The 58,004-nt window shown below is 42.6% G+C and overlaps 1 long non-coding RNA gene across 1 annotated transcript; it reads left to right on the top strand.

Annotated features, from left to right (window-relative positions):
- The first annotated feature begins 22,773 nt into the window (after nt 1–22,773).
- On the top strand, nt 22,774–52,570 carry LOC142701111 (uncharacterized). The gene is made up of 20 exons (XR_012866834.1): nt 22,774–22,864; nt 23,940–24,040; nt 26,245–26,307; nt 27,510–27,620; nt 28,696–28,796; nt 31,001–31,063; nt 32,266–32,376; nt 33,452–33,552; nt 35,757–35,819; nt 37,022–37,132; nt 38,208–38,308; nt 40,513–40,575; nt 41,778–41,888; nt 42,964–43,064; nt 45,269–45,331; nt 46,534–46,644; nt 47,720–47,820; nt 50,025–50,087; nt 51,290–51,400; nt 52,476–52,570. It is a non-coding gene; the product is annotated as an uncharacterized LOC142701111 (long non-coding RNA).
- The last annotated feature ends 5,434 nt before the right edge of the window (nt 52,571–58,004 follow it).

Genomic DNA, 58,004 nt, shown 5'->3' with positions numbered 1-58,004 from the left:
ACTACCAAGAGGAGGGAGGTCACATCAAGAGCCAAGTTTATTGGCACTTGCATGCTGGACAGCGGGAGGGACATGTCATAATTGGCACAAGCGCCAATTATGAACCATGCGGGCTCAAGGTATCCTGCTGCTGTGCGTCGCTGAGGCCCAACTATGGCCGCTGATTGTGGGCCATGTGACCCGACCCCTCCATCAGCGGCCATATCCGGACCGCAGCGCCGCACAGCATATCTTCACACAACCCTACAGGGGGTAGCAACACAGTTTGGAAAACACTGCTATGGAGGATTTTTTTTGTAGTTACATAGATAACTAATTCAAATCTGATCAACCTCTGTCAACACATGCTGTCAATAATCTAATATTTGTGCGTTCTTCTTCGTCGCAGCTTTTGCAACAATTTGTGTAATCCCAATAAAACGCTGCCATTTTTTTAAAAACCGCAGCATAAATGTATCCTCAGGCTGGGGTCATACTGTGCGTTTTTAACATGGATATGTTTGTTTTCATAGATAAACTCCCATATCTCTCAATGCCTTATGGTGTATTCCGACATTGCGGTTAAGGGCACTCATAAAACCGCATTAAAAAAATTGCATCCAAAATCTCCATGTGGTTTTTCCCAATTTGGTACATTTTCTGATACGATTGCATCCATTCGGTGGTAAAGATACATGTTCCTTTCAAATGTTCCAAACGCTGCAGAATTTCCATAATGAGACTCTGTGTGGAAATTCTGCAGCATTTACAGAAGCAACAGAGTGTATAAGTTACACCACAGAAAAAAGTGGGACATAGAATAAGATTAAAAACAAAAAAAGGCCATACTCACCAATTGGGCAGGTATAAGCCCAGCAGGACACAGACAGGTCAAAAATGCTGCTGAAGGAGAGTGCTCAGGTGTGTTAAATAATAATAGCCACTCCCACTAGCCATGGCGGGAGTGGTGTGTGGGGCATGAATATAAATGTGTAGTGCAAAAAAGAAATACAGTGTGTAATACACAAGTGATAACAATGTGTATGGAATATAGGGGGCAGTAGTGCATAGGGGTCAGAACTAGGAGTTATACATAGGGAGTGAGTGCAATGTGTAAGACATGGAGGGATAGTGTGCGAGTAGTGAGGCACAGCATATACTGCAGCCTATTAATAACGCCCATGCTATCAGTGCAGGCTGCCCTGCATGCAATGCCAAACACCAGTACACCATGCTCTCCCAGCATTATAAACCTTGCTGCGTCCTGAAAAAAGTATATATAGTAAAAATATCCATGAAACATGGGGTATTAGTTGTTATTTTGGCAAATTCTGCAGCATTTACAGAAGCAGCAGCGTGTATTAGGCCCTTTTCACACAGAGTTTTTTGACGAGTTATTTGACGGGAAACTGCGCCGAAAAACTCCTTAAAGGGAATGTGTCGCTTTTTTTTTTTAGTTGAACAGTTAGTGTATAGGTGATTAAACATTGTTCTCATTTTTTTAATTTTTTCACGAGTCAGGAAATATTATAAATTAGATTCTAATTTATAACATTTCCCAGCGCTGGTCACTAGATGGAGCAATTACCAAAATTGCAGCATTGCATGTGGTAAAGCAACCAAAAATTTGAGAAAACTCACTCGCTCTAGTGAGCTCTCAGAATCCCCCCTCATTTATCCTGGCTAGTGCCGGGAGAAACGAGGGGATTGAACGGTCAAACCTCCTACACTGTGTGTCGCCATTTTTTGAGCTAACACACAGTGTAGTAGGTTAACATACAGTAGTAAACACACAGTAAAATACGTACATACACAGACCTAACTTACCTGCTCCTGCCACCGCCGCTCCCTCCGGTCCGTCCGCTCCGTCTGCTACCTCCGCTCCAAGTGCACAAGTCCGGAAGCCGCGACCGGAAGTAGTAATCTTACTGTCCGGCCGCGACTTCCGGTCCACAAGAAAATGGCGCCGGACGTCGCACAGTTCAATTTGGACTGTGTGGGAGCGGCGCATGCGCCGTTCCCACCCAGACGGCGTACAGCATAGTGGATGGAACGGGCCTCGTTCGCATTCACTATGGGACTGTATGTGCCGTATTCCATGTCTGTATGTGTCGTTAATCGACACATACAGAGATGGAAAAAAAAAATGGCAGCCCCCATAGACAAGAAAAAGTGAAAAAATAAAAAAAAGTAAAACACAAACACACAAATAAATAAAAAAAATGTAAATAAAACACTAAAAACAAATTGATACAAAAAATATTTTTTCGTGACACTGGTCCTTTAAAAACCGCCCGAAAATGCCTCCCATTGATTTCAATGGGAGTTGGACGAGTTTTTTTACCGCGAGTAAAAAAAACGCATCGCGGTAAAAAGAAGCGTCATGACCCATCTTGAGGCGGTTTCCGCCTCCAAAACCACATTTCAATTAGTTAGAAAGAGGAAAAAAACGCCTCGACGAGTGTTTTGACGAGTTTTTGTCAAACCACTGTGCAAAAACCGTCTGGAGCAGTTTTTGCAGGAGGAATTTTCCTCCTGCAAAAAACTCAGTGTGAACATAGCCTAACTAAGTTGTAGAGCATCTCATGCCCACACTGCAGGAAAAACGTTTAGTTCATAAATTGGCCTGTGGTGCGGATTTTAAATCTCCAGAATGTCAGTATATGCTGCGTTTTTGTTCCTTTTCTGTTGTGTGTTTGTACTCAATGGGATGTAAAACCTGCAACAAATAGCCAAGTGTTGCGATGATTCCGCTGCAAAAATCGCGACTCAGGAAAAAAAGTTTATACTTACAACCCGGGCGTTGTCATAGCGACACTATCTTCTATTCTTCTTCCAGGCCGACCTCCTGGGATGATGTTTCATCCCATGTCACATGGGCTGCAGCGTCATCCCGAGAGGCCCACCCACTCATTAACAAAGGGACGTGTCGCCATGACTACAGCCGAGGTAAGTATGAATGTTTTTGTTTTTTCTAGCGCTGCTTTCCACAGCAGAAAAACTGCATCACAATGTAGTGCGGTTTTATCAGATGAAACGTGCTGTAGGTTCTAGGTCAAATACGCTGCGCATCGTATCTGACCCGTGGGAACCCGGCCTTAGGCTTGGTTCAGACGTGAAGGTCAAAATGCGCTTTTTTGACTAAACATCTCAGTGTTTTGCAAAAATGCGCATTTTGACAGCGGAGTGTGTACCCAGCCTTGGGACACAAGACAGTCTGCACGTGTATCTCTTTCGATTTTTCATTTTAATACTTAATAATTGCTTTTCAAATTTCTATGTGTTCTATAGGTGATCAAGTGCAATTACACTTTTAATTGAATCACCTCCCATGTTAAAAAATGTAATAACGTTCATAGACAAATTACATTAGCATTCCATAGGGTACATACATACATACATACATACATACATACATACATACATACATACATACATGTGAAATGCATTAGAAAATTGATTACAAAACCTTGACAAATATACAAGTGTTAAAAATTCTGATACTGTTATCTTGGGCTAAACACTGACTATTGATTTTTCCCTACAAGGTTGGTTCTCCCTACACTCAGATGTATGGAATGAAAATGGAATGTGATTCTACACTTGGAAATCAGTCAGTCATGTTACACCTGCTTGAAATGAATGGTGATGACCATGTGGGAGCGACTGCTGCTTGAATTCATGCTCGTTGAGGCTGTTGTTCTTGTTTTTTTCCCTTGTTCCATCAACTTTTCAACTTGTGCATAGCTTTCACAGGGTACACGTTTAAGACCATCAACATAAAATCCCTCATGCTGGTCCTCTCGCACCTTCAGACCCCCAGACTTCTTGGTTTTAGACAGTAGATCTGTGACCTGAATCAAAACAATGAAGTTGTGTTATGAACTTTTTTTAAAACTACAAACAATTTGCATCAGTTTGACAGAACTTCTGCATCGGAGGCTCTGTTAGGGGCGTCAGTTCTAGTTCGGACAGGAACACACTAGGCGGATACTCTGCTTAAAACTACACACCCTGGAACCCGCAGGGAATTCAGTCTGAAAAACAGCACCAAATTGTGGTGACATTTTTCGAGCGGCAAATCCGTTGCGTACAGCGCCCCTCTCTTCTGAGCGTAGCCCGGCCTGCTGGGATGATGCTGTAGTCCATGTGACCGTTGCAGCCTTTGTTTGGCTGCACCGGTTACATGGGATGAAACGTCATCCCAGGAGGCCGGGCTGCGCTCAGAAGAAAGGATCGCATCGTATTAATTTCAAATAAGAAATCTTATTTATTTTTACAAATGTCGCAACACATAGCTCTTTTTTGCGGGTTTTGCCTCCCCATTGAATTCAATGGGGAAAACCTGCAAAAGAAGAGCAGTGATTCCGCAGCATAAATTTACATGCTGCGGCTTAAAAAAACGCAGCGGTCAATTCATGAAAGTTTTTTTGGCTGACATTTTCCGCTGTGTGTGGATCAGATTTGTTCAAATCTCACCCACACTGCTGCTACTGTAATACGCTGCGGATTTTCCGCAGTGAGATTTGTCACGTAAAATCGGCAGTGTTTACACCTGGTGTGTTCCTAGCCTTCTGACGAAAAATGCCAGAAGAAATCATGGAAACTCGACAGAACCCATTAAAGTCAATGAGTTCTGGCGGGCACCGTTAGTGTCCGTGACGCAATGGCTCCAGCGCTTCAGTTTTTTCGTTCCTCTGTTCTTATGTGAACGAAGCCTTTACTTTTTTTAATAGAGCCAAAAAAGGTTGGAGTCCCCGGATTGAGTATCAAGTAGCGCTCGGTCTGGGGATATTGGCCCTGGGGATTCTCCTGACCGAGCGCTACCTGATGCTATTCCCGTGACAACAGTGAATTTTTTAACTACGGAGTCCCTGTGCTTGGCAGAGCTTAAGTTATTTCTTACACATCTTGTTTCACTGACTACATATAGTATGTTTACCTAGTTACTTCTTTTATAAGTATCATGTTAGCTTCAGTCCCCTTTTATGAGGGGCCACTGGACCCTTTCTAGGTGGACCTGGTTTATTGGGGAAACGAAGGTGGAACCTCCTGAGCAATACCCCAGCGTGAACATCCCGGGCGGGTACCCAAGTCCTCTCCTCAGGCCCGTATCCCCTCCAATGGACCAGGTACTGGAGGGAGCCTTGGACCATCCTGCTGCCCACAATCTTGGCCACCTCGAATTCTACCCCCTCAGGGGTGAGAACAGGGACCGGAGGTTTCCTCGAGGGAGCCAAGGACGGGGAGCAGCGTTTAAGGAGGGAGGCATGAAAGACGTCGTGCACTGGAAAAGACGGGGGCAACTCCAGTCGGAAGGAGACAGGGTTAGGGACTTCAATGACCTTGTACGGCCCTATAAACCGGGGAGCCAACTTCTTGACGGGACTTTAAGGCGCAAATTTCTAGAAGATAGCCACACCAGATCCCCGACCACAAACAATGGGTTAGCAGAATGTCTTCTATCTGCCTGAGTCTTTTGTATGCTCTGGGATGCCTCTAGGTTCTTCTTAACCTGGGCCCAGAGTGTGCACAGTTCCTGAAGAACGACATCTACCTAGGGATTGTTGGAACTACCAGGTGAAACGGAGGAGAACCGTGAATTAAACCCAAAATAACAGAAAAAGGGGGAGACCCCTGACGAGTTACTGACTCGGTTATTAAGGGAAAATTTGTCGAGAAGAATGAATGAGACCCAATCATGTTGACAGTCAGAGATAAAACACCTTAAATATTGTTCTAGAGACTTTTTAGTCCTCTCCGTTTGGCCATTAGTTTCAGGATGGAAAGCCGAGGAGAAGGACAGATCAATCTCCAACTTTTTACAGAAGGCTCTCTAAAACAATGAAAAAATTGTACCCCTCTGTCAGAAACAATATTGACAGGAACCCCATGGAGACGCAGGATGTGTTTGACAAACAAGGTAGCTAACGTCTTAGCATTGGGTAGTTTCTTGAGGGGCACAAAGTGGCACATCTTACTGAAGCGGTCTACTACAACCCACACCACCAACTTGCCTTGAGATGGAGGAAAATCGGTGATAAAATCCATGGAGATATGGGTCCAAGGTCTCTGGGGAATGGGCAAAGAACATAGTAAGCCCGCTGGTCGGGACCTGGGAGTTTTGGACCTAGCACAAACGTCTTTAAGCAACCAAGGCCACCAGTAGTTTCTGGCAATGAGGTGCTTGGTACCCAGGATGCCTGGATGGCCAGATAGTGCAGAGTCATGATTTTCCCTAAGTACCCTGAGTTGCAGGGGAACAAACAGCTTGTTCTCAGGAAGGTTCCCGGGAGCTGAACCTTGATCAGCCACAATTTCGAAGACTAAATCAGAATCAATAGAGGAAATTATTATACCTGGAGGCAAAACACAAGCATATCCTCCTCCGAAGGAGGGCTGGCCATGAAGACATGCGACAGTGCGTCAGCCTTAATATTTTTAGACTCAGCCCTATAGGTGACCAAAAAGTTGAATCTGGTAAAAAATAACGCCCATCGAGCTTGTCTCGGGTTTAGCCTCCAGGCAGATTCTAAGAAAACCAGATTCTTGTGGTTGGTAAGGACCGTTACCTGGTGCCTAGCCCCCTCCAGGAAGTGGCGCCACTCTTCAAATGCCCATTTAATGGCTAAGAGTTTGCGGTTGCCAATTTCATAGTTACTCTCAGTGGGCGAAAAATTCCTGGAGAAGTAGGCACAGGGACGGAGATGGGTGAGGGACCTGGTACCCTGGGACAAGACAGCACCCACTCCCACCTCGGAGGCGTCAACCTGCACGATGAATGGCTCCATTTGGTTGAGCTGAACCAGCACTGGGGCCGAGATAAAGCACTTCTTAAGGACCTCAAAAGCCTGGACAGCCTCAGGAGGCCAGTAGAGGAAATCAGCACCTTTGCGAGTGAGATCCGTAAGAGGCTTAGCGATGACCGAGAAGTTAGCAATAAACCTCCTGTAATAATTAGCGAATCCAAGGAAGCACTGTAACGCCTTCAGGGAGGCAGGTTGGACCCATTCCGCCACAGCCTGGACCTTGGCGGGGTCCATGCGGAATTCATGAGGAGTGAGGATTTGACCCAAAAATGGTATCTCTTGCACTCCAAACACACATTTTTCGGTCTTAGCAAACAGTTTGTTTTCCCGAAGGACCTGGAGCACATTCCTGACATGCTCAATGTGGGAGGACCAGTCCTTGGAAAACACAAGTATGTCATCAAGGTACACTACAAGAAATACCCCCAGGTAGTCTCTTAAAATCGAATTTATGAAATTCTGGAAGAACGCGGGAGCATTACACAACCCAAAGGGCATGACAAGGTATTCGAAATGACCTTCGGGCGTGTTAAACGCAGTCTTCCACTCATCCCCCTCTCTGATGCGGATAAGGTTATACGCCCCCGATCAAACTTAGAGAACCATTGGGCCCCCTGAACCTGATTGAAGAGATCAGGAATCAAAGGAAGGGGGTACTGGTTCCTTACCGTGACCTTATTCAAGTTCCGGTGGTCGATGCACGACCTAAGACCACCATCCTTCTTCCCTACGAAGAAGAAGCCAGCACCTACCGGAGAAGTAGAGGGGCGAATGTAACCCTTGGCCAGGCATTCCTGGATATACTCTCTCATGGCTTCACGTTCGGGACAAGAGAGATTGAATATACTACCCTTAGGGAGCTTAGCTCCTGGTACCAAATCGATTGCGCAATCGTATTCTCTATGAGGAGGTAACACTTCGGAGGCCTCTTTAGAGAAAACATCAGCGAAGTCCTGAACAAACTCAGGTAGAGTGTTCACCTCCTCAGGGAGAGAAATAGAATTAACAGAAAAACATGACGTCATGCAGTTATTACCCCATTTGGTAAGATCCCTAGTATTCCAGTTAAACATGGGATTATGCATCTGCAACCAGGGAAGGCCTAAAACCAAATCGGACGATAATCCCTGCATCACCAGTACAGAGCACTGCTCCAAATGCATGGAGCCAACAAGGAGTTCAAAAACAGGGGTATGCTGTGTAAAATAACGATTAGCAAGAGGAGTGGAGTCGATACCCACTACCGGGACAGGTTTAGGCAAATCAATCAATGGCACAGCTAGAGACAAAGCAAATTCCACAGACATAATATTAGCAGAAGACCCTGAATCCACGAAGGCACTGCCGGTAGCAGACCTACAGCAAATACCTGTGCGCCCAAGTGACCTCCCCGATGATCACTTAGGCACGTAAGTTCTTCCGGCTGCTTATTCTTACGCCTAGGACAGTTGTTCACTTGATGCTTGTCATCCCCACAGTAGAAGCAGAGACCATTCTTCCTGCGGAACTCACTACGTTGTTGGGGGGACACGGAGGCCCCGAGTTGCATAGGTACATCCGATTCTTCCGTGGATAAACGAAGCAACGGAACCTCGGGAGGCATCATCGGGGAGTCAGAGGAGAAGGCACAAAATCGTTCAAGTCGTCGTTCCCTGAGACATCGGTCAAGTCGTACTGCTAAAGCCATAACCTGATCTAGGGAGTCAGCAGAGGGGTAGCTAACTAGCAGGTCTTTCAGGGCGTTCGACAGACCCAATCTAAACTGGCACCTCAAGGCAGGGTCATTCCACCTAGAAGCTACACACCACTTTCTAAAGTCAGAACAATACTCCTCTTCAGGTCTCTTACCCTGACGTAAGGTCACCAGCTGACTCTCGGCAAAGGCAGTCTTGTAAGTCTCGTCATAAATGAGCCAGAGAGCAGAAAAGAAAAGATCAACGGAGGAAAGTTCAGGGGCGTCAGGAGCCAAGGAGAAGGCCCATTCTTGGTGCCCGTCCTGGAGCAGGGACATAATTATACCCACCCACTGGTCTCAGAACCTGAGGAGTGGGGCTTTAAGCAAAAATAGAGCCTACAACTCTCCCGAAAGGAGAAAAAAGTCTTCCGGTCCCCTGAGAACCGGTCAGGCAACTTGAGGTGGGGTTCGAGAGGTGAGGTGGGGGGCACTACCAGGGAAGCATCACGCAGGTTGTCCCTCTGAGCCAGGGCCTGGACCTGTAGGGAGAGGCCCTGCATCTGCTGAGCCAGGGTCTCAAGGGGGTCCATAGATGTGTCAGGGAACAGGGTAGACTAGGTATATGGGACTGTGATTATGTAATGACAGGCTAGGGAGACAGACAGGTGAGCCCTAATCTACCCGCCACTCAGTCCCTGCCTACTTGCAACGACACGTCCTAAGCGACGGGGTACAACTGGGCGACGGTCCCTACACTCAGTAAGTGCAAGACAGACAAACAGACAAGGGTACACAGAAGATAGGGAAATGGGGCAGCTGCCCACGGAGACACCGTGAGCAACAAGAGTAGTGAACGAGCCGAGTCAAACTAGGAGAGAACGAGGTACCAAACGCTGAGCAGGAGAGTGGTCAGAAAGCCAAGGTCAATAACAAGCAGATGATGAGAAGTACAAGCAGCAGCAGCAAGCCAGGAAACAAGCATAGAAGAATCACAGACAAAGGGGGAACAGGAAAGGCAGGTATAAATAGACAGTGGGCGGGAGCTAGCTCCGTCTGGCCAGGCTGTGATAGGCTCTCCCACTCCTAAGCCTGCCATCCTGAGTGGTGGAAGATGGAGTCAGTCTCACAGACATAGGAGCAGGTACAGACTGATTGCCCACGGGCGTCGACACAGAAGCTGTGTCTGGCAAATCCTTTACACATTGGCTATGTAACTGCATTCCAAAGGACTTAAATAGTTTGTCCAGTTTCAAAAATCGATTTACATATACCCTATTAGGGAACATTTCATTCTGAGTTAATATATGGGGGATCCTTATTTCTTGGCCTGAATGGACAACAGATTATACGGAGCGTCTCTCGCTCTGGAGGTACTTTTCTGCCCGGCAATACATTGATTTGAATTGACACTGTCTAATGCTTAATTTTCCCTGCGGTGTCCCTGTAGGGAAATTGTACACTTACTGTCACGATCTGTGGGTATGTGGACCCACTGGACCGCACCGGTATAGTAGCTGGCCAAACAGGGTACAAAGTCAATGGTTAAGGCTCGGATGGAACTCTGGCAGCAGGCAGATAACAGGTGCAGAGAAACACAGCGGGTATAGTAGGCGACACAACACGACTCCAACTCAGTATAGCACAGGAACATGGTAGCACGGGAAACAGGTAGCAGGAACGGGAACACTGGAACTGGAAAACACTCAAGGAACCATTTGCAAGACAGACACGGTTAGATACAAACACGCTCAGGCATTGTAGGGAGGGGCAGAGCCCTACTTATAGTCCAGGGTGATCTGGGAGCAATCAGCTCAATCTCACACATGTGTGCGCTCTGGCTCCTTAAAGCTGGATTGAGCTCACAAGCGCACCCTAGTGGTCACTGCGGGACAGGATGGCCGCATGTGCAGACATCTCTTGAGAGAAGGGTGTCGACAAGATGGGAGGAGTTATCCCCAAACCAGGGAAAGATCCCTCGGCTTGTTCTAATTACCGTCCAATCTCCCTGATAAATGTGGATGTAAAACATTATTCTAAGGCCATTGCAAATAGACTAGGCCCACTCCTACCACGTTGTATCCACGGAGATCAAGCGGGATTTGTTCGACACAGAGAGGCGAGGGATAATATCAATAAAACCACTCTCTTAATATCCTATGTCCTGAAAAAGTCTCTACCCACATGTTTAATATCGGTTGACGCGGAAAAAGCCTTCGATCGGGTACATTGGGGGTTCCTGAAATCGGCACTAACCCAGGTTGGGCTTGGCCCCATTATGCTAGATAAGATACTGTCCCTATACCAGACACCTACTGCACGAGTTAGGGCAAACGGGGTACTTTCCACAACATTCTCGATTGCCAACGGCACTAGACAGGGATGCCCCCTGTCACCATTACTTTATGTCATCACGATGGAGCACTTAGCTGTGGCTATCCGTAATTCCCCAGATATAACAGGGATAGGAATAGGTGGAGATTGTCATAAATTGGCTCTATATGCCGATGATCTCCTGCTCTTCGTGACAAACCCTGTGATCTCCTTACCAGTACTCATTAGAGAATTCAAAGTATTTGGCCAGGTCAGCAACTTTAAAGTAAACTATACGAAAACTGAAGCACTCAACATTTCCTTATCTTCTGAGACACTGGAGCTCTTAAAGTCATCCTTTAATTTTAAATGGCAGGCGAGGTCAATCAAATATTTGGGAGTCCAGATTCCTAGGGACCTAGTAGATCTTTACACTCTCAATTATCAGCCTTTACTGCAAACCACTCTTAAAAATCTACATTCATATGATCGAGCGCAGCACTCATGGTTTGGCCGCATAAACGCTATCAAAATGGACATCCTCCCTCGGTTGTTATATCTGTTTCAGGCTCTCCCAGTATTAATCCCCGGAACATTTTTTAAAGCATTGGAGAAAGCCTTTCGGAACTTTGTGTGGGGCACTTTGAGGCCACGCCTTAATCTGAAGTCATTGTCCCGTCCAAAACTGAAGGGGGAGCTGGACTCCCGGACTTGATCACTTATTATCAGGCCGCAGAACTCGCAAGGGTGGTGGACTGGTTTCATAATGGATCAAAGAAACAGTGGGTAGAGATTGAGCAGTCCATAGTCGCACTCTCACTTAGATCGTTGCCATGGATTCTTCCTGATTATAGGCCGACGCTTGCGACCCTGCCATTGCTAACCCAGCACTGCCTCACTTTATGGGACAGACTGATGGTTAGAAAGGGCCTTTCACATAGACCCGGGCTCCATAGCTCGCTGTTTGATAACCCGGAATTTCCACCAGCTGTCAATACGAAACAGTTTATGATTTGGTCCTCTTCTGAAAACACGAGATTATGTCAGGTAATGTCAGATGGGGGGAGGCTCCCTCCTTTGTCCGAGTTGCGCGGGACTTGCCCGGGGAGGACGCTTTCTTGGATGGAACATGCCCAATTGTCCACCTACTTACGTTCCGCCCTACCAGGCGGGATGCATATCGTCACTAGCACTGCATTTGAGTCATTGTTGCTTCAAACCGAGTCTCCGGCCCGGGTGATATCTAATCTGTATACCTTACTTCTAGAGGCTTGTGATGATCAGCCTCCTGCATACGTCAGCGCATGGGAGCGAGAACTGGGAGTAACCCTGTCACTGGCTGATTGGGATCGAATATTTTTTCTGTCTCACAAAATGCCGGTGGCATGTCATGCACAGGAAAAAAAATTCAAAATACTGACTAGATGGTACCGTTGCCCACAGATTCTGAGCAGAATGTACCCTGAGGTGTCAGATTTGTGTTGGCGGTGCGGGACTGAGACCGGAACAATGTTGCACATCTGGTGGTCATGTCAAGTATTGCAGACCTTCTGGAAAGCGATTTTTGAAATCTATACAGAAGCGGAAGGTACACAGCTGGTGCCCACTCCTCAGATGGCTTTGCTATCCTTAATTCCGGGCCCTTTGCCGAGTATTAGGAAGGGGCTACTACGGCATTTCCTGACTGTGGCACGAACAGTTATTCCTAGACATTGGAAGTCTACTGTGCCGCCTTCAGTTGTCGAATGGGTAGCGGAGATGGATTCTTTATGTCGAATGGAATCTCTGGTTGCAGAGGACAGTGATCGCTTTGGTGCGGTTCTTCCTCTGTGGAGTACATGGTCGTCCTTCAAATCTGGTCCACACTTTGCTTAATGGCTAGGCGGAACCCCTCCATAGAGGGGTCGGTCAGGAGCAGTCTGCCTAATTCAGTGGCTTCCGTCTGGGAGAAGGGAACCCCTTCTTTCCTTCCCAGTCAATCCTCTCATTGCCCCCACTGGGCAGGTGGGACACGGGGAGCTTCTGGGTGGCCCAGGACGTTTAGCTCTGGGCGTCTATCTCTTTCCTTGTTCTTTCCCTATTTCTCTCTTTCCCTCTTCTTCTTCCTCCCTCCGTTAGTGGGACTTAGAATGATATCACACACTTTACACAAAGCCTTGGATTTACTTTTATGATGAGACCTTATCAAGAAGAGACAGCCTATAGCCTGAGATGTGAACTTCGCAGATAAGGTGTGTGTGTAATATGTTGAAACATGCTAATGTCTTACCTAAGAGAACTACAGACAATGCAAATAATAACATGTATGTATATTGAGATGTTTTCTTTGGCTTGTTTGCTTTTGTATTTGCTAAAATTCTTAATAAAAATTTAGATTATGAAAAAAAAAAAAAAAAGATGGGAGGAGTTTGTGGTCAGCGACCATGGACGTTACAGTATCCCCCTCTTACGCCCCCTCCTCTTGGGACCAGAACGAGAGAGAAACTTCTTAATGAGGGTAGGAGCATTGAGATTCTCTTTTGGCTCCCGGGACCTCTCTTCTGGACCAATCCCCCTCCAATCTACTAAATAAAAGGTTCTTCCTCTTACTTTTTTGGTGTCCAAGATCTCCTTAACCTCAAATATCTCAGCCGAACCGCTGGGGGCAACTGCAGGGCTAAGAGTCTTAGAGTAGCGGTTCAGGACCACAGGTTTCAGGAGCGAAACGTGAAAGGAGTTGGGGATCCGGAGGGTCGCTGGCAGCATAAGCTTATAAGAGACCGGGTTGATCCGCTGCAGGATCTCAAAGGGTCCGAGAAACCTGGGAGCGAATTTACATGACGGCACACTCAGTCGGATATTTCTTGAGGACAGCCAGACCTTGGTACTTGGAAGAAACAGAGGCGGCTCTCTTCTCCTCGTATCTGCCTTTCACTTCATGTGGTCGACTGCCTGCAGAATAGAGGACCGAATTTGCTGCCAGATATGTAAAAAGTTCCGGAATGCAGAGTCAGTTGAATGCACCTGGGAGGCAGCAGACACAGGGAGAGGAATACGTGGATGTTGGCTGTAAACTATGAAGAACGGTGTGGAGGCGGTGGACTCACTTGTGTGGTTGTTATAGGGGAACTCGGCCCAAGGAAGAAGCTGCACCCAGTCATCATGCTGCCTGGAGATGAAGTGTCGTAAGTAGTTCTCCATGATCTGATTGATCCTCTCAACTTGACCATTGGACTGGGGGTGGTAGGCTGAGGAAAAGTCCAACTTTATATTGAGGAGTTTACAGAGGGCCCTCCAGAACTTTGAGGTGAACTGAACCCCCTGATCAGACACGATATGGAGAGGTAGGCCGTGCAGGCGAAAGATGTGTTGGATGAAGAGGTTGGCCAGTCGAGAAGCAGAAGGTAGACTGGTCAGCAGAATAAAATGAGCCATCTTTGAGAATCGGTCTACCACCACCCAGACCGTACTGCAGTCAGCAGAGGGGGGCAGATGTGTGATGAAGTCCATTGCAATATGCTGACAGGGAGCATTGGTCACAGGCAGCGGCTGGAGCAGGCCAGCCGGTTTGGAGTGAGCAACTTTGTTTGCCGCGCACACCGTGCTGGAAGAGACAAAGTCCATAATGTCTATGAGCAGCGTGGGCCACCAGAACTGACGGGCAATCAGGTCTTGAGTTTTACGGACACCCGCATGACCTGCCAGTTTAGAGTTATGTCCCCAGCAGAGGATTCTTCTTCTGTATGCCAGATGCACAAAAGTCCTCCCTGGAGGGATGTCTATAACTTGCAGAGGGTTGACAGAGATGATGCAGTATGGGTCAATGATATTTTGTGGAGGCTCCATGGTGTCCTCTGTCTCGAATGACCTGGACAAGGCATCGGCCCTCACATTCTTGTCGGCAGGGCGATAGTGGAGCTCAAACTGGAACCAGGCAAAGAACAGCGACCACCTGGCTTGACAGGGGGCAGCACTGCCAGGAGGTGTAGTCAGAGGATCCGTACTGCCAGGAGGTGTAGTAGGAGGAACATCAGAGGCAATGGGAGCAGGTGCCGGGAGAACTGCAGCTTGCACATCCAGTCACTCTGTAATGGAGTTCACAATCTGGAGGTGTTGGTCCTGTCGTAATTGTCAGACTAGCATATCCAACTACATTGCTTGTGATGTTGTCAAGGTCTTGAGTTGACCTGCGGGGTCCATGGCCTGAGCGTACTGTTACGATCTGTGGGTATGTGAACCCACTGGGCCGTACCGCCGTTGCGGTATAGCAGATGGCCAAACAGGGTACAATGTCAATGTCTATAGTTCGGATAAAGGTACCTGTGACAATACAGACAGTAGCGATGGTTAAGGCTCGGATGGAACTCTGGCAGCAGGCAGACAACAGGTGCGGAGAAACGCAGCGAGTGTAATAGGCAACACAACACGACTCCAACTGAGTATAGCACAGGAACATGGTAGCATGGGAAACAGGATACAGGTAGCAGGAACGGAATCACTGGAACTGGAAAACACTCAAGGAACCATTTGCAAGACCATTTGCAAGACCTGCCATCAGGAGAGAGTTCGGAGGTCCCCACACACATTAGATTGACGGAGGGATCCGCTGATATTTATCTAGTGTAAATGGGCAAGCTTGAGACCTTTTATAACTATTGGAGCATTTTGAGACCAAAAGGCAGAAAGAGATCGGCAATGGAGGAAGGCTCTCTCACTATCTATCTATCTATCTATCTATCTATCTATCTATCTATCTATCTATCTATCTATCTATCTATCTATCTATCTATCTATCTATCTATCTATCTATCTATCTATCTATCTATCTATCGTAAGTAGATTCAGCAGTAAAGCATATTTATTTATTGATAGTGCTTAGGTGCCATTGGTGTTCGCAGTGTGCTGTCGCCATTTTCTTCTGTATTATATTGTTTTGCAGTCAAAGGCGTACTTGCAAATGTATACACGTTTTGTTTCACTTTGCCGGAATGTACTGATCAAACTCTCATCTCTTATGTATTGCATATATGTGGGGTTAGTGACTGCCTCCATTTTTGATCTTGCACTCCTCCCATTTTGCCCTGGGTGATTTTAATTAGTTTAATGCTGGTTCCTACCATCCCCAGATATATGTAGGCTTAGTCTCAGTTCTGGGTGTATATGTAGAGTAGGTTCCCACCTATAGAGGATTCCTTGTCGTGGCAGGTGGCTCATACAATTTGATCAAAATGTGCGCTAAGAACCTCACTATTGTAAGTAGATTCAGCAGTAATGCATATTTATTTATTGATAGTGCTTAGGTGCCATTGGTGTTCGCAGAGTGCTGTTGCCATCTTCTTGTGTAATATATATATATATATATATATATATATATACACACACAAACACACACACACACACACACACACATCAGGTGTGTAGCTAGGTGGGGGCAGGCGGGGAATGCGCCCCGGGCGCACTAAGAGGGAAGGTGGGGAGACGCTAAGGCCATCCATGACGGCGGCCTGCTGCCTCTCTGAAGGGGCGGTGGCGCCACTGAAACCAGCCGCCGCCACCCCCTCCTGCACTATAAGAAATGAATGGCTGGGTACATTCAGCGCCTTTAATCGACTCAAGTGGCGCAATTATTTCTTTGAACCGCTTGCGTCATTGAAAGGCGCTGATTGACAGGGCAAGTCATAGTGCCGTTTGCGTCTATGAAAGGCGCTGATTGGCAGGGCAGAATGACTTTCCCTGTCAATCAGCGCCTTTCAACGATGCAAGTGGTGCGATGACATTATCGCGCCGCTTGCGTCGTTCAACCCTAGCAGACCTGCTCAGAAAAGAGCAGGTCTGCATTGCCAGCGGACGGCGTGGGAACGGGATTAAGGTAAGTATGTAAAGTTGTTGTTTTTTATCCTAATAAAAATGTGAGTGACATAATCTACGGGGGCTCTATCTACAGGGGTCAGCCCTATCTACAGGGGGGCTATATACAGGGTTGGGCAATTTGTGGAGCACTATAGGGGGAGCTATATGTGAGGCACTATACACAGTGGGGTATATACAGGGGTTGGCTATATGTGGAGCACTATAGGGGGAGCTATAGCTATTTGTGAGGCACTATATACAGGGGTGGGCTATGTGTGAAGCACTATTCATAGGGGGAGATATATGAAGGGCACTATCTACAGGAATGAGCTATATGTTGGACACTATATACAGGGGTGGGCAAAATCTACAGGGGGGCTATATACAAGGGTGGGCTATATATGGAGCACTAGGGGGAGCTATATGTGGAGCTGTACTCTGGTACCTTAGGGTTTTGCAAATGCAACAAGGCGCCCAAAAATTTCACAGCATAATTACACTAAATTCATCAAAAAAAACTGTGGGGTCAAAATGCTCACTATACCCCTCAATAAATTCCGTCAGGGGTGTAGTTTCCCAAATGGGGTCACTTTTGGGTGGTTTCCACTGATTTGGTCCCACAGGGGATTTGCAAATGTGACATGACGTTGCAAAACATTTGAGCAAATTTTTGAGCTCCAAAAGCAAAATGGTGTGTTTTCCCTTCTGAGCCTGGCCGTGTGTCCAAACAGCAGTTTATTACCACATGTGGGGTGTTGCCGTAATCGGGAGAAATTTATTTTCAAATGTTGAGGTGTTTTTTGTCCTTTTAAAATAAATATTGAAGATTTCTACATTTTATTGGGAAAAATTTAGATTTTAATTTTAACGGCCTCATTCCACTAATTTAAGCAAAAAACCTGTGAGGTCAAAATGCTCACTATACTCCTTGATAAATTCATTTTGGGGTGTAGTTTCCAAAATGGAGTCACTTGTTTTTTTACTGTTTTGGTACTATATATATATATATACAGTGAAGGAAATAAGTATTTGATCCCTTGCTGATTTTGTAAGTTTGCCCACTGTCAAAGACATGAACAGTCTAGAATTTTTAGGCTAGGTTAATTTTACCAGTGAGAGATAGATTATATTTAAAAAAAAACTGAAAATCACATTGTCAAAATTATATATATTTATTTGCATTGTGCACAGAGAAATAAGTATTTGATCCCTTTGGCAAACAAGACTTAATACTTAGTGGCAAAACCCTTGTTGGCAAACACAGCAGTCAGATGTTTTTTGTAGTTGATGATGAGGTTTGCACACATGTTAGATGGAATTTTGGCCCACTCCTCTTTGCAGATCATCTGTAAATCATTAAGATTTTGAGGCTGTCGCTTGGCAACTCGGATCTTCAGCTCCCTCCATAAGTTTTCGATGGGATTAAGGTCTGGAGACTGGCTAGGCCACTCCATGACCTTAATGTGCTTCTTTTTGAGCCACTCCTTTGTTGCCTTGGCTGTATGTTTCGGGTCATTGTCGTGCTGGAAGACCCAGCCATGAGCCATTTTTAATGTCCTGGTGGAGGGAAGGAGGTTGTCACTCAGGATTTGACGGTACATGGCTCCATCCATTCTCCCATTGATGCGGTGAAGTAGTCCTGTGCCCTTAGCAGAGAAACACCCCCAAAACATAATGTTTCCACCTCCATGCTTGACAGTGGGGACGGTGTTCTTTGGGTCATAGGCAGCATTTCTCTTCCTCCAAACACGGCGAGTTGAGTTAATGTCAAAGAGCTCAATTTTAGTCTCATCTGACCACAGCACCTTCTCCCAATCACTCTCAGAAACATCCAGATGTTCATTTGCAAACTTCAGACGGACCTTGCGGGCACTGCAGGATTTTGATCCATTACGGCGTAATGTGTTACCAATGGTTTTCTTGGTGACTGTGGTCCCAGCTGCCTTGAGATCATTAACAAGTTCCCCCGTGTAGTTTTCGGCTGAGCTCTCACCTTCCTCAGGATCAAGGATACCCCACGAGGTGAGATTTTGCATGGATTTCCAGATCGATGTCGATTGACAGTCATTTTGTATGTCTTCTATTTTCTTACTATTGCACCAACAGTTGTCTCCTTCTCACTCCTTCTCACCCAGCGTCTTACTTATAGTTTTGTAGCGCATTCCAGCCTTGTGCAGGTCTATGATCTTGTCCCCGACATCCTTAGAAATCTCTTTGGTCTTGCCCATGTTGTAGAGGTTAGAGTCAGACTGATTAATTGAGTCTGTGGACAGGAGTCTTTTATACAGGTGACCATTTAAGACAGCTGTCTTTAATGCAGGCACCAAGTTGATTTGGAGCGTGTAACTGGTCTGGAGGAGGCTGAACTCTTAATGGTTGGTAGGGGATCAAATACTTATTTCTCTGTGCACAATGCAAATAAATATATATAATTTTGACTATGTGATTTTCTTTTTTTTTTTTTTATATAATCTATCTCTCACTGGTAAAATTAACCTAGCCTAAAAATTCTAGACTGATCATGACTTTGACAGTGGGCAAACTTACAAAATCAGCAAGGGATCAAATACTTATTTCCTTCACTGTGTATATATATATATATATATATATATATATATATATATATATATATATATATATACAAATTCTGTTGTGACCCTGATGACTATACTATGGATACCAAATCTTTAGGAGAAAACGTAAACATATAAATCCTGAGTGATTTCCCACTAGGATCCAAAACTGAAAATCAAATATTGCTACATCCAATAATAGTGTAGATCAGGGGTCTCAAACTCGGCTGGGTAAATGGGCCGCATATAGAAAAAATTGGAAGTTGACGGGCCGCATTACCTTCAAATTTGATACAACACAAAATTATTATTATTATTCAGTTATTTGAACTACAATAACACTATATTACTATAATAATAATAATAATAATACATTACTACAATAATAGCGCTAGGTTTAAAATTTGAGATATTTCTCCACGTGCTTATTTCAACAATCCAGTTTTCCAGTTTAAGTGTCGCTAAATGCAGTCCGGCGGCTCAGTTAGCAGCATTTGGCAGACACACATGTCAAGATTGGGCAGCCCCTTTTTAGATACTGCCACAGTGCCCTCGGTGGATGCTGCCGCTGTGCCCTCTGTAGATGCTGCCGCTGTGCCCTCTGTAGATGCTGCCACAGAGTCCTCTGTAGATGCTGCCACAGTGCCCTCTGTAGATGCTGCCACAGTGTCCTCTGTAGATGCTGCCACATTGCCCTCTGTAGATGCTGCCACAGTGCCCTCTGTAGATGCTGCCACAGTGCCCTCTGTAGATGCTGCCACAGTGCCATCTGTAGATGCTGCCGCAGTGTCCTCTGTAGATAATGCCACAGTGCCCTCTGTAGATACTGCCACAGTGCCCTCTGTAGATACTGCCACAGTGCCGTCTGTAGATGCTGCCACAGTGCCCTCTGTAGATAATGCCACAGTGCCCTCTGTAGATGCTGCCACAGTGTCGTCTGTAGATGCTGCCACAGTGTCCTCTATAGATGCTGCCACAGTGTCCTCTGTAGATGCTGCCACAGTGCCCTCTGTAGAGGCTGCCAATATGCCCTCTGTAGATACTGCCACAGTGCCGTCTGTAGATGCTGCCACAGTGCCGTCTGTAGATGTTGCCACAGTGCCCTCTGTAGATAATGCCACAGTGCCCTCTGTAGATGCTGCCACAGTGCCGTCTGTAGATGCTTCCACAGTGTCCTCTATAGATGCTGCCACAGTGCCCTCTGTAGATGCTGCCAGTGCCCTCCGTAGATGCTGCCACAGTGCCCTCTGTAGATAATGCCACAGTGCGCTCTGTAGATGCTGCCACAGTGCTATCTGTAGATGCTGCCACAGTGTCCTCTATAGATGCTGCCACAGTGTCCTCTGTAGATGCTGCCATAGTGCCCTCTGTAGATGCTGCCACAGTGCCCTCTGTAGGTGCTGCCACAGTGCCGTCTTTAGATGATGCCGCAGTGTCCTCTGCAGATAATGCCACAATGCCCTCTGTAGATACTGCCACAGTGCCCTCTGTAGAAACTGCCACAGTGCCGTCTGTAGATGTTGCCAGTGCCCTCTATAGATGCTGCCACAGTGTCCTCTGTAGATGCTGCCACAGAGTCCTCTGTAGATGCTGCCACAGTGCCCTCTGTAGAGGCTGCCACAGTGCCCTCTGTAGATGCTGCCACAGTGCCGCCTGTAGATGCTGCCACAGTGTCCTCTATAGATGCTGCCTCAGTGTCCTCTTTAGATGCTGCCGTAGTGCCCTGTGTAGATAATGCCACAGTGCCCTCTGTAGGTAATGCAACACACCCCTAGATAAGGCCACAGTGCCCTCAGCAGATGCTACCACAGTGATGTCAGGGTCTTGCCCAGAGCTGGAGTCCCGGAGCAGAGCCGCTTCTAGCACTCGAACTACAGTAGATTTGTGACTGCAGCTCTGTATTTGTTTGGAGTATGGGACCTGATGTTACAGTACAGTTGTGACTGCAGCTCTGGATGTGACTGGAGTATAGCACATTATATAATAGTAGAGTTGTGACTGGAGCTCTGGATTTGTTTGGAGTATAAGACAAGATGTTTGCATCTGCATCTACTGATCTTGCAGTGGAGTTGTGAGTGTAGCTGTGGATGTGACTGGAGTATAACATGTTACAGTAGAGTGGTGACTGCAGCTCTGGATGTGACTGGAGTAAAGTACATGACATAATAGTAGAGTTGTGAGTGTAGCTGTGGATGTCTACATGATGTTACAGTAGAGTTGTGAGTGCAGCTCTGGGTGTGACTGGAGTATAACATGTTACAGTAGAGTGGTGACTGCAGCTCTGGATGTGACTGGAGTAAAGTACATGATATAATAGTAGAGTTGTGAGTGCAGCCTGGGATTCCAGCTCTGCTCCTGACATCACTGTCCATATATGGACAGAGATGTCAGGGGCAACCCCAGAGCTGGATTCCCGGGCAGTAGGCTCTTCCTGGGACTCCAGCTGTGCTCCTGACATCACTGGGACTCCTGCTCTGGGGAAGCCCCTGACATCATTGTCGATGTATGGACAGCGATGTCAGAGGCTTCCCCAGAGCAGAGCCTATACTAGCGCTCTGCCCGGGACTCCGCTCTGGGAAAGACCCTGACACACTGTTCATATATGGACAGCGATGTCAGGGAATTCCACAGAGTCCCGGAGCAGAGCCTATTCTAGCGCTCTGCACGGGACTCCGGCTCTGGGGAAGCCCCAGACATCGTGTGTCCAAACATGGACAGCGATGTCAGGGAATTCCACAGAGTCCCGGAGCAGAGCCGATACTAGCGCTCTGCCCGGGACTCCGCCCTGGGGAAGACCCTGACAAACTGTCCATATATGGGCAGCGATGTCAGGGAATTCCACAGAGTCCTGGAGCAGAGCCGATACTAGCGCTCTGCCCGGGACTCCGCTCTGGGGAAGACCCTGACACATTGTCCATATATGGGCAGCGATGTTGTAATGGCGGGGTAAGGAAACAGACAAGTGAGCCCTAATCTACCCGCCACTCAGTCCCTGCCTACTTGCAACGACCTGCCCTAGGCGACGGGGTACAACTGGGCGACGGTCCCTACGCTCAATAAGTGCCCGACAGACAAACAGACAAGGTTACACAGAAGCAAGGGAAAAGGGGCAGTTGCCCACGGCAACACCACGAGCAACAAGAGTGGTGAAGAAGAGGAAAGAGTTGTTCCAGCGCTGTGTAAAGTAGTTAAAATGGAAGCAGGTTTCCAAGTTTAATAGTATTCAATTAAAATAGTCCAGAAGAATAGTCCTGATGTGAGGGTAAGCGGGCGGTAGTGTCCTCAAAAGCCTACGCGTTTCGGATGCTGCTGCATCCTTAGTCTTGGCAGTGGTGTCTGTTTTTGAATGGCGCGCGTTGTCTCGTTTTTATCCTGGTCTGTATGATACAGCTAATTGCTGAGTGCGTTCCACTGTTGTTATCCCTTTGGAACGCAAGCCGGAAGTAGGAATGGTTGCTGCCCATTCTGTTTTTTGTATTTTCACTTGCGTACTCTCAACTAGTAGCTGCGTTAGTATCATGATTGAGAATGTAGGGTTATGTAGGTTCAACCTAACATAAGTGTATTGTGTATTTCAGATGGTATTTTGTTGTATGGAGTGGAGACTATATCGACGGAAGATGCTGTCATTTTGCCTATTCACTATTGTCCAGATGGCTATCTTATAGACGATGGTGCATATAAAATTGGTGAGTATTATTTGTTTTCTAGAAATCAAACAATTACTTAGACATAATTGATGTGCATAGTCATATAAGTGTCAAAGTATTTTACTTTAATTTTTAAGATGATGTATTTTATACTGTCAGTAGATAGTACGCTGTTATTTGTTGTTATATGTTGGCAATATTGAGTGTAACATTAGACAGTGTAGTTAAAGAGGTATAGTCAATGTTCTCTTATGGATTAACGAAGGACAGAGACGGGCGCTTACTTTTGATAATGAGGATGTGACCAGGGAAGGAAGTGAGGGTAGGACAACTGGAACAAAAAATTAATTAAATTAATTAAAAACCTAATTAGTGATTGTGACTAACGAAAAAGTGGTTTAAAAGATATGAACAGTAATGTACATGGCAAAAAGCACATGTTATGCATGTACAGGCTGTAAATATGCGGGGAAGGGAGTCCTGGAGTACCATGGTATTGGATGATCTCCAATAAATGGATTATTTTTATGAAATTTTTATTGGTATGGTTATTATTATTTTTCTTCTTGGTCTTGGTAACCACGATGGGAGGCTCAGAGGTCTATTATTAATACTGAAACATTAGATCTTTTCTGAGGTTTAGGCCATCTGGATATCTAGTTTTTAATCTGTAAATCCAAAATGCCTCCCTAAGGTGGGTTTTATGTTTGAGGTCGCCTCCCCTTTTTGGGGGGTAGATTTTTTCAATAGCGTAGCAACGTAAATTTTTTGTGTTACGGTTGTGTTGTACAATAAAATGTTTTGATACATTGGAGATGTTAGTGATATTAATATTTCTCACGTAACTAAGGTGTTCTAGAATTCTTGTTTTCAGTTTTCTGTTTGTACAACCCACGTATTTAAGTTGACATTCAATACATTCTATGACGTAAATTACGGATTCGCTGTTACAATTGATATAATTCTGGATGCTGTATGTATCTGTTTGTGTAGAGTTGCTGAATGTTTTAGTTGGATGGGCAAAGGAGCAAGTCTTGCATGGATGTTGCCCACATCTGTAGAAGCCTTTTGTTTCTAGCCATGTTGTTTTAACATTTTCGTTTGGTGTGAACAGTGACGGAGACAACACGCTGCCCAAGGAGGGTGCCTTTCTTGCCACGATACGACAACCTTCGGCCAAGATGGAACGTAGACCGTCATCTTCTTGGAGGATAGGTAAGTTGTTGGTGACTAATTTTTTGATTTGCATAAACTGGTTACTCTGTTGTAAGATTAAAGTAGGTTGGTTGTCTTTAGATTGAATTTTAGGACTTGTTTTGGTATGTTTGTTATTATATGCGAGTAAATCAGTTCTAGGTATTTTGGTCATGATTTCACTTGCTCTATTGAGTGACCATGTGGGATAACCTCTTGCTCTAAGTCTAGTTTTGATTTCCTTTTGTTCAACTTCAAACTGACTGTGGGAGGTGCAATTCCTTTTGGCACGATGCAACTCACCCACTGGTATGGCCTTTATGGTCTGTATTGAATGATTGCTTCTTGCATGAAGGATATTATTTGAGGAGGTAGGTTTTCGGTGAGTCTGGGTAGAGATTATTTGCCCTTCTTTTCCGTTTAATTCAAGATCTAAAAATATGATATTGGTGTTATCAAATTTGTAAGTAAATTTAAGATTGCAGTGATTTTGATTGAGGGTTTCTACAAAAGCCGGGATAGTGTCAGTGTCTCCTTTCCAGATTAGTAAAATATCGTCAATATACCTCCCATACCATTCAATGCAGTGGCCGTATGTATTATCGGTAGAAAAGATGTAGGACTGTTCCCACCAGGACATGACTAAATTGGCTATCGATGGAGAAAACTTGGCTCCCATGGATACGCCCTTGAGTTGGAGGTAATATTTTGTGTCAAATTGAAAGTAATTATTAGTCATTAGAAACATGAGTACTTCCAGAATGAATACTTGGAAGTTTTTATCATACAAACTGTGTTTGGTTAAATGGTAGTCAAGAGCGGCATAAGCAATGTGATGCGGAATAGAAGTGTATAAGGACACGACGTCACACGTGAGCCAAGTGTAATTTTTCTCCCATTTTTTATGGCATAGTGAATTAAGGACATTTTTAGTATCCTTTAAAAATCCAGGGGCTGTTTGTGCTAATGGTTGCAGTAATGTATCTAACCATTCCGACAATCGTTCCAAAATTGAACCTATACCTGAGACAATGGGTCTCATTGGTGGTGGAAAGATTAGCTTGTGGGTTTTTGGAAGCGCATGAAAAATTGGCGTAATAGGTTGATCAACAAGAATAAATTCGGCTTGTTTTTTATTTATGAAACCTCCTCGTTGGCCATCTTTTAAGAGTTTGTTCATGCGATTTTTTATGTTGTCTACTGGGTTGTTCTCCAGTATTTTATAGGTTGTTTTGTCACTTAGCAGGTTGGTAATGGATTGTTTATAATCGTTCTTATTCATTACAGTAACACTGCCTCCTTTATCTGCCATTTTTATCACTATGTCTTTGTTGTCATGTAAAGACTTAACCGCTTGTTTGTGTTGGATCGTCATATTTGTTGTTGGGTATTGGGATTTGAGGCTGTCCGCCAGGTTTTGTAATTCTTTTTCCATTACCGTTTGGAAACGGTCCATCGAGTCAGTTCTAGAGTTCGTTGGGTAGAACTTGGGGTTGGAAGTACGAAAATTTGGGGCTGTGGTCATCGTTTGATTAGAGGTTTCCGTACGCAGGTGATCCAGAGCTGCTAAGGTGGTAAGTTCTTGAAAAGAGAATTGTTCGAGACTAGGTGGCGGATGAGCTGGAAGGACGCACTCTTCAACAGATGTGGTAGGGGGAGATGAAGTTGGAACCTCATCCAGAGGGAGGGTCTCCTGCCTAAGGAAATGTTTTTTCACAGTTAAATTACGAATAAATTTATTAATGTCCAGTAGCGTATTAAATAGGTTGAAATTGTTTTTTGGAGCAAAATTAAGACCCAAGGATAAAACTTCAGTTTGTGCCGTGGTTAGAGTGCAGGAGGATAAGTTGGTGACGTTCAATTCTAGTACTGTTGGAATTTCCGGGGGCGCAGACAACGGTTGAAATCTTGATTTATTCGATTTGTGCTTCCTGCCCCCCCTCCTACCTCGTTTTTTGACTGATAACTTTGGTTTTGTGTTCTCTGGGTAGAGTGTGGGCGAGTCCTTGAATTATCATCTTCTGACAGGCCGTCAGCGGAGTCTGGTTCTGTGGAGCTGAAACTCACTCTGTTCGGTAAATCCCTGTATTGGTTGCGGTATTGGTTCCGTTTTTTGAGAATGGGTCTAGGTCTTGTGTAGTTTCTTGTTCTCTGACTCCAATTGTAAATTTCGTTATGCGTATAATCTCTCATATCTCGTTGGAACTTGCTTTTTTTCGTTTCAGCAATGGATTGATCTAATTTATCAATAGCAGTCGTTGTACGGATTTGAAGAAAAGAAAAGGAAGGTGAGTCAGAATAAACATCAATTGATTTTCTAATATCAGTGATATTGATGTCTAATTCGGATAGTTTAATCTCCTCTTGTTTAGTAATTAGTTTCATCAAGTTCATGGAACATGTGGAGAGGGTCTGGTTCCATTCCTTTAGAAATTCTTCCGTGTAGATGAAAGTTGGAGTTTTCCTGAGGCGTAGACCTCTAGGTATCATATCTTTTGCGATGTAATTCTTTAAGGTTGTAAGGTCCCACCAAATTTTGGCCTGTTGTGCGAGGTGCTTTTCTAGAGTATGAAATAAATCTTCGAGTTCTAGATTGTTTCCGATGTGATTATCTTGATTGCCAAAGACTTTTTCAGCTAGTTCAGAGCGAGACATTTGAACCCCAGGGGGCATGTTGGCAGATTGATGCGTCATGTTAAGGCCAAGAAATGTTCTCCAGGACACTGATGCAAAATGTGGTGAATTTAAAAACAATGCAATTCACAATACAAAACCAAAACCAAAGTCTTCGTTTCAGTGGTATAATTGATTTTTGTTTAGTTGTCTAGACCCTTGTTATGTTAGAAAATCTATACAAAGTCACGCTTACGATGCACACATCTGTTGTGGACCCTCCGGTGTTCTGTATTAGAACATGACAAATTAGGGAGCTCGTAGGAAAAGGCCGATGGTATCACAAAAATAGAAGAAGAGGGGGGAGGAATCCTCCAGCTCACCTGACACTACGGGAGTGTGTCTCAGCAGCGCCCGGAATCCCGTGTCGGCACACGTTGAAGTACGGAAGAAGAGGAAAGAGTTGTTCCAGCGCTGTGTAAAGTAGTTAAAATGGAAGCAGGTTTCCAAGTTTAATAGTATTCAATTAAAATAGTCCAGAAGAATAGTCCTGATGTGAGGGTAAGCGGGCGGTAGTGTCCTCAAAAGCCTACGCGTTTCGGATGCTGCTGCATCCTTAGTCTTGGCAGTGGTGTCTGTTTTTGAATGGCGCGCGTTGTCTCGTTTTTATCCTGGTCTGTATGATACAGCTAATTGCTGAGTGCGTTCCACTGTTGTTATCCCTTTGGAACGCAAGCCGGAAGTAGGAATGGTTGCTGCCCATTCTGTTTTTTGTATTTTCACTTGCGTACTCTCAACTAGTAGCTGCGTTAGTATCATGATTGAGAATGTAGGGTTATGTAGGTTCAACCTAACATAAGTGTATTGTGTATTTCAGATGGTATTTTGTTGTATGGAGTGGAGACTATATCGACAGAAGATGCTGTCATTTTGCCTATTCACTATTGTCCAGATGGCTATCTTATAGACGATGGTGCATATAAAATTGGTGAGTATTATTTGTTTTCTAGAAATCAAACAATTACTTAGACATAATTGATGTGCATAGTCATATAAGTGTCAAAGTATTTTACTTTAATTTTTAAGATGATGTATTTTATACTGTCAGTAGATAGTACGCTGTTATTTGTTGTTATATGTTGGCAATATTGAGTGTAACATTAGACAGTGTAGTTAAAGAGGTATAGTCAATGTTCTCTTATGGATTAACGAAGGACAGAGACGGGCGCTTACTTTTGATAATGAGGATGTGACCAGGGAAGGAAGTGAGGGTAGGACAACTGGAACAAAAAATTAATTAAATTAATTAAAAACCTAATTAGTGATTGTGACTAACGAAAAAGTGGTTTAAAAGATATGAACAGTAATGTACATGGCAAAAAGCACATGTTATGCATGTACAGGCTGTAAATATGCGGGGAAGGGAGTCCTGGAGTACCATGGTATTGGATGATCTCCAATAAATGGATTATTTTTATGAAATTTTTATTGGTATGGTTATTATTATTTTTCTTCTTGGTCTTGGTAACCACGATGGGAGGCTCAGAGGTCTATTATTAATACTGAAACATTAGATCTTTTCTGAGGTTTAGGCCATCTGGATATCTAGTTTTTAATCTGTAAATCCAAAATGCCTCCCTAAGGTGGGTTTTATGTTTGAGGTCGCCTCCCCTTTTTGGGGGGTAGATTTTTTCAATAGCGTAGCAACGTAAATTTTTTGTGTTACGGTTGTGTTGTACAATAAAATGTTTTGATACATTGGAGATGTTAGTGATATTAATATTTCTCACGTAACTAAGGTGTTCTAGAATTCTTGTTTTCAGTTTTCTGTTTGTACAACCCACGTATTTAAGTTGACATTCAATACATTCTATGACGTAAATTACGGATTCGCTGTTACAATTGATATAATTCTGGATGCTGTATGTATCTGTTTGTGTAGAGTTGCTGAATGTTTTAGTTGGATGGGCAAAGGAGCAAGTCTTGCATGGATGTTGCCCACATCTGTAGAAGCCTTTTGTTTCTAGCCATGTTGTTTTAACATTTTCGTTTGGTGTGAACAGTGACGGAGACAACACGCTGCCCAAGGAGGGTGCCTTTCTTGCCACGATACGACAACCTTCGGCCAAGATGGAACGTAGACCGTCATCTTCTTGGAGGATAGGTAAGTTGTTGGTGACTAATTTTTTGATTTGCATAAACTGGTTACTCTGTTGTAAGATTAAAGTAGGTTGGTTGTCTTTAGATTGAATTTTAGGACTTGTTTTGGTATGTTTGTTATTATATGCGAGTAAATCAGTTCTAGGTATTTTGGTCATGATTTCACTTGCTCTATTGAGTGACCATGTGGGATAACCTCTTGCTCTAAGTCTAGTTTTGATTTCCTTTTGTTCAACTTCAAACTGACTGTGGGAGGTGCAATTCCTTTTGGCACGATGCAACTCACCCACTGGTATGGCCTTTATGGTCTGTATTGAATGATTGCTTCTTGCATGAAGGATATTATTTGAGGAGGTAGGTTTTCGGTGAGTCTGGGTAGAGATTATTTGCCCTTCTTTTCCGTTTAATTCAAGATCTAAAAATATGATATTGGTGTTATCAAATTTGTAAGTAAATTTAAGATTGCAGTGATTTTGATTGAGGGTTTCTACAAAAGCCGGGATAGTGTCAGTGTCTCCTTTCCAGATTAGTAAAATATCGTCAATATACCTCCCATACCATTCAATGCAGTGGCCGTATGTATTATCGGTAGAAAAGATGTAGGACTGTTCCCACCAGGACATGACTAAATTGGCTATCGATGGAGAAAACTTGGCTCCCATGGATACGCCCTTGAGTTGGAGGTAATATTTTGTGTCAAATTGAAAGTAATTATTAGTCATTAGAAACATGAGTACTTCCAGAATGAATACTTGGAAGTTTTTATCATACAAACTGTGTTTGGTTAAATGGTAGTCAAGAGCGGCATAAGCAATGTGATGCGGAATAGAAGTGTATAAGGACACGACGTCACACGTGAGCCAAGTGTAATTTTTCTCCCATTTTTTATGGCATAGTGAATTAAGGACATTTTTAGTATCCTTTAAAAATCCAGGGGCTGTTTGTGCTAATGGTTGCAGTAATGTATCTAACCATTCCGACAATCGTTCCAAAATTGAACCTATACCTGAGACAATGGGTCTCATTGGTGGTGGAAAGATTAGCTTGTGGGTTTTTGGAAGCGCATGAAAAATTGGCGTAATAGGTTGATCAACAAGAATAAATTCGGCTTGTTTTTTATTTATGAAACCTCCTCGTTGGCCATCTTTTAAGAGTTTGTTCATGCGATTTTTTATGTTGTCTACTGGGTTGTTCTCCAGTATTTTATAGGTTGTTTTGTCACTTAGCAGGTTGGTAATGGATTGTTTATAATCGTTCTTATTCATTACAGTAACACTGCCTCCTTTATCTGCCATTTTTATCACTATGTCTTTGTTGTCATGTAAAGACTTAACCGCTTGTTTGTGTTGGATCGTCATATTTGTTGTTGGGTATTGGGATTTGAGGCTGTCCGCCAGGTTTTGTAATTCTTTTTCCATTACCGTTTGGAAACGGTCCATCGAGTCAGTTCTAGAGTTCGTTGGGTAGAACTTGGGGTTGGAAGTACGAAAATTTGGGGCTGTGGTCATCGTTTGATTAGAGGTTTCCGTACGCAGGTGATCCAGAGCTGCTAAGGTGGTAAGTTCTTGAAAAGAGAATTGTTCGAGACTAGGTGGCGGATGAGCTGGAAGGACGCACTCTTCAACAGATGTGGTAGGGGGAGATGAAGTTGGAACCTCATCCAGAGGGAGGGTCTCCTGCCTAAGGAAATGTTTTTTCACAGTTAAATTACGAATAAATTTATTAATGTCCAGTAGCGTATTAAATAGGTTGAAATTGTTTTTTGGAGCAAAATTAAGACCCAAGGATAAAACTTCAGTTTGTGCCGTGGTTAGAGTGCAGGAGGATAAGTTGGTGACGTTCAATTCTAGTACTGTTGGAATTTCCGGGGGCGCAGACAACGGTTGAAATCTTGATTTATTCGATTTGTGCTTCCTGCCCCCCCTCCTACCTCGTTTTTTGACTGATAACTTTGGTTTTGTGTTCTCTGGGTAGAGTGTGGGCGAGTCCTTGAATTATCATCTTCTGACAGGCCGTCAGCGGAGTCTGGTTCTGTGGAGCTGAAACTCACTCTGTTCGGTAAATCCCTGTATTGGTTGCGGTATTGGTTCCGTTTTTTGAGAATGGGTCTAGGTCTTGTGTAGTTTCTTGTTCTCTGACTCCAATTGTAAATTTCGTTATGCGTATAATCTCTCATATCTCGTTGGAACTTGCTTTTTTTCGTTTCAGCAATGGATTGATCTAATTTATCAATAGCAGTCGTTGTACGGATTTGAAGAAAAGAAAAGGAAGGTGAGTCAGAATAAACATCAATTGATTTTCTAATATCAGTGATATTGATGTCTAATTCGGATAGTTTAATCTCCTCTTGTTTAGTAATTAGTTTCATCAAGTTCATGGAACATGTGGAGAGGGTCTGGTTCCATTCCTTTAGAAATTCTTCCGTGTAGATGAAAGTTGGAGTTTTCCTGAGGCGTAGACCTCTAGGTATCATATCTTTTGCGATGTAATTCTTTAAGGTTGTAAGGTCCCACCAAATTTTGGCCTGTTGTGCGAGGTGCTTTTCTAGAGTATGAAATAAATCTTCGAGTTCTAGATTGTTTCCGATGTGATTATCTTGATTGCCAAAGACTTTTTCAGCTAGTTCAGAGCGAGACATTTGAACCCCAGGGGGCATGTTGGCAGATTGATGCGTCATGTTAAGGCCAAGAAATGTTCTCCAGGACACTGATGCAAAATGTGGTGAATTTAAAAACAATGCAATTCACAATACAAAACCAAAACCAAAGTCTTCGTTTCAGTGGTATAATTGATTTTTGTTTAGTTGTCTAGACCCTTGTTATGTTAGAAAATCTATACAAAGTCACGCTTACGATGCACACATCTGTTGTGGACCCTCCGGTGTTCTGTATTAGAACATGACAAATTAGGGAGCTCGTAGGAAAAGGCCGATGGTATCACAAAAATAGAAGAAGAGGGGGGAGGAATCCTCCAGCTCACCTGACACTACGGGAGTGTGTCTCAGCAGCGCCCGGAATCCCGTGTCGGCACACGTTGAAGTACGGAAGAAGAGGAAAGAGTTGTTCCAGCGCTGTGTAAAGTAGTTAAAATGGAAGCAGGTTTCCAAGTTTAATAGTATTCAATTAAAATAGTCCAGAAGAATAGTCCTGATGTGAGGGTAAGCGGGCGGTAGTGTCCTCAAAAGCCTACGCGTTTCGGATGCTGCTGCATCCTTAGTCTTGGCAGTGGTGTCTGTTTTTGAATGGCGCGCGTTGTCTCGTTTTTATCCTGGTCTGTATGATACAGCTAATTGCTGAGTGCGTTCCACTGTTGTTATCCCTTTGGAACGCAAGCCGGAAGTAGGAATGGTTGCTGCCCATTCTGTTTTTTGTATTTTCACTTGCGTACTCTCAACTAGTAGCTGCGTTAGTATCATGATTGAGAATGTAGGGTTATGTAGGTTCAACCTAACATAAGTGTATTGTGTATTTCAGATGGTATTTTGTTGTATGGAGTGGAGACTATATCGACAGAAGATGCTGTCATTTTGCCTATTCACTATTGTCCAGATGGCTATCTTATAGACGATGGTGCATATAAAATTGGTGAGTATTATTTGTTTTCTAGAAATCAAACAATTACTTAGACATAATTGATGTGCATAGTCATATAAGTGTCAAAGTATTTTACTTTAATTTTTAAGATGATGTATTTTATACTGTCAGTAGATAGTACGCTGTTATTTGTTGTTATATGTTGGCAATATTGAGTGTAACATTAGACAGTGTAGTTAAAGAGGTATAGTCAATGTTCTCTTATGGATTAACGAAGGACAGAGACGGGCGCTTACTTTTGATAATGAGGATGTGACCAGGGAAGGAAGTGAGGGTAGGACAACTGGAACAAAAAATTAATTAAATTAATTAAAAACCTAATTAGTGATTGTGACTAACGAAAAAGTGGTTTAAAAGATATGAACAGTAATGTACATGGCAAAAAGCACATGTTATGCATGTACAGGCTGTAAATATGCGGGGAAGGGAGTCCTGGAGTACCATGGTATTGGATGATCTCCAATAAATGGATTATTTTTATGAAATTTTTATTGGTATGGTTATTATTATTTTTCTTCTTGGTCTTGGTAACCACGATGGGAGGCTCAGAGGTCTATTATTAATACTGAAACATTAGATCTTTTCTGAGGTTTAGGCCATCTGGATATCTAGTTTTTAATCTGTAAATCCAAAATGCCTCCCTAAGGTGGGTTTTATGTTTGAGGTCGCCTCCCCTTTTTGGGGGGTAGATTTTTTCAATAGCGTAGCAACGTAAATTTTTTGTGTTACGGTTGTGTTGTACAATAAAATGTTTTGATACATTGGAGATGTTAGTGATATTAATATTTCTCACGTAACTAAGGTGTTCTAGAATTCTTGTTTTCAGTTTTCTGTTTGTACAACCCACGTATTTAAGTTGACATTCAATACATTCTATGACGTAAATTACGGATTCGCTGTTACAATTGATATAATTCTGGATGCTGTATGTATCTGTTTGTGTAGAGTTGCTGAATGTTTTAGTTGGATGGGCAAAGGAGCAAGTCTTGCATGGATGTTGCCCACATCTGTAGAAGCCTTTTGTTTCTAGCCATGTTGTTTTAACATTTTCGTTTGGTGTGAACAGTGACGGAGACAACACGCTGCCCAAGGAGGGTGCCTTTCTTGCCACGATACGACAACCTTCGGCCAAGATGGAACGTAGACCGTCATCTTCTTGGAGGATAGGTAAGTTGTTGGTGACTAATTTTTTGATTTGCATAAACTGGTTACTCTGTTGTAAGATTAAAGTAGGTTGGTTGTCTTTAGATTGAATTTTAGGACTTGTTTTGGTATGTTTGTTATTATATGCGAGTAAATCAGTTCTAGGTATTTTGGTCATGATTTCACTTGCTCTATTGAGTGACCATGTGGGATAACCTCTTGCTCTAAGTCTAGTTTTGATTTCCTTTTGTTCAACTTCAAACTGACTGTGGGAGGTGCAATTCCTTTTGGCACGATGCAACTCACCCACTGGTATGGCCTTTATGGTCTGTATTGAATGATTGCTTCTTGCATGAAGGATATTATTTGAGGAGGTAGGTTTTCGGTGAGTCTGGGTAGAGATTATTTGCCCTTCTTTTCCGTTTAATTCAAGATCTAAAAATATGATATTGGTGTTATCAAATTTGTAAGTAAATTTAAGATTGCAGTGATTTTGATTGAGGGTTTCTACAAAAGCCGGGATAGTGTCAGTGTCTCCTTTCCAGATTAGTAAAATATCGTCAATATACCTCCCATACCATTCAATGCAGTGGCCGTATGTATTATCGGTAGAAAAGATGTAGGACTGTTCCCACCAGGACATGACTAAATTGGCTATCGATGGAGAAAACTTGGCTCCCATGGATACGCCCTTGAGTTGGAGGTAATATTTTGTGTCAAATTGAAAGTAATTATTAGTCATTAGAAACATGAGTACTTCCAGAATGAATACTTGGAAGTTTTTATCATACAAACTGTGTTTGGTTAAATGGTAGTCAAGAGCGGCATAAGCAATGTGATGCGGAATAGAAGTGTATAAGGACACGACGTCACACGTGAGCCAAGTGTAATTTTTCTCCCATTTTTTATGGCATAGTGAATTAAGGACATTTTTAGTATCCTTTAAAAATCCAGGGGCTGTTTGTGCTAATGGTTGCAGTAATGTATCTAACCATTCCGACAATCGTTCCAAAATTGAACCTATACCTGAGACAATGGGTCTCATTGGTGGTGGAAAGATTAGCTTGTGGGTTTTTGGAAGCGCATGAAAAATTGGCGTAATAGGTTGATCAACAAGAATAAATTCGGCTTGTTTTTTATTTATGAAACCTCCTCGTTGGCCATCTTTTAAGAGTTTGTTCATGCGATTTTTTATGTTGTCTACTGGGTTGTTCTCCAGTATTTTATAGGTTGTTTTGTCACTTAGCAGGTTGGTAATGGATTGTTTATAATCGTTCTTATTCATTACAGTAACACTGCCTCCTTTATCTGCCATTTTTATCACTATGTCTTTGTTGTCATGTAAAGACTTAACCGCTTGTTTGTGTTGGATCGTCATATTTGTTGTTGGGTATTGGGATTTGAGGCTGTCCGCCAGGTTTTGTAATTCTTTTTCCATTACCGTTTGGAAACGGTCCATCGAGTCAGTTCTAGAGTTCGTTGGGTAGAACTTGGGGTTGGAAGTACGAAAATTTGGGGCTGTGGTCATCGTTTGATTAGAGGTTTCCGTACGCAGGTGATCCAGAGCTGCTAAGGTGGTAAGTTCTTGAAAAGAGAATTGTTCGAGACTAGGTGGCGGATGAGCTGGAAGGACGCACTCTTCAACAGATGTGGTAGGGGGAGATGAAGTTGGAACCTCATCCAGAGGGAGGGTCTCCTGCCTAAGGAAATGTTTTTTCACAGTTAAATTACGAATAAATTTATTAATGTCCAGTAGCGTATTAAATAGGTTGAAATTGTTTTTTGGAGCAAAATTAAGACCCAAGGATAAAACTTCAGTTTGTGCCGTGGTTAGAGTGCAGGAGGATAAGTTGGTGACGTTCAATTCTAGTACTGTTGGAATTTCCGGGGGCGCAGACAACGGTTGAAATCTTGATTTATTCGATTTGTGCTTCCTGCCCCCCCTCCTACCTCGTTTTTTGACTGATAACTTTGGTTTTGTGTTCTCTGGGTAGAGTGTGGGCGAGTCCTTGAATTATCATCTTCTGACAGGCCGTCAGCGGAGTCTGGTTCTGTGGAGCTGAAACTCACTCTGTTCGGTAAATCCCTGTATTGGTTGCGGTATTGGTTCCGTTTTTTGAGAATGGGTCTAGGTCTTGTGTAGTTTCTTGTTCTCTGACTCCAATTGTAAATTTCGTTATGCGTATAATCTCTCATATCTCGTTGGAACTTGCTTTTTTTCGTTTCAGCAATGGATTGATCTAATTTATCAATAGCAGTCGTTGTACGGATTTGAAGAAAAGAAAAGGAAGGTGAGTCAGAATAAACATCAATTGATTTTCTAATATCAGTGATATTGATGTCTAATTCGGATAGTTTAATCTCCTCTTGTTTAGTAATTAGTTTCATCAAGTTCATGGAACATGTGGAGAGGGTCTGGTTCCATTCCTTTAGAAATTCTTCCGTGTAGATGAAAGTTGGAGTTTTCCTGAGGCGTAGACCTCTAGGTATCATATCTTTTGCGATGTAATTCTTTAAGGTTGTAAGGTCCCACCAAATTTTGGCCTGTTGTGCGAGGTGCTTTTCTAGAGTATGAAATAAATCTTCGAGTTCTAGATTGTTTCCGATGTGATTATCTTGATTGCCAAAGACTTTTTCAGCTAGTTCAGAGCGAGACATTTGAACCCCAGGGGGCATGTTGGCAGATTGATGCGTCATGTTAAGGCCAAGAAATGTTCTCCAGGACACTGATGCAAAATGTGGTGAATTTAAAAACAATGCAATTCACAATACAAAACCAAAACCAAAGTCTTCGTTTCAGTGGTATAATTGATTTTTGTTTAGTTGTCTAGACCCTTGTTATGTTAGAAAATCTATACAAAGTCACGCTTACGATGCACACATCTGTTGTGGACCCTCCGGTGTTCTGTATTAGAACATGACAAATTAGGGAGCTCGTAGGAAAAGGCCGATGGTATCACAAAAATAGAAGAAGAGGGGGGAGGAATCCTCCAGCTCACCTGACACTACGGGAGTGTGTCTCAGCAGCGCCCGGAATCCCGTGTCGGCACACGTTGAAGTACGGAAGAAGAGGAAAGAGTTGTTCCAGCGCTGTGTAAAGTAGTTAAAATGGAAGCAGGTTTCCAAGTTTAATAGTATTCAATTAAAATAGTCCAGAAGAATAGTCCTGATGTGAGGGTAAGCGGGCGGTAGTGTCCTCAAAAGCCTACGCGTTTCGGATGCTGCTGCATCCTTAGTCTTGGCAGTGGTGTCTGTTTTTGAATGGCGCGCGTTGTCTCGTTTTTATCCTGGTCTGTATGATACAGCTAATTGCTGAGTGCGTTCCACTGTTGTTATCCCTTTGGAACGCAAGCCGGAAGTAGGAATGGTTGCTGCCCATTCTGTTTTTTGTATTTTCACTTGCGTACTCTCAACTAGTAGCTGCGTTAGTATCATGATTGAGAATGTAGGGTTATGTAGGTTCAACCTAACATAAGTGTATTGTGTATTTCAGATGGTATTTTGTTGTATGGAGTGGAGACTATATCGACAGAAGATGCTGTCATTTTGCCTATTCACTATTGTCCAGATGGCTATCTTATAGACGATGGTGCATATAAAATTGGTGAGTATTATTTGTTTTCTAGAAATCAAACAATTACTTAGACATAATTGATGTGCATAGTCATATAAGTGTCAAAGTATTTTACTTTAATTTTTAAGATGATGTATTTTATACTGTCAGTAGATAGTACGCTGTTATTTGTTGTTATATGTTGGCAATATTGAGTGTAACATTAGACAGTGTAGTTAAAGAGGTATAGTCAATGTTCTCTTATGGATTAACGAAGGACAGAGACGGGCGCTTACTTTTGATAATGAGGATGTGACCAGGGAAGGAAGTGAGGGTAGGACAACTGGAACAAAAAATTAATTAAATTAATTAAAAACCTAATTAGTGATTGTGACTAACGAAAAAGTGGTTTAAAAGATATGAACAGTAATGTACATGGCAAAAAGCACATGTTATGCATGTACAGGCTGTAAATATGCGGGGAAGGGAGTCCTGGAGTACCATGGTATTGGATGATCTCCAATAAATGGATTATTTTTATGAAATTTTTATTGGTATGGTTATTATTATTTTTCTTCTTGGTCTTGGTAACCACGATGGGAGGCTCAGAGGTCTATTATTAATACTGAAACATTAGATCTTTTCTGAGGTTTAGGCCATCTGGATATCTAGTTTTTAATCTGTAAATCCAAAATGCCTCCCTAAGGTGGGTTTTATGTTTGAGGTCGCCTCCCCTTTTTGGGGGGTAGATTTTTTCAATAGCGTAGCAACGTAAATTTTTTGTGTTACGGTTGTGTTGTACAATAAAATGTTTTGATACATTGGAGATGTTAGTGATATTAATATTTCTCACGTAACTAAGGTGTTCTAGAATTCTTGTTTTCAGTTTTCTGTTTGTACAACCCACGTATTTAAGTTGACATTCAATACATTCTATGACGTAAATTACGGATTCGCTGTTACAATTGATATAATTCTGGATGCTGTATGTATCTGTTTGTGTAGAGTTGCTGAATGTTTTAGTTGGATGGGCAAAGGAGCAAGTCTTGCATGGATGTTGCCCACATCTGTAGAAGCCTTTTGTTTCTAGCCATGTTGTTTTAACATTTTCGTTTGGTGTGAACAGTGACGGAGACAACACGCTGCCCAAGGAGGGTGCCTTTCTTGCCACGATACGACAACCTTCGGCCAAGATGGAACGTAGACCGTCATCTTCTTGGAGGATAGGTAAGTTGTTGGTGACTAATTTTTTGATTTGCATAAACTGGTTACTCTGTTGTAAGATTAAAGTAGGTTGGTTGTCTTTAGATTGAATTTTAGGACTTGTTTTGGTATGTTTGTTATTATATGCGAGTAAATCAGTTCTAGGTATTTTGGTCATGATTTCACTTGCTCTATTGAGTGACCATGTGGGATAACCTCTTGCTCTAAGTCTAGTTTTGATTTCCTTTTGTTCAACTTCAAACTGACTGTGGGAGGTGCAATTCCTTTTGGCACGATGCAACTCACCCACTGGTATGGCCTTTATGGTCTGTATTGAATGATTGCTTCTTGCATGAAGGATATTATTTGAGGAGGTAGGTTTTCGGTGAGTCTGGGTAGAGATTATTTGCCCTTCTTTTCCGTTTAATTCAAGATCTAAAAATATGATATTGGTGTTATCAAATTTGTAAGTAAATTTAAGATTGCAGTGATTTTGATTGAGGGTTTCTACAAAAGCCGGGATAGTGTCAGTGTCTCCTTTCCAGATTAGTAAAATATCGTCAATATACCTCCCATACCATTCAATGCAGTGGCCGTATGTATTATCGGTAGAAAAGATGTAGGACTGTTCCCACCAGGACATGACTAAATTGGCTATCGATGGAGAAAACTTGGCTCCCATGGATACGCCCTTGAGTTGGAGGTAATATTTTGTGTCAAATTGAAAGTAATTATTAGTCATTAGAAACATGAGTACTTCCAGAATGAATACTTGGAAGTTTTTATCATACAAACTGTGTTTGGTTAAATGGTAGTCAAGAGCGGCATAAGCAATGTGATGCGGAATAGAAGTGTATAAGGACACGACGTCACACGTGAGCCAAGTGTAATTTTTCTCCCATTTTTTATGGCATAGTGAATTAAGGACATTTTTAGTATCCTTTAAAAATCCAGGGGCTGTTTGTGCTAATGGTTGCAGTAATGTATCTAACCATTCCGACAATCGTTCCAAAATTGAACCTATACCTGAGACAATGGGTCTCATTGGTGGTGGAAAGATTAGCTTGTGGGTTTTTGGAAGCGCATGAAAAATTGGCGTAATAGGTTGATCAACAAGAATAAATTCGGCTTGTTTTTTATTTATGAAACCTCCTCGTTGGCCATCTTTTAAGAGTTTGTTCATGCGATTTTTTATGTTGTCTACTGGGTTGTTCTCCAGTATTTTATAGGTTGTTTTGTCACTTAGCAGGTTGGTAATGGATTGTTTATAATCGTTCTTATTCATTACAGTAACACTGCCTCCTTTATCTGCCATTTTTATCACTATGTCTTTGTTGTCATGTAAAGACTTAACCGCTTGTTTGTGTTGGATCGTCATATTTGTTGTTGGGTATTGGGATTTGAGGCTGTCCGCCAGGTTTTGTAATTCTTTTTCCATTACCGTTTGGAAACGGTCCATCGAGTCAGTTCTAGAGTTCGTTGGGTAGAACTTGGGGTTGGAAGTACGAAAATTTGGGGCTGTGGTCATCGTTTGATTAGAGGTTTCCGTACGCAGGTGATCCAGAGCTGCTAAGGTGGTAAGTTCTTGAAAAGAGAATTGTTCGAGACTAGGTGGCGGATGAGCTGGAAGGACGCACTCTTCAACAGATGTGGTAGGGGGAGATGAAGTTGGAACCTCATCCAGAGGGAGGGTCTCCTGCCTAAGGAAATGTTTTTTCACAGTTAAATTACGAATAAATTTATTAATGTCCAGTAGCGTATTAAATAGGTTGAAATTGTTTTTTGGAGCAAAATTAAGACCCAAGGATAAAACTTCAGTTTGTGCCGTGGTTAGAGTGCAGGAGGATAAGTTGGTGACGTTCAATTCTAGTACTGTTGGAATTTCCGGGGGCGCAGACAACGGTTGAAATCTTGATTTATTCGATTTGTGCTTCCTGCCCCCCCTCCTACCTCGTTTTTTGACTGATAACTTTGGTTTTGTGTTCTCTGGGTAGAGTGTGGGCGAGTCCTTGAATTATCATCTTCTGACAGGCCGTCAGCGGAGTCTGGTTCTGTGGAGCTGAAACTCACTCTGTTCGGTAAATCCCTGTATTGGTTGCGGTATTGGTTCCGTTTTTTGAGAATGGGTCTAGGTCTTGTGTAGTTTCTTGTTCTCTGACTCCAATTGTAAATTTCGTTATGCGTATAATCTCTCATATCTCGTTGGAACTTGCTTTTTTTCGTTTCAGCAATGGATTGATCTAATTTATCAATAGCAGTCGTTGTACGGATTTGAAGAAAAGAAAAGGAAGGTGAGTCAGAATAAACATCAATTGATTTTCTAATATCAGTGATATTGATGTCTAATTCGGATAGTTTAATCTCCTCTTGTTTAGTAATTAGTTTCATCAAGTTCATGGAACATGTGGAGAGGGTCTGGTTCCATTCCTTTAGAAATTCTTCCGTGTAGATGAAAGTTGGAGTTTTCCTGAGGCGTAGACCTCTAGGTATCATATCTTTTGCGATGTAATTCTTTAAGGTTGTAAGGTCCCACCAAATTTTGGCCTGTTGTGCGAGGTGCTTTTCTAGAGTATGAAATAAATCTTCGAGTTCTAGATTGTTTCCGATGTGATTATCTTGATTGCCAAAGACTTTTTCAGCTAGTTCAGAGCGAGACATTTGAACCCCAGGGGGCATGTTGGCAGATTGATGCGTCATGTTAAGGCCAAGAAATGTTCTCCAGGACACTGATGCAAAATGTGGTGAATTTAAAAACAATGCAATTCACAATACAAAACCAAAACCAAAGTCTTCGTTTCAGTGGTATAATTGATTTTTGTTTAGTTGTCTAGACCCTTGTTATGTTAGAAAATCTATACAAAGTCACGCTTACGATGCACACATCTGTTGTGGACCCTCCGGTGTTCTGTATTAGAACATGACAAATTAGGGAGCTCGTAGGAAAAGGCCGATGGTATCACAAAAATAGAAGAAGAGGGGGGAGGAATCCTCCAGCTCACCTGACACTACGGGAGTGTGTCTCAGCAGCGCCCGGAATCCCGTGTCGGCACACGTTGAAGTACGGAAGAAGAGGAAAGAGTTGTTCCAGCGCTGTGTAAAGTAGTTAAAATGGAAGCAGGTTTCCAAGTTTAATAGTATTCAATTAAAATAGTCCAGAAGAATAGTCCTGATGTGAGGGTAAGCGGGCGGTAGTGTCCTCAAAAGCCTACGCGTTTCGGATGCTGCTGCATCCTTAGTCTTGGCAGTGGTGTCTGTTTTTGAATGGCGCGCGTTGTCTCGTTTTTATCCTGGTCTGTATGATACAGCTAATTGCTGAGTGCGTTCCACTGTTGTTATCCCTTTGGAACGCAAGCCGGAAGTAGGAATGGTTGCTGCCCATTCTGTTTTTTGTATTTTCACTTGCGTACTCTCAACTAGTAGCTGCGTTAGTATCATGATTGAGAATGTAGGGTTATGTAGGTTCAACCTAACATAAGTGTATTGTGTATTTCAGATGGTATTTTGTTGTATGGAGTGGAGACTATATCGACGGAAGATGCTGTCATTTTGCCTATTCACTATTGTCCAGATGGCTATCTTATAGACGATGGTGCATATAAAATTGGTGAGTATTATTTGTTTTCTAGAAATCAAACAATTACTTAGACATAATTGATGTGCATAGTCATATAAGTGTCAAAGTATTTTACTTTAATTTTTAAGATGATGTATTTTATACTGTCAGTAGATAGTACGCTGTTATTTGTTGTTATATGTTGGCAATATTGAGTGTAACATTAGACAGTGTAGTTAAAGAGGTATAGTCAATGTTCTCTTATGGATTAACGAAGGACAGAGACGGGCGCTTACTTTTGATAATGAGGATGTGACCAGGGAAGGAAGTGAGGGTAGGACAACTGGAACAAAAAATTAATTAAATTAATTAAAAACCTAATTAGTGATTGTGACTAACGAAAAAGTGGTTTAAAAGATATGAACAGTAATGTACATGGCAAAAAGCACATGTTATGCATGTACAGGCTGTAAATATGCGGGGAAGGGAGTCCTGGAGTACCATGGTATTGGATGATCTCCAATAAATGGATTATTTTTATGAAATTTTTATTGGTATGGTTATTATTATTTTTCTTCTTGGTCTTGGTAACCACGATGGGAGGCTCAGAGGTCTATTATTAATACTGAAACATTAGATCTTTTCTGAGGTTTAGGCCATCTGGATATCTAGTTTTTAATCTGTAAATCCAAAATGCCTCCCTAAGGTGGGTTTTATGTTTGAGGTCGCCTCCCCTTTTTGGGGGGTAGATTTTTTCAATAGCGTAGCAACGTAAATTTTTTGTGTTACGGTTGTGTTGTACAATAAAATGTTTTGATACATTGGAGATGTTAGTGATATTAATATTTCTCACGTAACTAAGGTGTTCTAGAATTCTTGTTTTCAGTTTTCTGTTTGTACAACCCACGTATTTAAGTTGACATTCAATACATTCTATGACGTAAATTACGGATTCGCTGTTACAATTGATATAATTCTGGATGCTGTATGTATCTGTTTGTGTAGAGTTGCTGAATGTTTTAGTTGGATGGGCAAAGGAGCAAGTCTTGCATGGATGTTGCCCACATCTGTAGAAGCCTTTTGTTTCTAGCCATGTTGTTTTAACATTTTCGTTTGGTGTGAACAGTGACGGAGACAACACGCTGCCCAAGGAGGGTGCCTTTCTTGCCACGATACGACAACCTTCGGCCAAGATGGAACGTAGACCGTCATCTTCTTGGAGGATAGGTAAGTTGTTGGTGACTAATTTTTTGATTTGCATAAACTGGTTACTCTGTTGTAAGATTAAAGTAGGTTGGTTGTCTTTAGATTGAATTTTAGGACTTGTTTTGGTATGTTTGTTATTATATGCGAGTAAATCAGTTCTAGGTATTTTGGTCATGATTTCACTTGCTCTATTGAGTGACCATGTGGGATAACCTCTTGCTCTAAGTCTAGTTTTGATTTCCTTTTGTTCAACTTCAAACTGACTGTGGGAGGTGCAATTCCTTTTGGCACGATGCAACTCACCCACTGGTATGGCCTTTATGGTCTGTATTGAATGATTGCTTCTTGCATGAAGGATATTATTTGAGGAGGTAGGTTTTCGGTGAGTCTGGGTAGAGATTATTTGCCCTTCTTTTCCGTTTAATTCAAGATCTAAAAATATGATATTGGTGTTATCAAATTTGTAAGTAAATTTAAGATTGCAGTGATTTTGATTGAGGGTTTCTACAAAAGCCGGGATAGTGTCAGTGTCTCCTTTCCAGATTAGTAAAATATCGTCAATATACCTCCCATACCATTCAATGCAGTGGCCGTATGTATTATCGGTAGAAAAGATGTAGGACTGTTCCCACCAGGACATGACTAAATTGGCTATCGATGGAGAAAACTTGGCTCCCATGGATACGCCCTTGAGTTGGAGGTAATATTTTGTGTCAAATTGAAAGTAATTATTAGTCATTAGAAACATGAGTACTTCCAGAATGAATACTTGGAAGTTTTTATCATACAAACTGTGTTTGGTTAAATGGTAGTCAAGAGCGGCATAAGCAATGTGATGCGGAATAGAAGTGTATAAGGACACGACGTCACACGTGAGCCAAGTGTAATTTTTCTCCCATTTTTTATGGCATAGTGAATTAAGGACATTTTTAGTATCCTTTAAAAATCCAGGGGCTGTTTGTGCTAATGGTTGCAGTAATGTATCTAACCATTCCGACAATCGTTCCAAAATTGAACCTATACCTGAGACAATGGGTCTCATTGGTGGTGGAAAGATTAGCTTGTGGGTTTTTGGAAGCGCATGAAAAATTGGCGTAATAGGTTGATCAACAAGAATAAATTCGGCTTGTTTTTTATTTATGAAACCTCCTCGTTGGCCATCTTTTAAGAGTTTGTTCATGCGATTTTTTATGTTGTCTACTGGGTTGTTCTCCAGTATTTTATAGGTTGTTTTGTCACTTAGCAGGTTGGTAATGGATTGTTTATAATCGTTCTTATTCATTACAGTAACACTGCCTCCTTTATCTGCCATTTTTATCACTATGTCTTTGTTGTCATGTAAAGACTTAACCGCTTGTTTGTGTTGGATCGTCATATTTGTTGTTGGGTATTGGGATTTGAGGCTGTCCGCCAGGTTTTGTAATTCTTTTTCCATTACCGTTTGGAAACGGTCCATCGAGTCAGTTCTAGAGTTCGTTGGGTAGAACTTGGGGTTGGAAGTACGAAAATTTGGGGCTGTGGTCATCGTTTGATTAGAGGTTTCCGTACGCAGGTGATCCAGAGCTGCTAAGGTGGTAAGTTCTTGAAAAGAGAATTGTTCGAGACTAGGTGGCGGATGAGCTGGAAGGACGCACTCTTCAACAGATGTGGTAGGGGGAGATGAAGTTGGAACCTCATCCAGAGGGAGGGTCTCCTGCCTAAGGAAATGTTTTTTCACAGTTAAATTACGAATAAATTTATTAATGTCCAGTAGCGTATTAAATAGGTTGAAATTGTTTTTTGGAGCAAAATTAAGACCCAAGGATAAAACTTCAGTTTGTGCCGTGGTTAGAGTGCAGGAGGATAAGTTGGTGACGTTCAATTCTAGTACTGTTGGAATTTCCGGGGGCGCAGACAACGGTTGAAATCTTGATTTATTCGATTTGTGCTTCCTGCCCCCCCTCCTACCTCGTTTTTTGACTGATAACTTTGGTTTTGTGTTCTCTGGGTAGAGTGTGGGCGAGTCCTTGAATTATCATCTTCTGACAGGCCGTCAGCGGAGTCTGGTTCTGTGGAGCTGAAACTCACTCTGTTCGGTAAATCCCTGTATTGGTTGCGGTATTGGTTCCGTTTTTTGAGAATGGGTCTAGGTCTTGTGTAGTTTCTTGTTCTCTGACTCCAATTGTAAATTTCGTTATGCGTATAATCTCTCATATCTCGTTGGAACTTGCTTTTTTTCGTTTCAGCAATGGATTGATCTAATTTATCAATAGCAGTCGTTGTACGGATTTGAAGAAAAGAAAAGGAAGGTGAGTCAGAATAAACATCAATTGATTTTCTAATATCAGTGATATTGATGTCTAATTCGGATAGTTTAATCTCCTCTTGTTTAGTAATTAGTTTCATCAAGTTCATGGAACATGTGGAGAGGGTCTGGTTCCATTCCTTTAGAAATTCTTCCGTGTAGATGAAAGTTGGAGTTTTCCTGAGGCGTAGACCTCTAGGTATCATATCTTTTGCGATGTAATTCTTTAAGGTTGTAAGGTCCCACCAAATTTTGGCCTGTTGTGCGAGGTGCTTTTCTAGAGTATGAAATAAATCTTCGAGTTCTAGATTGTTTCCGATGTGATTATCTTGATTGCCAAAGACTTTTTCAGCTAGTTCAGAGCGAGACATTTGAACCCCAGGGGGCATGTTGGCAGATTGATGCGTCATGTTAAGGCCAAGAAATGTTCTCCAGGACACTGATGCAAAATGTGGTGAATTTAAAAACAATGCAATTCACAATACAAAACCAAAACCAAAGTCTTCGTTTCAGTGGTATAATTGATTTTTGTTTAGTTGTCTAGACCCTTGTTATGTTAGAAAATCTATACAAAGTCACGCTTACGATGCACACATCTGTTGTGGACCCTCCGGTGTTCTGTATTAGAACATGACAAATTAGGGAGCTCGTAGGAAAAGGCCGATGGTATCACAAAAATAGAAGAAGAGGGGGGAGGAATCCTCCAGCTCACCTGACACTACGGGAGTGTGTCTCAGCAGCGCCCGGAATCCCGTGTCGGCACACGTTGAAGTACGGAAGAAGAGGAAAGAGTTGTTCCAGCGCTGTGTAAAGTAGTTAAAATGGAAGCAGGTTTCCAAGTTTAATAGTATTCAATTAAAATAGTCCAGAAGAATAGTCCTGATGTGAGGGTAAGCGGGCGGTAGTGTCCTCAAAAGCCTACGCGTTTCGGATGCTGCTGCATCCTTAGTCTTGGCAGTGGTGTCTGTTTTTGAATGGCGCGCGTTGTCTCGTTTTTATCCTGGTCTGTATGATACAGCTAATTGCTGAGTGCGTTCCACTGTTGTTATCCCTTTGGAACGCAAGCCGGAAGTAGGAATGGTTGCTGCCCATTCTGTTTTTTGTATTTTCACTTGCGTACTCTCAACTAGTAGCTGCGTTAGTATCATGATTGAGAATGTAGGGTTATGTAGGTTCAACCTAACATAAGTGTATTGTGTATTTCAGATGGTATTTTGTTGTATGGAGTGGAGACTATATCGACGGAAGATGCTGTCATTTTGCCTATTCACTATTGTCCAGATGGCTATCTTATAGACGATGGTGCATATAAAATTGGTGAGTATTATTTGTTTTCTAGAAATCAAACAATTACTTAGACATAATTGATGTGCATAGTCATATAAGTGTCAAAGTATTTTACTTTAATTTTTAAGATGATGTATTTTATACTGTCAGTAGATAGTACGCTGTTATTTGTTGTTATATGTTGGCAATATTGAGTGTAACATTAGACAGTGTAGTTAAAGAGGTATAGTCAATGTTCTCTTATGGATTAACGAAGGACAGAGACGGGCGCTTACTTTTGATAATGAGGATGTGACCAGGGAAGGAAGTGAGGGTAGGACAACTGGAACAAAAAATTAATTAAATTAATTAAAAACCTAATTAGTGATTGTGACTAACGAAAAAGTGGTTTAAAAGATATGAACAGTAATGTACATGGCAAAAAGCACATGTTATGCATGTACAGGCTGTAAATATGCGGGGAAGGGAGTCCTGGAGTACCATGGTATTGGATGATCTCCAATAAATGGATTATTTTTATGAAATTTTTATTGGTATGGTTATTATTATTTTTCTTCTTGGTCTTGGTAACCACGATGGGAGGCTCAGAGGTCTATTATTAATACTGAAACATTAGATCTTTTCTGAGGTTTAGGCCATCTGGATATCTAGTTTTTAATCTGTAAATCCAAAATGCCTCCCTAAGGTGGGTTTTATGTTTGAGGTCGCCTCCCCTTTTTGGGGGGTAGATTTTTTCAATAGCGTAGCAACGTAAATTTTTTGTGTTACGGTTGTGTTGTACAATAAAATGTTTTGATACATTGGAGATGTTAGTGATATTAATATTTCTCACGTAACTAAGGTGTTCTAGAATTCTTGTTTTCAGTTTTCTGTTTGTACAACCCACGTATTTAAGTTGACATTCAATACATTCTATGACGTAAATTACGGATTCGCTGTTACAATTGATATAATTCTGGATGCTGTATGTATCTGTTTGTGTAGAGTTGCTGAATGTTTTAGTTGGATGGGCAAAGGAGCAAGTCTTGCATGGATGTTGCCCACATCTGTAGAAGCCTTTTGTTTCTAGCCATGTTGTTTTAACATTTTCGTTTGGTGTGAACAGTGACGGAGACAACACGCTGCCCAAGGAGGGTGCCTTTCTTGCCACGATACGACAACCTTCGGCCAAGATGGAACGTAGACCGTCATCTTCTTGGAGGATAGGTAAGTTGTTGGTGACTAATTTTTTGATTTGCATAAACTGGTTACTCTGTTGTAAGATTAAAGTAGGTTGGTTGTCTTTAGATTGAATTTTAGGACTTGTTTTGGTATGTTTGTTATTATATGCGAGTAAATCAGTTCTAGGTATTTTGGTCATGATTTCACTTGCTCTATTGAGTGACCATGTGGGATAACCTCTTGCTCTAAGTCTAGTTTTGATTTCCTTTTGTTCAACTTCAAACTGACTGTGGGAGGTGCAATTCCTTTTGGCACGATGCAACTCACCCACTGGTATGGCCTTTATGGTCTGTATTGAATGATTGCTTCTTGCATGAAGGATATTATTTGAGGAGGTAGGTTTTCGGTGAGTCTGGGTAGAGATTATTTGCCCTTCTTTTCCGTTTAATTCAAGATCTAAAAATATGATATTGGTGTTATCAAATTTGTAAGTAAATTTAAGATTGCAGTGATTTTGATTGAGGGTTTCTACAAAAGCCGGGATAGTGTCAGTGTCTCCTTTCCAGATTAGTAAAATATCGTCAATATACCTCCCATACCATTCAATGCAGTGGCCGTATGTATTATCGGTAGAAAAGATGTAGGACTGTTCCCACCAGGACATGACTAAATTGGCTATCGATGGAGAAAACTTGGCTCCCATGGATACGCCCTTGAGTTGGAGGTAATATTTTGTGTCAAATTGAAAGTAATTATTAGTCATTAGAAACATGAGTACTTCCAGAATGAATACTTGGAAGTTTTTATCATACAAACTGTGTTTGGTTAAATGGTAGTCAAGAGCGGCATAAGCAATGTGATGCGGAATAGAAGTGTATAAGGACACGACGTCACACGTGAGCCAAGTGTAATTTTTCTCCCATTTTTTATGGCATAGTGAATTAAGGACATTTTTAGTATCCTTTAAAAATCCAGGGGCTGTTTGTGCTAATGGTTGCAGTAATGTATCTAACCATTCCGACAATCGTTCCAAAATTGAACCTATACCTGAGACAATGGGTCTCATTGGTGGTGGAAAGATTAGCTTGTGGGTTTTTGGAAGCGCATGAAAAATTGGCGTAATAGGTTGATCAACAAGAATAAATTCGGCTTGTTTTTTATTTATGAAACCTCCTCGTTGGCCATCTTTTAAGAGTTTGTTCATGCGATTTTTTATGTTGTCTACTGGGTTGTTCTCCAGTATTTTATAGGTTGTTTTGTCACTTAGCAGGTTGGTAATGGATTGTTTATAATCGTTCTTATTCATTACAGTAACACTGCCTCCTTTATCTGCCATTTTTATCACTATGTCTTTGTTGTCATGTAAAGACTTAACCGCTTGTTTGTGTTGGATCGTCATATTTGTTGTTGGGTATTGGGATTTGAGGCTGTCCGCCAGGTTTTGTAATTCTTTTTCCATTACCGTTTGGAAACGGTCCATCGAGTCAGTTCTAGAGTTCGTTGGGTAGAACTTGGGGTTGGAAGTACGAAAATTTGGGGCTGTGGTCATCGTTTGATTAGAGGTTTCCGTACGCAGGTGATCCAGAGCTGCTAAGGTGGTAAGTTCTTGAAAAGAGAATTGTTCGAGACTAGGTGGCGGATGAGCTGGAAGGACGCACTCTTCAACAGATGTGGTAGGGGGAGATGAAGTTGGAACCTCATCCAGAGGGAGGGTCTCCTGCCTAAGGAAATGTTTTTTCACAGTTAAATTATGAATAAATTTATTAATGTCCAGTAGCGTATTAAATAGGTTGAAATTGTTTTTTGGAGCAAAATTAAGACCCAAGGATAAAACTTCAGTTTGTGCCGTGGTTAGAGTGCAGGAGGATAAGTTGGTGACGTTCAATTCTAGTACTGTTGGAATTTCCGGGGGCGCAGACAACAGTTGAAATCTTGATTTATTCGATTTGTGCTTCCTGCCCCCCCTCCTACCTCGTTTTTTGACTGATAACTTTGGTTTTGTGTTCTCTGGGTAGAGTGTGGGCGAGTCCTTGAATTATCATCTTCTGACAGGCCGTCAGCGGAGTCTGGTTCTGTGGAGCTGAAACTCACTCTGTTCGGTAAATCCCTGTATTGGTTGCGGTATTGGTTCCGTTTTTTGAGAATGGGTCTAGGTCTTGTGTAGTTTCTTGTTCTCTGACTCCAATTGTAAATTTCGTTATGCGTATAATCTCTCATATCTCGTTGGAACTTGCTTTTTTTCGTTTCAGCAATGGATTGATCTAATTTATCAATAGCAGTCGTTGTACGGATTTGAAGAAAAGAAAAGGAAGGTGAGTCAGAATAAACATCAATTGATTTTCTAATATCAGTGATATTGATGTCTAATTCGGATAGTTTAATCTCCTCTTGTTTAGTAATTAGTTTCATCAAGTTCATGGAACATGTGGAGAGGGTCTGGTTCCATTCCTTTAGAAATTCTTCCGTGTAGATGAAAGTTGGAGTTTTCCTGAGGCGTAGACCTCTAGGTATCATATCTTTTGCGATGTAATTCTTTAAGGTTGTAAGGTCCCACCAAATTTTGGCCTGTTGTGCGAGGTGCTTTTCTAGAGTATGAAATAAATCTTCGAGTTCTAGATTGTTTCCGATGTGATTATCTTGATTGCCAAAGACATTTTCAGCTAGTTCAGAGCGAGACATTTGAACCCCAGGGGGCATGTTGGCAGATTGATGCGTCATGTTAAGGCCAAGAAATGTTCTCCAGGACACTGATGCAAAATGTGGTGAATTTAAAAACAATGCAATTCACAATACAAAACCAAAACCAAAGTCTTCGTTTCAGTGGTATAATTGATTTTTGTTTAGTTGTCTAGACCCTTGTTATGTTAGAAAATCTATACAAAGTCACGCTTACGATGCACACATCTGTTGTGGACCCTCCGGTGTTCTGTATTAGAACATGACAAATTAGGGAGCTCGTAGGAAAAGGCCGATGGTATCACAAAAATAGAAGAAGAGGGGGGAGGAATCCTCCAGCTCACCTGACACTACGGGAGTGTGTCTCAGCAGCGCCCGGAATCCCGTGTCGGCACACGTTGAAGTACGGAAGAAGAGGAAAGAGTTGTTCCAGCGCTGTGTAAAGTAGTTAAAATGGAAGCAGGTTTCCAAGTTTAATAGTATTCAATTAAAATAGTCCAGAAGAATAGTCCTGATGTGAGGGTAAGCGGGCGGTAGTGTCCTCAAAAGCCTACGCGTTTCGGATGCTGCTGCATCCTTAGTCTTGGCAGTGGTGTCTGTTTTTGAATGGCGCGCGTTGTCTCGTTTTTATCCTGGTCTGTATGATACAGCTAATTGCTGAGTGCGTTCCACTGTTGTTATCCCTTTGGAACGCAAGCCGGAAGTAGGAATGGTTGCTGCCCATTCTGTTTTTTGTATTTTCACTTGCGTACTCTCAACTAGTAGCTGCGTTAGTATCATGATTGAGAATGTAGGGTTATGTAGGTTCAACCTAACATAAGTGTATTGTGTATTTCAGATGGTATTTTGTTGTATGGAGTGGAGACTATATCGACGGAAGATGCTGTCATTTTGCCTATTCACTATTGTCCAGATGGCTATCTTATAGACGATGGTGCATATAAAATTGGTGAGTATTATTTGTTTTCTAGAAATCAAACAATTACTTAGACATAATTGATGTGCATAGTCATATAAGTGTCAAAGTATTTTACTTTAATTTTTAAGATGATGTATTTTATACTGTCAGTAGATAGTACGCTGTTATTTGTTGTTATATGTTGGCAATATTGAGTGTAACATTAGACAGTGTAGTTAAAGAGGTATAGTCAATGTTCTCTTATGGATTAACGAAGGACAGAGACGGGCGCTTACTTTTGATAATGAGGATGTGACCAGGGAAGGAAGTGAGGGTAGGACAACTGGAACAAAAAATTAATTTAATTAATTAAAAACCTAATTAGTGATTGTGACTAACGAAAAAGTGGTTTAAAAGATATGAACAGTAATGTACATGGCAAAAAGCACATGTTATGCATGTACAGGCTGTAAATATGCGGGGAAGGGAGTCCTGGAGTACCATGGTATTGGATGATCTCCAATAAAAGGATTATTTTTATGAAATTTTTATTGGTATGGTTAGTATTATTTTTCTTCTTGGTCTTGGTAACCACGATGGGAGGCTCAGAGGTCTATTATTAATACTGAAACATTAGATCTTTTCTGAGGTTTAGGCCATCTGGATATCTAGTTTTTAATCTGTAAATCCAAAATGCCTCCCTAAGGTGGGTTTTATGTTTGAGGTCGCCTCCCCTTTTTGGGGGGTAGATTTTTTCAATAGCGTAGCAACGTAAATTTTTTGTGTTACGGTTGTGTTGTACAATAAAATGTTTTGATACATTGGAGATGTTAGTGATATTAATATTTCTCACGTAACTAAGGTGTTCTAGAATTCTTGTTTTCAGTTTTCTGTTTGTACAACCCACGTATTTAAGTTGACATTCAATACATTCTATGACGTAAATTACGGATTCGCTGTTACAATTGATATAATTCTGGATGCTGTATGTATCTGTTTGTGTAGAGTTGCTGAATGTTTTAGTTGGATGGGCAAAGGAGCAAGTCTTGCATGGATGTTGCCCACATCTGTAGAAGCCTTTTGTTTCTAGCCATGTTGTTTTAACATTTTCGTTTGGTGTGAACAGTGACGGAGACAACACGCTGCCCAAGGAGGGTGCCTTTCTTGCCACGATACGACAACCTTCGGCCAAGATGGAACGTAGACCGTCATCTTCTTGGAGGATAGGTAAGTTGTTGGTGACTAATTTTTTGATTTGCATAAACTGGTTACTCTGTTGTAAGATTAAAGTAGGTTGGTTGTCTTTAGATTGAATTTTAGGACTTGTTTTGGTATGTTTGTTATTATATGCGAGTAAATCAGTTCTAGGTATTTTGGTCATGATTTCACTTGCTCTATTGAGTGACCATGTGGGATAACCTCTTGCTCTAAGTCTAGTTTTGATTTCCTTTTGTTCAACTTCAAACTGACTGTGGGAGGTGCAATTCCTTTTGGCACGATGCAACTCACCCACTGGTATGGCCTTTATGGTCTGTATTGAATGATTGCTTCTTGCATGAAGGATATTATTTGAGGAGGTAGGTTTTCGGTGAGTCTGGGTAGAGATTATTTGCCCTTCTTTTCCGTTTAATTCAAGATCTAAAAATATGATATTGGTGTTATCAAATTTGTAAGTAAATTTAAGATTGCAGTGATTTTGATTGAGGGTTTCTACAAAAGCCGGGATAGTGTCAGTGTCTCCTTTCCAGATTAGTAAAATATCGTCAATATACCTCCCATACCATTCAATGCAGTGGCCGTATGTATTATCGGTAGAAAAGATGTAGGACTGTTCCCACCAGGACATGACTAAATTGGCTATCGATGGAGAAAACTTGGCTCCCATGGATACGCCCTTGAGTTGGAGGTAATATTTTGTGTCAAATTGAAAGTAATTATTAGTCATTAGAAACATGAGTACTTCCAGAATGAATACTTGGAAGTTTTTATCATACAAACTGTGTTTGGTTAAATGGTAGTCAAGAGCGGCATAAGCAATGTGATGCGGAATAGAAGTGTATAAGGACACGACGTCACACGTGAGCCAAGTGTAATTTTTCTCCCATTTTTTGTGGCATAGTGAATTAAGGACATTTTTAGTATCCTCTAAAAATCCAGGGGCTGTTTGTGCTAATGGTTGCAGTAATGTATCTAACCATTCCGACAATCGTTCCAAAATTGAACCTATACCTGAGACAATGGGTCTCATTGGTGGTGGAAAGATTAGCTTGTGGGTTTTTGGAAGCGCATGAAAAATTGGCGTAATAGGTTGATCAACAAGAATAAATTCGGCTTGTTTTTTATTTATGAAACCTCCTCGTTGGCCATCTTTTAAGAGTTTGTTCATGCGATTTTTTATGTTGTCTACTGGGTTGTTCTCCAGTATTTTATAGGTTGTTTTGTCACTTAGCAGGTTGGTAATGGATTGTTTATAATCGTTCTTATTCATTACAGTAACACTGCCTCCTTTATCTGCCATTTTTATCACTATGTCTTTGTTGTCATGTAAAGACAACTGTAAAGACAACTGGGCGACGGTCCCTACGCTCAATAAGTGACCGACAGACAAACAGACAAGGGTACACAGAAGCAAGGGAAAAGGGGCAGTTGCCCATGGCAAGACCGCGAGCAACAAGAGTGGTGATCGAGCCGAGTCAAACCAGGAGTGTACGAGGTACCAAACACAGAGCAGGAGAGTAGTGAACAAGCCGAGTCAAACCAGGAGTGTACGAGGTACCAAACGCAGAGCAGGAGAGTAGTCAGTAAGCCAGGGTCGATATGAAGCAGGGTCAAATGGTTAAAGAAGCTGCAGCAGGGCCAGGAAACAAAACAAGAATCACAAGCAAGGAGGAACAGGAAAGGCAGGTATAAATAGACAGAGGGCGGGAGCTAGCTCCGTCTGGCCAGGCTGTGATAGGCTCTCCCACTCCTAAGCCTGCCATCCTGAAGGGTGGAAGATGGAGTCAGTCTCACAGACATAGAAGCAGGTGCAGGCTGATTACCTATGGGCGTGGATACAGACGCTGTGCCTGGCAGATCCTTAACAGTACCCCCCCTTTTATGATGGGCCACCGGACACTTTCTAGATGGACCTGGTTTATTGGGGAAACTAAGGTGGAACCTCCTGACCAATACCCCAGCGTGAACATCCCGGGCGGGTACCCAAGTCCTCTCCTCAGGCCCGTATCCTCTCCAATGGACCAGGTACTGGAGGGAGCCTTGGACCATCTTGCTGTCCACAATCTTGGCCACCTCGAATTCTACCCCCTCAGGGGTGAGAACGGGGACAGGAGGTTTCCTCGAGGGAGCCAAGGACGGGGAGCAGCGTTTAAGGAGGGAGGCAAGAAACACGTCGTGTATTCGAAAAGATGGGGGCAACTCCAGTCGGAAGGAGACAGGATTGAGGACTTCAATGACCTTGTACGGCCCTATAAACCGGGGAGCAAACTTCTTGGACGGGACTTTAAGGCGCAAGTTCTTAGACGATAGCCACACTAGATCCCCGACCACAAACAAGGGGTTAGCAGAACGTCTTCTATCTTCCTGAGTTTTTTGTATACTCTGGGACGCCTCTAGGTTCTTCTGAACCTGGGCCCAGACTGTGCACAGTTCCCGATGAACGACCTCTACCTCGGGATTGTTGGAACTACCAGGTGAAACGGAGGAGAACCGTGGATTAAACCCAAAATTACAGAAAAAGGGGGAGACCCCTGACGAGTTACTGACCCGGTTATTAAGGGAAAATTCGACGAGGGGAATGAATGAAACCCAATCATATTGACAGTCAGAGATAAAACACCTTAAATAATGTTCTAGAGACTGATTAGTCCTCTCGGTTTGGCCATTAGTTTCAGGATGGAAGGCAGAGGAGAAAGACAGATCAATCTCCAACTTTTTACAGAATGCTCTCCAAAACAAAGAAACAAATTGTACCCCTCTGTCAGAAACAATATTGACAGGGACCCCATGGAGACGCAGGATGTGTTTGACAAACAAGGTAGCTAACGTCTTAGCATTGGGTAGATTTTTGAGGGGCACAAAGTGGCACATCTTACTGAAGCGGTCTACTACAACCCACACCACGACTTGACTTGGGATGGAGGCAAATCGGTGATAAAATCCATGGAGATATGGGTCCAAGGTCTCTGGGAAATGGGCAAAGAACGTAGTAAGCACGCTGGTCGGGACCTGGGAGTCTTGGACCTAGCACAAACCTCACAAGCGGCGACGTAGGCCTTAACGTCTTTAGGCAACCCAGGCCACCAATAGTTTCTGGCAATGAGGTGCTTGGTACCCAGGATGCCTGGATGACCAGATAGTGCGGAGTCATGATTTTCCCTAAGTACCCTTAGCGAGAATTGCAGGGGAACAAACAGCTTGTTCTCAGGAAGGTTCCTGGGAGCTGAACCTTGATCAGCAGCAATTACAGAGACTAAATCAGAATCAATAGAGGAATTGATTATACCTGGTGGCAAAATACAAGCAGGATCTTCCTCCGAAGGAGGGCTGGCCATGAAGCTACGCGACAGTGCATCAGCCTTAATATTTTTAGACCCAGCCCTATAGGTAACCAAAAAATGGAATCTGGTAAAAAATAACGCCCATCGACCTTGTCTCGGGTTTAGCCTCCGGGGAGATTCTAGGAAAACCAGATTCTTGCGGTCGGTAAGGACCGTTACCTGGTGCCTAGCCCCCTCCAGGAAGTGGCGCCACTCTTCAAATGCCCATTTAATGGCTAAGAGTTCGCGGTTGCCAATATCGTAGTTACTCTCAGTTCGCGAAAACTTCCTGGAGAAGTAGGCACAGGGACGGAGATGGGTGAGGGTCCTGGTACCCTGGGACAAGACAGCACCCAGTCCCACCTCGGACGCATCAACCTCCACGATAAATGGCTCCATTTGGTTGGGCTGAACCAACACCGGGGCCGAGATAAAGCACTTCTTAAGGACCTCAAAAGCCTGGACAGCCTCAGGAGGCCAGCGGAGGAGATCAGCACCCTTGCGAGTGAGGTCCGTAAGAGACTTAGCGATGACCGAGAAGTTAGCAATAAATCTCCTGTAATAATTAGCGAACCCCAAGAAGCACTGTAACGCCTTCAGGGAGGCAGGTTGGACCCATTCCGCCACAGCCTGGACCTTGGCGGGGTCCATGCGGAATTCATGAGCAGTGAGGATTTGACCCAAAAATTGTATCTCCTGCACCCCAAACACACATTTTTCGGTCTTCGCAAACAGTTTGTTTTCCCGAAGGACCTGGAGCACCTTCCTAACATGCTCAATGCGGGAGGACCAGTCCTTGGAAAACACAAGTATGTCATCAAGGTACACTACAAGAAATACCCCCAGGTAATCTCTTAAAATCTCATTTGTGAAATTCTGGAAGACCGCGGGAGCATTACACAACCCAAAGAGCATGACAAGGTATTCGAAATGACCTTCGGGCGTGTTAAACGCAGTTTTCCACTCATCCCCCTCTTTGATGCGGATAAGGTTATACGCCCCCCGTAGATCAAACTTAGAGAACCATTGGGCCCCCTGAACCTGATTAAAGAGATCAGGAATCAAAGGAAGGGGATACTGGTTCCTTACAGTGACCTTATTCAAGTTACGGTAGTCAATGCATGGCCTAAGACCACCATCCTTCTTCCCTACGAAGAAGAAGCCAGCACCTACCGGAGATGTAGAGGGGCGAATGTAACCCTTGGCCAGGCATTCCTGGATATACTCTCTCATGGCTTCAAGTTCGGGACAAGAGAGATTAAATATCCTACCCTTAGGGAGCTTAGCTCCTGGTACCAAATCGATAGCGCAATCGTATTCTCTATGAGGAGGTAACACTTCGGAGGCCTCCTTAGAGAAAACATCAGCAAAGTCCTGAACAAACTCAGGTAGAGTGTTCACCTCCTCAGGGAGAGAAATAGAATTAACAGAAAAACATGACATCAAGCATTCATTACCCCATTTGGTAAGATCCCCAGTATTCCAGTCAAACGTGGGATCATGCAACTGCAACCAGGGAAGGCCTAAAACCAAATCGGACGATAATCCCTGCATCAACAGTACAGAGCACTGCTCCAAATGCATGGAGCCCACAAGGAGTTCAAAAACAGGGGTATGCTGTGTAAAATAACCATTAGCAAGAGGAGTGGAGTCGATACCCACTACCGGGACAGGTTTAGGCAAATCAATCAAAGGCATAGCTAGAGACATAGCAAATTCCACAGACATGATATTAGCAGACGACCCTGAATTCACGAAGGCACTGCCGGTAGCAGACCTACCACCAAAAGAGACCTGAAAGGGAATTAAGATTTTATTCCGTTTCATATTTACGGGAAATACCTGTGCGCCCAAGTGACCTCCCCGATGATCACTTAGGCGCGGAAGTTTTCCGGGCTGCTTATTCTTACGCCTAGGACAGGTGTTCACTTGATGCTTGTCATCCCCACAATTAAAGCAGAGACCATTCTTCCTGCGGAACTGTCTACGTTGTTGGGGGGACACGGAGGCCCCGAGTTGCATAGGTACCTTCGAGTCTTCCGTGAAAGAACGAAGCAACGGAACCTCGGGGGGCATCATGGGGGAGTCAGAGGAGAAAACACAAAAACTTTCACGTT

This window comes from Rhinoderma darwinii, unplaced genomic scaffold (genome assembly GCF_050947455.1).
Source record: "Rhinoderma darwinii isolate aRhiDar2 unplaced genomic scaffold, aRhiDar2.hap1 Scaffold_2002, whole genome shotgun sequence".
NCBI classification, from domain to species: Eukaryota; Metazoa; Chordata; class Amphibia; order Anura; family Rhinodermatidae; genus Rhinoderma; species Rhinoderma darwinii.
This window is presented reverse-complemented; position numbering and strand designations above follow the sequence as displayed.